The 68,073-nt window shown below is 55.2% G+C and overlaps 4 protein-coding genes across 4 annotated transcripts; 2 read left to right on the top strand and 2 right to left on the bottom strand.

Annotated features, from left to right (window-relative positions):
* The first annotated feature begins 16,260 nt into the window (after positions 1 to 16,260).
* MEX3A (mex-3 RNA binding family member A) lies at positions 16,261 to 26,481 on the top strand. The gene is made up of 2 exons (XM_075563355.1): positions 16,261 to 17,594; positions 20,994 to 26,481. The coding sequence occupies exons 1-2, from the start codon at positions 17,141 to 17,143 to the stop codon at positions 22,091 to 22,093; spliced, it is 1,554 nt and encodes a 517-aa protein (XP_075419470.1). The 5' UTR covers positions 16,261 to 17,140; the 3' UTR covers positions 22,094 to 26,481.
* An 895-nt stretch (positions 26,482 to 27,376) lies between these two features.
* On the bottom strand, positions 27,377 to 34,352 carry RAB25 (RAB25, member RAS oncogene family). The gene is made up of 5 exons (XM_075540390.1): positions 34,310 to 34,352; positions 29,992 to 30,187; positions 28,568 to 28,761; positions 27,977 to 28,057; positions 27,377 to 27,689 (listed from the first exon to the last, which is right to left on the bottom strand). Exons 1-5 carry the CDS (start codon positions 34,350 to 34,352, stop codon positions 27,562 to 27,564), a joined length of 642 nt encoding a protein of 213 aa, XP_075396505.1. The 3' UTR covers positions 27,377 to 27,561.
* A 1,474-nt stretch (positions 34,353 to 35,826) lies between these two features.
* Positions 35,827 to 38,825, bottom strand: LAMTOR2 (late endosomal/lysosomal adaptor, MAPK and MTOR activator 2). The gene is made up of 4 exons (XM_075563161.1): positions 38,680 to 38,825; positions 38,226 to 38,388; positions 36,208 to 36,297; positions 35,827 to 35,978 (listed from the first exon to the last, which is right to left on the bottom strand). Exons 1-4 carry the CDS (start codon positions 38,745 to 38,747, stop codon positions 35,922 to 35,924), a joined length of 378 nt encoding a protein of 125 aa, XP_075419276.1. The 5' UTR covers positions 38,748 to 38,825; the 3' UTR covers positions 35,827 to 35,921.
* Positions 38,826 to 39,883: 1,058 nt separating this feature from the next.
* Positions 39,884 to 56,770, top strand: UBQLN4 (ubiquilin 4). Its single transcript, XM_075563148.1, has 11 exons — positions 39,884 to 40,025; positions 41,490 to 41,641; positions 41,997 to 42,217; positions 42,971 to 43,233; positions 45,567 to 45,725; positions 49,661 to 49,886; positions 50,799 to 50,938; positions 51,617 to 51,700; positions 51,800 to 51,915; positions 52,314 to 52,500; positions 55,013 to 56,770. Exons 1-11 carry the CDS (start codon positions 39,918 to 39,920, stop codon positions 55,163 to 55,165), a joined length of 1,809 nt encoding a protein of 602 aa, XP_075419263.1. The 5' UTR covers positions 39,884 to 39,917; the 3' UTR covers positions 55,166 to 56,770.
* Positions 56,771 to 68,073: the final 11,303 nt, after the last annotated feature.

The following is a 68,073-nucleotide window of genomic DNA, read 5'->3' as shown; positions in this document are numbered from 1 at the left end:
CTGACATGAGACCAGAGGGCTGAAGAGACCTTGAAGGGGAGACTGCTCCAAGCCCCTTCCATACCTTGAGCCCTCCACCCCAGGGGGCGGGGCTCCCTGGAGACCCAGGCAAACCCACCATGGGGGGGGGCGGGGGGGCGGGGCATGACAGTTTAGATGGAGGGGAAGGGGACACAGGGTCTTAGGAGGGCCTGTCGCAAATAGACAATGAAAGGGTGGTTCCAAACTCCCTTCGGAAAGTTTGAAAAATGCACATGGAAATGTGACTCACTGCCCCCTCCACATGGCCCCCCTCCTTTCCTGCTTTCTGTAATTTGTCTCCCAAGAGTTAATTCAAATCACATTCTCACGGACACCAAAGCTTAGCTTCAGGAGGGAGGGCAGAGAGCTGCCAGAGCACAGGCTGCTGCAGGCAGGGCAGGCTCTGGGAACGGAGACTTGTGCGTGCGATTGGGGGCCTGGCAGGCTGGGCGCAGGGCTCTGTCCCCAGGGCTCCCCCCCCCCCTGTAGGGTAGTGGAAGGAGACTGCTGAGGTACTTAAGGGTTCATTCCCACCATCACTGACCAAAGTGGTCACAAAATAACAATAATTTATCATTCTTTTAAAATCATTTTATTGGGGGCTCTTACAGCTCTTATAATATTCCACATATCAATTGTATCAAGCACACGTGTACATTGTTGCATCATCATTTCCAAAACATTTTCTACTTGAGCCCTTTGTATCAGCTCCTTTTTTCCTCTCCCTCCCTCCCTCCCTCCCTCACCCAATAATATATAATTGTACAAGGATTCAGGAGGGGCCGGGTGGGGGAAAAGAGGAGCTGAGGATACCAAGGGCTCAAGTAGAAAGAAAATGTTTTGAGAATGTGGATGGCAACATATGTACAAATGTGCTCGACACAATGGATGGATGGACGGATTGTGATAAGAGTTGTAGGAGTCCCCAGTAAAATGATGGCAACATGTACAAGCATGTTTAATACAACTGAACGAAGGATTGTTAGAAGATTTTTAAGAACCCACCCAGTAAAAGAATTAATAATAATTTTAAAAAATCCAACCTGGGATGCTCACCATCTCCCAACCAGCAGGTGACAGAGCCCAGCCTAGAACCCCTCCTTACCTGTGGACCCCAGGCCCAGGCAGCTCACCCCATGACCTCCTGGACTCCAAACCCACTCCTTGGGGCCAAGGTCAGGCCGGAGGCACTGGAAGATGGGAGGAGGGCAGAACTTCCCTGAACTCCTACCAGTCCCCTGCTCTTCTGCTAGCACACCATGCAAGCCACAGGTGCCCCTAGGCCAGAAGTTCCCAGCCCGTGCAGAGGGCCAGGAGCGCAGGCCTAAGAACCAGTAATGGCCTTTCAACACCTGAGAATGCTTAGAAGCAAATTCCCAGTTTCCATACGTGCCATCCAGCCTGGGACGTCCCCATTGGAGCCTCTTAGAACCCTGTTTTCCTCAGCCTCACCCCCACCCCATCTCCCTTGTCCAGTAAGTCCCCAGGCCCTGTGGGTTGGATCCTCCCTCCAGAATTTCTCTCCATTTTATTCAGCTCCTCCAGCTCCCGGGTTCTGATGGCTATCGGCCTCCGTGATTGGCCACAAGAGCTTCCCAACCAGTCTCCTGCCTCCGCCGGGGTCTGGACGCTGGCCCTTCCTCCTCCCTAACCACAGTGTTCTTTCCCACATGAGACCCTCATTATGTGTCCACAGGGCTTCACTGTGTTCGGGAGAGAGTACAAATTGACCTGGCTTTAGAGTCCGCTGTAACCTGGGCTCTGCCCGTGTCTTGCCGCAGCCTGCGCCCCCTCCTTACCCCCCGCCTTACATTCAGCCATTTCCTCTTCCTCTCCTGGATTTGCCATGCGCTCTGCCCCCTCACCAGCTCCTGCTCACCCTCAGCTCAAAGTATTACTAAGTCTAGGTGAGGTGCCCCTCTGGGTCCCCATCACTACACTGATGGTATCTCAGGGGGCTTCTGATTTGACTGCAAATGCCTCAAGGGTGGAAGGTGGGCCCAGCCACCCTCCCCCTCTATTCCCAGCATGTGGTTTGGGGCCCGGAATACATCACCCCCCACCTCCGGAACCAAACCCCTCAAACACCCCACCCCAGACTTCGCATCACATGCCAGTATCAACACCTGATCCTTTTTCTTTTTTTTAATTAAAAAAAAATGGTGGTCTAGCCTGGCTCAGACAGTTACTACATGCTCGGCTACTAACCGAAAGGTTAGCCGTTCCAATTCACTCAAAGGCCCTTGGGTGGCCAGGCCCGGTGGGTGATCGACTTCTGAACGGGCATCGAGAGCCCGTGGAACGCAGTTCTGCCCTGAAACACCAGGACCGGGGGTCAGGCTTTGTTGACTGCTGCTGCTGTTTTTTCAGTATGCATAACAAAGCATTCATCTCTCCAACACTTTCAACGTATAGAAATTAATTACCCTGTGGCCCTGAATTAATGATGCCTACCATGTGGTAAAAACTGATTTGCCACCACCTTCTTCCTGTGAGCAGCTGGGATCCCACGTGCACGGTATCCAACCTTCTCCCACACGCAGGCCCGGGAGCCAGGCTCCGCGGCCTCGGTGATGGTGGCCACTGCTGATAGGGAGCTCGTTCGCCACGTGTCAGCACCTGTTTGAGGCTCTTTCCACCCATTGGCTCGTTTGGATGGCCAGCAGGAGCTTAAAGAGAGGTCTGTTTGCCTGGCAAGGGCCTGATCCCAAGCTGGTTCCAGAGAGGAGGTTATAAGCCCATCGTCCTTGCGTGTTAAGTAGAGAGCACATGGGCTGCGTGGTCAATAAAACGTTTATTGCAGGCAGGAAGAAGATAATGGTCTACCTGGATAACAGGTCATATCACTAGTCAAACATTATCCCGGGGCAGCGCTGGGAGGTAGGCATGGCCGAGCCGCTGTACAGAGTCCCCTGGCTCCTGCAGTCAGACCTGCACAACAACGCCCACGGGCCCTTGCATGGGATCCAAGTCGGCCCTCCCTTGGCAATGCCTGAACCTCCCCCTGCTCACAAGTTCTTCCTCACAGTCGCTCCCCTGGGCAGCTTTTGAATCATTGAAAAGGCTTGAGGACACTTTTCTTGTACTGAAAACCGAACGCGGCACCATTGGGTCCATGCCGACTCACAGCGGCCCCATAGGGCAGTCTAGCACTGCCTCTGTTGAGTTTCCTTGGAAGGAGTCGAAAGCCCCGTCTTGGTTTTGAACAGCTGACCTTGCAGTGAGCTGCTCAACACGTAACCATGACACCTCCAGGGTTCCTTCCTGCAACTCTAGAAAGGTTCGATAAGAACTGAATGCCCGGGTCAGGAAGGAGCCCTGCTGGGACTGTGGGTACAGGCATCAGACCTGCTAGCCTCAAGGGTGGTAGGTAGTCTCAATCCACTAGCTGCCCATGGGAGACAAGCAGATGAAGCGGCTTGCTCCCCTAGAGTGATGGGCTCAGAAACCCCAGGGAGGCGCTCTGAGCCAGCAGGGCCTGGATGGTTTCGGGTTTGGTCTTGTTGAGTGTGGGCATTGGGTCAGAGGTAACTACACATTCCACTGGAAGACACATTGAAGAAGGGGTCGCATTCATAAGCTGGGGGCTGCCTGTCATTTTAAGGTGGATGTGGCCCATGTGAGTAGGGAGGGGCCTGCTTCCAGCCACCCCCCAGCCCCCCACCCCCCAGCAGTAGGCTCTCATCAGCACCGCTGCAGCTTCGCAGAGGATCCTGGGAGGCAGCAGCGGATGGTGGAGGGGATTTTTTGTGGAAAATTTTCAAGTGCAGGCCTCCAGGGGCCCTTTCAGATTCTCACTGGTGATCTCAAGGCTGGCCGAACATCAAAGCCGTGCCCACTGAAAACTGCCTTCTAGTTGACTGAGATTCTTTGGAACTCTGATGGCAGAGTGGTTAGGTGTTCAGCTGCGATCTGAAAGGTCCACAGTTCGTAAACCACCAGCTGCCTCCACGGGAGAGAGACAGGAGTTTTCTACTCCCGTCAATAGCCACAGCTCAGAAACGCACAGGGGCAGGGCAGTTCCACGCCGCCCTACAGAGTCATTGTGAGTTGGCATCGACTCGATGGTAGTGAGTTTGGGCTTGAGAGCGACCCGCATGACAGAGTACATCTGAGATTGCCACATCGTTCTCCTGAGGAGCGGCTGGTGGCTTAGAACCTCTGACCTTTTGGCTAGCAGCCCAATGCTTAACCACCGTGTGCCACAAGGGCTTCCCAAATTGCCTAGAGGTGGGTCAGAAATGATCAAGAGCCACAGCCTGGGTATTTTGAATCGAGAATTCGTCTGAGATAGGCCTTGGGCTTCCTTGTTGTCTCCCACCTCACAGTGAACATCACCTTCCCTTCCCTTGTCATTTGACAACGAAAGCAAGGTGTGGCAGAGGGTTCTAAATGAAGGCCCTGGGACCCACACTGGAAACCCGACTTCAAAGTCCACACACAAATGACCCCGGAGCTCCACACCCCAGCTGTGCAAGAGCTGATGGTACAACCAGGCCTGGAGGCCTAGACTCTTCTGGGAACCCCCAAATCCAAAGACTGGTGGCCATGGGTGAAGCCAGAGAAATCACGTCCCAGGGCAGGTGGGGCTGGGTGATAAGGGGTTTGTCAGTAGGACGACTTCCCCATGGGGTCACCTTGAACCTGCCTGCCTCCCTCTGGAAGAGGATCCCTGACCAGCCAGCTCATCTGCCCATGGATGCAGCCTCCTAATTTATACTCACAAGGTGACAATTAAGTGGAATTAGGGAGCAAGGGCTAATTAGCATTCAGCTTCCCCCACAGTCTCTGGGCACCCCGAGGGTCTGCAGGAACCTGCTGCCCATCCTTTTCCTGCCCCCAGGGAAGTGAATTACCACCTGTATCAAGTAGGGCTTGCTCTCCCTAGGATCAAGGGTCATGGCTTATCCCAGCCTCTGCACCACAAGACAGCTCTGCCTCCCAGTCCCCAGATGGGGCTTGCATCCTGGGATAACCCAGCACAGCCAGCCCAGAAGTACTTGCCCATCAACTCCCTCACACCCCTCCCTACAACCTGGAAGTAGGTCACACACTGGATCACCCAGGGCTCAGAGAGGGCAAGTGGCTCACCTGAAGTCACACAGCCCACTGAGCCCCAGATCCTGTGATGTGTTGCTACACCTCTCCAGCCCAGCCTCTCCCAGACATACATACACGCAACTAATCTTTCCTATGAGCTCCCCCCACCCCTGGATTCCTGATGCAATGTGGTGGGTGGGTGGGGCATTCTTGGGACACATTTCTTTCCACTGGCTGCACTCTGCCAACCACATACATTATCCCACTCGGTCTGATCTACATTCTCTGGATCCATCTACCTGGCTGGGCCTAGGAACTCAGTGCCAACTTCAGGAAGACTTTTCTTGGAATCCTAGAGGTTGGAACCTGGAGATTCCCAAGTTCTCTCTGTTCCACTAACTCTGTGCCCTGGGAGAAAGTGTCCCCCTGGCTCAGGGTCTCCCTGTCTTCACCGGCAAACCAAGAGGACTGGTAGATTGTTCAAGCTCCTCCAGCCTCCGCCCCGTGCAGGGGAGGGAGTGCATTTCCCACCTGAGTGTGACCTGAGCCTGGGGGTGGGGTGAGAATGCCCCTTTGCTACTAGAACAAGAGGGAACAAACCGCAACAGAGGAGCCAGAATGCAAGCAGAGAGCTGGGGAGGCCTGGAGCTCCCAGGGAGGCTTGGAAGGGGTCAAGACACCATGGTCTTCGCCCCTTGATACACCCGTGCACGCGAGCTGGCACGCACACACGGGCACACTCCTGCCCTAGAGCTAGTACTCAGACAGAGATTGGCAGGAATTGGACAGGCCGGAACTGGGTCTGTTGTTGAGCTTGCAGGACAATGCCAGGTGGTTGATGAACTGTTTCTGAGCCAGGTCAGGCCACATGGCTCGCCTGCTCCGTCCCTCTCACAGGGCAGGGCCGGTGGGAGGCTGGGGGGGCCCTTCCTTGCTCCTCCTGGGTCTTTGTCTCACTCAGCACCATGCCCTGGTCCTCCTCTGCTTTCTGGGTTGTGCCCCCGACCCCACTAGGCAGACTAGCCTGGACTCCAATCCTAGCTCTGCTCCTTATGTCTCAGCCATGTCCCTGTGGCCAGGCGCCTCAGTCATTCCTGTGGGCTATTGTCCTGCCCCTCAGTTGGTTCCTCTATTGCAGAGGGAGCATGTGCTGAGCACCAAGGGGCTGCAGGGCATCTGGACCCCCAGCACCCAGTAGCTGAGCAGCCTCCCCTTTCCTGTGGTGAATCACTGTTTGAGGCCCTGGGGACCCAGGAGTCCCTGGTTTGCCATAAACACTGCCAGTTGTCATGGAAACGGGGCCTCCCTTTCCTCTCTCACTTCTGATTTTACCACATTGTCCATCCTCCTTCCCCCCCCCCCCTCCCTTGCTGGACCTAGTTCCTAGATCCCAGCCCTTTTTTTTTTTTTTTTTAAATCTCAACTTTTGATTCACGGATTGACTCAGCTCATCTCCCTGGGGTGTGTGTGTGTGTGGGGTGTGTGTGTGTATGCGTGTGTGGGGTGTGTGTGTGTTTGGAGTGTGTATGTGTGTGTGTGTGTGTGTCCCCTCTCCCAAGGGACTTTCATCCCCACTCCCCGAAGCATCCTTGGGCCCCCTGCACCCCACCCCGTCTGTCCCAGGGGCCCCTCTCCCCAGAAGCCCCACCCCCAAAGCCAGCCTTCAGGGGAGGTGAGCAAGGGTGGGCCCGCTGCTTGGGGGCCTTAGACCCCGTCCGTCCGTCCACAGGCCCGGGGTCCTGGAAGGTGGGCACCCGGCTGGCGGGGGAGGCGGCCTCGGGCGGGGCGTCGGGCGCGGGTGTCACCTGCGGGGCACGGGTCCTTCCGGCGCGCGGGGGCCTGGAAAGGGAAGCTCCGCGTCCCGGGGTGGGGGGGCAGGCCGGCCCGCCCCCGTCTGCGGTCCGGGGAAGGGATGACTCAGCCGGGCTCTGAACAATAACCGCCTGCATTTATTAGGCACTTTCTGTGTCCGAGACGCTGTGTCAGTACTCCGCATGCATCTCCCACTAATTGCACAACAATCCCATGAGGTAATTGCTGCCATTATCCTCATTTTATAGATCGGGGTGGGAGGGGGGAGGGGGAACCGGCTCGGGGACTAGAAGTGGGCCCCGCCTGCGGGGTGCGCGGCCGTGGGGGCTGTTGCGCTCTCGCTGGCTCCTCCCACGGTGGCGCGCCAGGCCTTTCTTCCTAGTCTGTCTTCATCTGGATGCTCCGCGGGGACCTGTGCAGCGTCAGAGCGAGGAGCAAGCCGCCGACTGCTGGGTGTTGGAAGAACTGCCCCTGTGGGTCTCTGAGACGAACTCTTTATGGAAATAGAAAGCCTCGTCCTTTCTCCTGAGAAGCGGCTGGTGAATTCCAACTGCTGACTTTTCAGTTAGCATCCAATGGGTCCCCACTACACCCCCAGGGCCCTCATGGGATAGAGCCCTGGTCTGCAGCCCCCTTAACCTCAGGCAGAAAAGGGGAGGAAAATGTGCTCCAAGCTTGGAGACTGCTGTCCTTGTAGACAGAGGAAGGGGGGGGGTAGGGCAGCGGGCAGAGCAGCTGCCAGGGCCGGGGAGGAAGCAAAGGGGAAGGGGCCAGCAGGGTCAGAGGTTAAACATGTTAAAAGATGGGAGACTTGACATCGCCCCGCCTTCAGGGGGCTAGGGCAGCGTGGGAAGATGGGCATAGAAAGATGGGGGAGAGCAGACACATGTCCCTCTACACAGGTCTGAACTTAAAAAAGTTTTATTGGCACTGCATCCACATGTCATACAATTCCACAGTTCCATCCTATCAGGAAGAGCTGTACAATCATGACCACGGTCACTTTTAGAACATGTTCTTCTTTGTACTCGTGATCAGTGTATCTTTATCTTTTAAAATTGTGGCAAGAATATAAACAAACCATCCTCCAATTGAACAACTTCCACGTGTACAATCCAGTGCCATCCATCACATTCTCTTTGTGGTACACAACCCCGTCTGGACGTCTGGCCCTGGGCAAGCCTCCCTCAGACCTTGAGTCAGCAAAGGCTGCCTGGGGTCATGAGTGTGGTTACCCACCTGGGGGGATGGAGGGGCTCTCAACTATTGGCAATAAGGAGGCACTAAGAAGCCTGTGAGGGCTCCTGTTGGCAGAGCGGTGATATGTGGGGCTGCGATCCTCAAGGTCAGCAGTTTGAAACCACCAGCCACTCTGAGGGAGAAAGATAGGGCTTTCTACTCCTATAAAAGGTTACTATCCCCAATAAAATGATTTTAAAAATAAGTTATCTTGGAAATCACAGGGGCAGTTCTACCCTACCCTATAGGGTCACTTTGAGTCAGAAGAAACCTGTTGAAAATAGGGAGGTTACTTTGAAGAGCCATGTAATTTCCCGTGGTCTCATGTGCCTGTGAATGTTGGCCACTGGATGAGGAAGACTGAGGAAGAATCGATGTGTGTGGATGGTGGGGCTGAGAGGAAGACTGAAAGCCCCATGGGCTGCCAAAAGGACGCACACATCTGTCTTGGGAGAAGTACGGCAGAGTGCGCCTTGGAGGCAACGATGGCGAGACTTTGTCTTACACACCTGGACGGGTTCTCAGGAGAGACCAGTCCCTGGAGAAGGGCATCATGCTTGGTAAAGTGGAGGGCAGTGAAAAGGGGAGGCCTCAAGGAGACGACTGACCCAGCGGCTGCAACAGTGGGCGCAAACAGAAGCACACTTATGAGGATGGTGGAGGACGGGGCGGTGTTTCGTTCTGGTTACTTAGGGTTAACATGGATCGGAACCGACTCCTCGGCACGGAACACGAAGAAGCCTGGATGGCGGTACAAGAGACTATTGGGGTGCTGAAGTCCAGCGCCTGATCTGCAGCCCCAAGGCTAGCTGTGGGGTGGTGGGGGGGGTATAAGGACATTAGACCGAGCTCTAGAAAGGGTCTTGGAGGCCATGTGGCTCTCGCTACCCCAGCCTGTGAGCTCACAGAGGTGAGCTGGGGTGGCCTTGCTCTAGCGGCTGGAGAGCCCGTTGTTCCCCTTTTCCCAGCTTTGCACTTTTCCAGTGTCGTTGGAAAGCTGAAGTCAGCCACAGGGAGAGCACATCGCCATGAAAACTGGCAGACACACCCCAGCCTGGGCGCTCCTCCCTCTGGCGTTACCACACCACTGTCCATGTCGTCTTGCTGCTATTTGACGGAAGAGGAAACAGAGACCCCAAAGACTCCGAGTCACACAAGTTGTTCAGTCATTCACTCCACAGCTTTGACTGCGCATCTCCTCTGTGCCCGACACGGCTCCGGCCCCAGGGGAGCCTTCAGTCCGGTGTAGCATGCGGACAGGCTCCGGCAGCGCTACAGCCTGTTACACGCAAGACGCACTTTCCTGGCAGTGACTGAGTGGAAAGGAGCCCTTCTGAGCCAACTGTCCCCAAACCCATATCATTATTGAGCTCCTGCTGTGTACAGGCCTCAGACTAGGCGCTAGAGAGGGGAGGAGCCCTGTGTACCAGGCATTACAGAGAGCCAGTCCCAGAGGTCCTATGAGGGAGGGCCGAGGCTGAGTATGGAGGATAGGAGGTACAGAATAGCAGAGGGGAAGTTGAATATCCAGAAAGGGGGGTTGGGGGATAAGGGGATGACCGAGAAGGCTCAGCTTCCAAACAACAAACCCTTATTGAGCACCTACTATGTGCTAGGAATATGGAAATGGGCAAGGCCCAGTCTCTTGAGAAAACCTAAATATAAACAGGCAGAGACAATAGAGCGCAGTCAGTGGGAAGAATCCCCCAGCAGTGAACAGGGGAGGTATCCAGGGAAAGTCACGTCTAAGTTGAGTCTGGCTCCCACTTCCCAGAAGGATGATGGAGAGCGGGCGGGGGGGGGGGGGGAGAGTGGCGTGGGCAAAGGCCAGGTGAAGAAGAGACAGGCACTGTGTGCTCATGACTTAAAAGAAGGCTCTGGCGGCTGGAGTGGGGACTTGGGAGTGGGCTGGGGTGGTGAGGCACAGGGCAGAGGTAAGAGGCCAGGCGGGCCAGGTGAGCAGTTGTCTATCACACTAAGGAGTTTGGTCTCTATCTAAAGGCAACAGGGAGCCAACACAGGCTTTTGAGCAGGAGAGTTGGAGGTCAGATGTGTTCTTTTAAATGCTCTCTGTGTCGGAGGTGTGGAGAGTGGGTTAGGGGGGGCAGGGAGGGCAGCACAGGAAGGGGACAAGGACACAGAGGCCACTGCAGGCGGAGATTGGCGTTTTGAGTGGGGGGGGGGAAGCACTGTTGGCTGGGAAGTTGATGGATTGGGAAGTGTTATAAAGTGCCTAGTTGAAAGGGCAGTTGATGGAGTGGAAGGCAGGGGGTGTGGGGAGGAGCAAAGGGAGGAATCGTGGATTTCTGGTTTGCGTATCTAGGGGGCTGGTGATGTCATTTTCCAGAAGTTGAGGGGGAGAGGCTCTGGGCCGTTGGGGGCAGAGCCAGACTGCCCTTTTCCCTGTGAGGCTGCTGGGAGAAGGCACGGAGAATGTGAGGCAGAGCAAGGGGGCCGTGGGTGGAGCGAGACAGAAGCCAAGAGAACAGAATCATGTTGACAGGCACTCCACCGCATGCTTCTCACCTCAATACCCACTGTCATCCAGAGTCTGCACCCCGACCCCCAGTGCCCCCGAAGGGGGTTCCGGAGCTGTAAATCTCTCAGGGAGCAGACTGCTGCATCTTTCTCCCAAGGACCAACCGGCCGGTTTGAACTTCTGCCCTGGTGGTGAGCAGTTCAACACCTAGCCCCCTGGGCCCAGGGTTCCTTTGTGCAAGTCCAACTAAACTCCCACAACAGGACCATTCTTTCTAAAGGAGCCACCGCACACCTTTCTACCGCCAGGCTCTGCTTAGTTGCTCCGCCTGGCGAGTATCTCTAGCAGAAACTGCCTGACCTGTTTGCTGACGGCAAACTCTCCGCTGTGCAAAGGCAGGGACTTTATGTCTGTCTTGTTCTCCAGTGTGTCCTCAGTGACTGGAACACAGCAGGGTCACATTAAATCCGTATTAGGTAGGAGGAGCCTTCGGAAGTTTGCAGAACAATTGAATTGGAGGAGAACACATTTTTCCATGAGCTTTTTGAAGCCCCTCCTTGGTACTAGGATTGCTCCTCCTTCGAAGCAGCAGGGAGTTCAGGCCCAAACCCTCACTGCCACTGAGCTGTTTCAGCTCACAGGGACCCTAGTGTTTCTGAGGTTGTGCATCTTTCCAGAAACCCACGTTCTCTCTCCGAGCGGCTGGTGGGTTTGAACCGCCCACCGTGCAGTGAGCAGGCCAACGCTTCCACACCCAGGTGAGTTGAACTCAAATGTTTCGCCTCCCCCGTTTCCTGGGCAGGCAGCAGGGCAGGTTGCCAGTCTAATGACGGCAAGGGCAGCTGCCCAGGTCTCAGCCATGCGAGTTCTTACCCTGAGCCTGGTAGCTTTGATGTGCCCCACGTGTCAGATGCCCCACAAGGCGCCAAGGGCAAGGTGAAAGCTCGTGAGGATTCAGGGACGAGGTGGGGTAGAGTCCTGGCTGAGAAGCACCCTGGGGCCCTTGGTCTGAACCCAGTTGGGAGCCAACCCCAGGGGTTGGCCTGAGGCGCCACCTGGTGGCTGAGACTCGACCACCAGCCAACCCCTGCTCTCCAGGATTTAGGCAAAGGGCCACCTGCTCAACCTGCAGGCCTCTCTGGGTCCCCCTACCCTACCCCCAACCCCCACCCCACTGCGGCACAAACCTCCAGACATTTCTTCCTTTGCATAAGGCTCACTCATCCCGCCACCCTGCCCCAGGGGCCCTCCCAAAAGGTTCCCACTTCAAGAGCAACTCTCTCCTTGGTCTCCAGAGGGGGATGTCTAATTCTGGGGTCCTAGACTCAGGAGTTACACACAGATCTGGCTTTGGACGCGAGTCTTCGTTTACTGGAGGTGTAACTGACAAGCCACTTAACCTCCCTGGGCCACACCCCCCTCAGGTCATGCAGCTTCTCAGGGACCTAGGAGACCCCATCTGTAAAGACCAACTCCCCCCCAACCCCCACCCCAGCCATACTGGCCTTCCCTGAAAAGGGCTGCTTGATGGCACAGGGGCACCAGGGAACCACAGAGTCCACCTTCTCTTTCTCTACAAAGTCAGGCCGGTGGGTCCTTGCTGAAGAGGGCCTGCATTACCAACTCCACTCCTGGCAGGCTCTGACATTCTGAGCCGTTCATCTGTCTTTCATCCATGCATTCACCAAAGAGCTCACTGAAAACAGCATCGGCTGCACCTTCTACCTCAGTATCCCCAATAGCACACAGCACAGCACGGTGCTTGCTACACAGACCGCACCGGAGGAAACCCCCACCCCACCGCCAACACCCTACCAGGGCAATGTTGTCTGTCTCCCTTTTTCTGCCTCAAGAAAGCGCCCAAGTCTGACCGGCACCAGGCGCCCCTCTGCCTACCTTGTTCCAGCTCGAAACCAGAGCTGGCGCCACTGGGTGAGGAATCTGGGGACCAACTGTCACAGCTCCGGTGTCAAGCGCCTCCCGGACGCCTGGGTTCCACTCTGAGTCCCAGAGGGGCCCTGTCAGCCAGCTGTCCTGGGGAGCCTACGCTCTGCCCCAGCCCCTCTGAGCTGCCCTCCCTGGGGAAATCAGTCCGTGCAGGGGACCTGGGAGGGGAGTGCCTCATGGTCCCAAGAGAAGCAGAGGTGTTTGTCTTCCCAGGTGCAAGCCTCAGGCTGGCCATCAGTGTCCTACAGCTTTCCCCGCCAATCTCTGTAGCCCTCACAATGGCGAAGACCAGTTTTGCACATACCTTTCATCCTGTTTGGCCATTTCTCTGGGTCACGGGGACTAGCGTCTATGTCTCACTGAGGGCAGGGATCAAGTCTGCTATCCCCCACCCCAACCCCAGTCTGCTATTTCTTTAGTGCATCCATCCTCATCAAGTGAATTTAATTATTGAATGAGTCGTGCAAGTTCCAGGCACCAAGAAGAGAGGAGTTGCCTCCTCAGCAGGAAAAAGCATGGTCAGATAGCAAGGGGAACTTCCCACAAAGGAAGGGTACTACAAAAAATTAGAAGTCCATAAAACCCAGGAGAGTTGGCTCAGCTGGGAACTTGGAAGAACACAGAGATGGATGTGGTAACCTCTCCTGGCCAACCTGCTTGGCGGCGCAGCCTTGGTGGGCTTCCCCTCCCCAGGGGCTGTGAGAATGGAAGGCTCTGGAATGGGGGAAGGAGCAAATGTTAGGTGCGTGCCCCCTCCCTATTATGTGTCTAGACAGTGATGACAAATGCCCAGAGGAGAGACGGGGGCAGCACCCCACAAAGAGATTAACACATATACAGGAAGCCTGGGTCACCCCTCTCCTCCGCTGGGCCACCTTTCCTGCCTACACACACACACACACACACACAGCACTCAGAGCAAACTCCACCACTCAGTGGGGTCCTTTGTTCCCCAGGCTGAGGGCTAGGAACCTGGTGTGTGTGTGTGTGTGAGAGAGAGAGAGAGAGAGAGAGAGAGAGAGAGAGAGAGAGAGAGAGAAAGGTGTCGAGACATGAAGCTAGCTCGCATCCCAGTGCCCAGCGCTCAACAAGAATTATGTTTGGCAACACCTGCTGCTGTTTGGGAGGGTCTCATTTTGGCCACTCTAGACCTAGAGTGATTCTGCAGTGACTGGGGGTGGGTCAGGTTGTCTTGGAAGCTCAATAGTAATCGTTGGGTCGAAAGCATGGATGAATGCAGGAACGAGGGCGCATTCATGAAGACCACAACCTGGCCAAAGGCAAACTGCCAGCGGAGAAGGACCGGTCAGGAAACCAGAAGCCAAAGGAGCCAGGCTCCGTGTTAGGGATCAGCCCGCTGCTTTCTGTGTCACAATGAGGACGCGAGGCCCAGCATGAGATGACGGCCAGGGTGGCAGAGCCAACAAGCCACAGAGTCCTGCTCCTTCCTCTACATGACAGAGCTTGGAAATGACAGTCTCATTCAACACACCCTTCCTGGGCCTCTGCTCTTGGTGCTGGGTCCTGGGGACTGGGGTGGGAGACAGTGACAAAGCCTAGAGACACAGCCCTGCCCTCCAAGATCCTGAAGGGGAGTGCTATGACATATTAGTTCTGGTCACAAGGTGGGGTGCAGGCAGGGTGTGAGGTGTGGGTAGGTGGTTGGGGGGGGACACGGGTGGGTAGGCATAGTTATCCATTTCCAAGCAAATCCCGAATACTTCTAGAATAGAAGAGTGGGGGAGGCGGGGCGGGGAGGGGTGCTCCTTGAGAATCTGGCTTGGCCAGGTTCAATGTCACCCGAGGGCAGGAGGTGGAGAGATAGGTCTCCTTCCCCCCGCCCCCCAACAAAGGAAGCCACCAGCCTCAGAGAATGGCTAAAGTTAAGGACTGGTCAAAACCTCATCCCCTGCTGCTGAGCACCCAACACTGGTGTACACACACAGACACACACACACCTCCAGGGGGCCAGGCTTCACATCTGCCTCTCTCCTACCCAGAACAGATTCCTGTGGCCCTGCAGCTGCAGCGGGGACTTTAAGGACAGACACAGGCGCCTTGCTGCAAGCACCCTGGGGGCTGGTCTTCCTTGTTGTTGGATGCTCTGCTCGCCTCCCAGGCCCATTCCGCAGCTGTCCCCCTCCCCACTAGCATACATTGGTTTCTGCCCTTTGTTTGCCTCAGCGGGGCCAAATCCCCAAGGCTTCTATGGTCATTAACCTCCTGCTTTAATTAGCTTAGCAGGGAGGAAAATAGCAATAGCGGCAGGGCACTTTGAGGGTGGGTGTCTTGTGAGGGGGTGGGAATCTCGTTTCAGTGCAGACAGGCTCAGCTAGCCAGTGGCCCCAGTCCTGAGCAACTGTTGGCTGTCTTTTAATGTGAAAAACAGCCACCTGACAACTCACCTCCAACAAGAGCCCTGGTTCCCCTGGGGCAGTTCTGTCAGTCCAGGTCCTGAGGGCAGACTAAGAGGGGGCCAGGATCCGCAACAGCCCTGTCTGAGGACCCCTAAGCTGGGAGTCTTCCTCTCCCACTTCTGCCCAGGTGCCTGACTCTACAATGCTGTTGGGTCCATTAAATTTCTCAATCCAGGAGGCCCCTCTCCCTAACTCCAGAGCCTCTGGAGGGGGGGTGTTTCTTTCGGCCAGGTTCTCTTTCCCAGGATCTCTGCACAGCCCAGGAGCCAGCACCCTGCAGTGTGCCCACTGGTGTGCAAATCCACTCTTTCTAAGAAAGAGTTTAGGGAGCTGTGTGGCTCAGCTCTTCCAGGGCCTGGTCTGTGGGCACACCACCTCAGAAAACAAATAAACCAAGAGTTCACAGTTGCTTTCGGTTTCCTAATGCCCACCCAGAAAAAGGCTTCTCTGTAGTTTGTCCCATTCATGATAATAGTCTGGGGAAGTCCTTCTTGAAATCTGACTCTAGGCCCTCAAGCTGCAGTGCTGGCCTTTCTCCTCTTGGGACAGACCCTTAGAAAAGAAAGGATGGGAAGAGATGAGGACGATAGGAAGTCAGGGCAAAGAAATGAAAATGACTGCCTTAGGCTCCAACTGCCCCAAACCCACCCAATCGTCTAACGGAACCCTTAACGCACTTCCACTTTCACCAAATGTCCAGGGCCAAAGGGACGGGCGGAGTGGATCTTCAATGGGGGAAAGGTGGGTGAAGTGACGTGGAATGATGGTGGGGCCGAACGGATCGAGCCCCCCCCCCCCATGCTCTATTCCTGGACCAAGCCCCAAGGCAGCCCGGGTCGTCAGACTACCTTTCTCTCCTCCCTCCTTCGGTCGCACCCCAAACTCAGGTTCGTACTCCACCATCACGTCTCTAAGGCCTCCCCTCCCTCCGCTCAACTTCTCCCCGCTCTCTGGGTTCCCTTCTCTCCCCATCCCTGCGCAGCCTCCCTGGCCCGCCCCACTCACCTCCCAGCCGGCGTCTCCGAGACCCAGGGCCGTGGGAGATGGTTGACCGCTCCGGGAAAAGGAGCCCCTGGGCTTTGCCAGGGGGTCTCATCCTCCGGCCCGGCACCCCATGTTGACCCCCACGGCGCAGAGAGCGGAGTTCTTCCCCCATCGCGGCTGCGGGCTTTGTCTGCTCCGCCGACAGCCTCTCCCCGCGCGTGGCCCGGAGCCCCGGATCGACTCCGCGAGGGCGGGAGGGGGAGGCGGCGGGCGGGCGGGCGAGCGAGCGCGGCAGGGAGGGGTAAGCGGAGAGACGCAGAGACAGAGAGTGGGAAAGCCGCAGTGACCGAGCTGGGACCGGCCCCCCTCTTTTCGCCCCCTCATTACCATAAGAAAGAGGGACCCTGGACCGGTCGGGCCGGGGAGGGAGCCGTCTTGGTCGGGGGACGCACTACATTAGCCTTTCTCCGTTCAGTTTCTGCCCCCTGCCCCCTCTCCCCGGGCTCACCGCTGGACAAAACTAGACCCTCGATTCCCGCCCCCCCGCCCCCTCCCCCCGCAATTTTGCCTCCGCGCCACGAGTGGCGATGGAAGGGCACATCCCTATCCTCCTCGGGTCAAGGAATTTGTCTCCGGGCCCCCGCGGACGGGAAACTACAACTCCCAGCATGCCCCGGGCGCCCCCGGCGCGCCCCCCTCCCGTCAGTTCCATGCTGCTCCATCCAGTTCATTTAAAACAAAAGAGTTTGAGCGCTGGAAGGGGCTGGGCTCTACTGGGGGCCACGAGCGCCGCTCCTGGACTGGGGCTCGGTGCGGGAGCCTAAAGGGGGCGTCTGGACCGCGGGGCCTAGAGACTCCGGGTCCGAGGCGGGAGGGGTGGGGGCAGAGATCCCGCAGCCCCCCGCCCCCCGTCACCCCCGGAGAGGAGAGGAGAGGAGATCTGCTTTCTTGGTTTTGCCTCTCTTTCCCCCCACCCCCACCCCGGGGGCTGGGGCGTGGGGAGTCGGGTTACAGGGTGTTTGGGGAGGGGGGCTTAGGAGGAGGGTCTATCTTTCTATCTCGCTTTCTTCCCCCCTCCCCAGTTCTTTGTTCCCCCCTCCCCACACACCCCCCTCCTCCCCTCTCCCCTCCCCTCCTCTCCTCTTTTCCCTTCCACCACCTCTCTCTCCCTCTCTCTCTCTCCCCCAGCTTTTGTTTCGCCATGCCTAGTCTAGTGGTATCTGGAATAATGGAAAGAAATGGGGGCTTTGGGGAACTAGGCTGTTTCGGGGGAAGCGCTAAGGACCGAGGGCTGCTGGAAGACGAGCGCGCCCTTCAGCTGGCTCTCGATCAACTCTGCCTCCTGGGTTTGGGGGAGCCCCCCGCCCCCACGGCGGGCGAGGACGGGGGAGGTGGGGGGGGCGGCGCCCCCGCGCAGCCGGCCGCCCCCCCGCAGCCGGCCCCGCCACCGCCGCCCGCGGCGCCCCCGGCCGCCCCGACGGCGGCCCCCGCGGCGCAGCCGCCCCAGCCCCCCACCGCCTCCAAAGGAGCGAACGACGCCAAGCTCTGCGCTCTCTACAAAGAGGCCGAGCTGCGCCTGAAGGGCAGCAGCAACACCACCGAGTGTGTGCCCGTGCCCACCTCCGAGCACGTGGCCGAGATCGTGGGCAGGCAAGGTAAGCGGGCTCCGGGACCGCGGGGAGGGACTTGGGGGTGGGGGGCACCACGTCCCCAGAACAGAAAGTTCATTTCCTTCCTCCCTGCTGGCCTCTGTCTCTGTCCCTTTCCCTACAAAGGGGGACCCGCCCCCTCCCCTGATTTCCAAGTGCCACAAAGTTCCCTGCTACCCACAGATGGGACGACTCTCCTGATACTCCCCCCCCCCGCCCCCCCTGCCCGGCTCTGCCCTCAGACAAAGAAATATCCTCTCACTGGGAGAGGGAAAGGGGAGGGGGCTCGGTCTCCCAATCCAGGGAGGCTGTCCAGAGGGGGTGTCCACTCCTATTTTTTGGGGGGGGGGATGTTCGCGGATTGTGTAGAGTCACTCGGAAGTCCCATCTCCTGGTGTCTGTTAGGTTGGGCGGGGGCACTCGTGAGACCCCCACACTCCTGGAGTTACAGACTTTGGGGGAGACCTGGCCCGGGAAGCCCTACTGAGTAGCTGTCTCTTTGTTGGGTTGAGTGTCGGAATGGAAGGGGGTGTGGCTCAGGGGAGGGTCCCAGGCTGGGGGAGAGGTGGGGAGGGGGGCAGCTAGGAGGAGTGGGGTCTTCTGGTTACCCACACACCCAAGTTGGATGGTCTGGGGGGCTTGGGAAGGGCTGCCTCCAAGGAAGTGTGATGTGTCCCGGCCTGGACCTTTCAGCTTCCCTCTCTCTGGCTTTTGTTCTGGGCTGGCCACAGCCAGGGGCCAGGGGCCTGTTGAGGCGTCCTCTGGTAGTGAGAGAGTGGGACAGGGTAAGAAGGGGGTGTGTTAGGGAGCCAGAAACCATCACCTGAAGATTTGGTGATGGGTGGTGTCTGTGGGGGTGTGTGTTTAGAATTAATCCAGTGTAGTCTGTCTGATACCACACCCTCCTCAGCTCCAGCATCCCTGAGCGACTGTGGAGGGGGTGGTGTTGGTGAGGGTCCAGAATGAGCAGACGGGATGTTGGGGAACCATTCCTCTTCCAGTTTCCCAAAGGGGAGTGGGGTGGGGGGGTGGATCTGGAAATTGCAAAGGGGGCTGGGCTGGGGAGGTGTGGGGTGGGGGAGGAGCGGGGGAGGAGCTGTCCCACAGTGGGGAACAATAGCTGAGCTGCATTCCGACTGGGAGGGAGGGAGGCAGGCAGGCGGGCGGCAGGCTGCTGGCAGGGGAGGTGGCCTGGAGGGGCCCCTAGTCGGCATCCCACCTCCACTCCCAGGCCTGCTGGGGTTAGGGGACTTCACTGGGGACCTAGAAGGGAGGTGGGGAAGATGCGCTCCCCTGTCCACTCCCCCACCCCCCAGGGGCACTCCTTCTCTGGAGATCATCTGGTTTAGAAAGTTGAAGTCTCTGGTCAGCAATGGAGGGTCCAGAGCCCTGGAATTAGGTGAGGCTAGTGATATCTTTCCTTGGGTGTGGGATGGTCTAGGGAGGCTCTGGATTTTAATGGAATTATTCTATCTTCTTCTGCCTCTGGCCTGTCCCTCATATAAATAGGGAGATTTCACCTATTCAGATAGGCCTCCATCATTTTTTGAGTGCATGGAAGTCCTCCCTCTCGGCTAGCCTCCTGCCTTCTGCAGTGTTAGTGCTCTTCTATTTGACCTCCAGGAAGGTGAAGCCCCCTGGATCTTCCCTTCAAGAGATGCCTTGGATTTGATGTGGCAGAATCCAGGAAGAGGTCCGCCTCCACTTCTGCACCCTAGCTTTTCTCCTTGCCCTGACCGGCCCTCCTCAACCCCCAAAGGTTGATGGAGCCAAAACTTCGAGCCAGGTCCCATGTGAGTGGAGGTAGTAGGCAAGGGGACCCCGTAGTCCTCAACCTGCTCTGTCTCATAGAGCGGTCCTTTAGCAAGCATGTGCTGGACAACAGGTAGGCCTGGTCAACTGACAAGAAGTCTTGAAGACAGGGAGAGGGAACAGTCTCCTTCTTGAGAGGTCTCTGGAAGGCGAGGAAAGCTGTACCAACCCACCCTCCCCTCCCCCCACCCCCACTCATAACTTGGTAGTATCAGAGGCCGTCTGGAGTGGAGGAAGAGGCTCAAAAGATGAGCTCACCTCAGGCCTGTATTTAGGGGATTGGCAGACTCAGGAAACTAGGACACTGCCCTTGATTGTGATTGTGTGTGTGTGTTGCTGGAGGGGTGGGGAGGGGGGCTAAGGACAGAATAGTGAGTTGCATGCCTGGAGAGGAGTGTGAATAAGGGCGAAAGTTGGAGGTGTGTGTAGAAGTATCCTGTGATGTGCTGGAGCGGATGAAGATGGAAGGGTGGGCAAGGAGGGCGGCTGGAAAGTGCATCAGGCAGGCTCACCCCACTAGCGTTGGTGTAGATAAAGGCACACAGCACTCACGGTTCTTAGGACCATGTGTGCAAACTCATATACACGTGGTGTGGATGCTTCGTGGAAAAAGTGAGGCTTCTTGTGAAGGTGGGGGGGGGTTGGAGGAAGATACCTGGGAAAGGAGAGGGGCTTGTCCAGTCACCCATCCAGCTCTGTAGTCCTCCCAGTCTCTCTCACCTTTCTCCCTCCCTTTGTCTCTCTTTGTCTGGGCCTTTCTTCACTCTCCTTGGAAGCAGGAGGCTGGGCCCACCATACCCTGTCCCTTACTCTACTCCGGTCCCAACCCATGTCTGCTCTCTTGTCACCAGGGGCCAAGAACTCTTTGGGCGGGGTGTCACTTCCTCACAAGGCGATTCATTTTATCTTCATACTCCTGTTCTCCTGCCTGAGCACTACTTCTCAGACTCAGCCTGGTCTCCCACCTTCCACTAATTGCTGCAAACTCTGTGAATTCAGGCACTCAGCGGGAGACAGTGGGGAGAAGGCTTGGGGAGAGGGCGTCACAGAAAAGATAGGGGTCAGGGGCTCCAGGGTCGACTGGGAAGATACTTCATGAATGGAGGTTAAGTAAGGAGTAGACTGTGGGGTGCTGACGGAGTAGCTATGGGAGGTTTTGTAGAAAGATGGGTGACGGCGACAGGTGCAGTGTTTAAGTAATTTGGAAGTTATGTGCCTCTCAGCCAGTGGGTGGGGGAGGAATTCGTGAGTAGATTCTCAGCTAGCAACTTGCCTGGAAGGGTCAGTGAGTATTTGGGGATTTTTCAAGCCGCTAGTGAGCATGGAGGGCCCTGAGCTCAGCATGAGCCAGCCATCTGTGGCCCATAAAGACATTGAGTAGACTGGAGGTCCCGGGAGGGGCTGGTTCCAGTCAAGGTGGATGGGGGCGGAGAGGGGTTGTGTTTCCAAGGGTAGACTAAGGGGTCCTTGGGGAGCTGTGGTCTCTGGGTAAGATCGGGGAGCTTATTGGTGCCATCACAAACCTTGTCCTGTGGGTCTGTTTTTGTTTTGTTGTCTTGTCTTGCCTGCCTCCCCTCCCCCACCCTACCCCAGGCTGTAAGATTAAGGCTCTGAGGGCCAAAACCAACACCTACATCAAGACACCAGTGCGGGGCGAGGAGCCGGTGTTTATGGTGACTGGGCGGCGAGAGGACGTGGCCACCGCGCGGCGGGAAATCATCTCCGCAGCCGAGCACTTCTCCATGATCCGCGCCTCGCGCAACAAGTCGGGCGCTGCCTTCGGCGTGGCGCCGGCGCTGCCCGGCCAGGTGACCATCCGGGTGCGGGTGCCCTACCGCGTGGTGGGGCTCGTGGTGGGCCCCAAGGGGGCCACCATCAAGCGCATTCAGCAGCAGACCAACACGTACATTATCACGCCCAGCCGTGACCGCGACCCCGTGTTTGAGATCACCGGGGCCCCCGGCAACGTGGAGCGCGCGCGCGAGGAGATTGAAACGCACATCGCGGTGCGCACGGGCAAGATCCTGGAGTACAACAACGAGAACGACTTCCTGGCGGGCAGCCCCGACGCCGCGCTGGACAGCCGCTACTCCGAGGCCTGGCGGGTGCACCCCCCGGGCTGCAAGCCCCTCTCCACCTTCCGGCAGAACAGTCTGGGCTGCATCGGCGAGTGCGGAGTGGACTCTGGCTTTGAGGCCCCGCGCCTGGGCGAGCAGGGCGGGGACTTTGGCTACGGCGGGTACCTGTTTGCGGGCTATGGAGTGGGCAAGCAGGATGTGTACTACGGGGTGGCCGAGACCAGCCCCCCCCTCTGGGCGGGCCAGGAGAATGCCACGCCCACCTCCGTGCTCTTCCCCTCGGCCTCCTCCACGTCCTCCTCGTCCAAGGCCCGCGCAGGGCCCCCGGGCGCGCATCGTTCTCCTGCTACCTCCGCGGAGCTGGCGGGACTCCCGAGGCGCCCGCCCGGGGAGCCTCTCCAGGGCTTCTCCAAACTTGGGGGGGGCGGCCTGCGGAGCCCCGGCGGCGGGCGCGATTGCATGGTGTGTTTCGAAAGCGAGGTGACCGCCGCGCTGGTGCCCTGCGGACACAACCTCTTCTGCATGGAGTGCGCAGTTCGCATCTGTGAGAGGACGGATCCCGAGTGTCCCGTCTGCCACATCACAGCCACGCAAGCCATCCGGATATTCTCCTAAGTACCGTGCCCCGTACCTCCAGGCCCACTCTCCAGGGGCCGCCCAAGAGCTGCTTTCCAGTAAGGCGTTTCGGAAATCAGTGATTCCAGGGGCTAGGTGCTTAGAGATGCTCGCTGGGGGTGGGGGACCGTGGGCAAAGGCAGCTGTGGTGGCTAGAGGGTGGGCCACTTGCAGAGCCGCCGGTCCCCCAGCTCCGGGTAGGTTGGGAGGGGGCCGGACCAGAAATGTTACTAGAGTTACAACTCTGATACCTCAACATATTCTAAAATCGGGGAGCAGCTTAAAGAAACTTGTTTTGCCAGAGATGGTGGCTAAGGCTGAAGCTCCTAATCCTGACCCCCCAACCCACATCCCCAGCCCCCACCCCCATCTGTGTGTCACCCTACTCCTTCCTCTGGGCAATAGGGCAAAGGGAGAGGGAGAATTCCCATGTGTACCCAGAGGTGCTTTTTTCCAATCCCCAAGGCTTCTAGTCCTGACCTCCGACCTCTTAACATGACCCTTTCACCCCCATCCCCACCGCACATCCTGTTTGAGGATCTGGTCAAGAGGTTTCACAACACATGGAGGTTGGCGCCCTCCTAGAAGTCTGCAGAAGTCCTCAAGGGTGGGGTGGGGGGCATGCAGACTGCATCTGTCCCCATACAGCTGGGCTGGAAGGGCTTTCCACTGCCCCTTACCCTGTTCCCTGCTCCCGTTCCCCTTCCTGGGAGTTCTGCTGTTTCTTTTCTTCCCCGGGGCAGCTGTGGAGTTTGCTTTTCTTTGCTCCTTTTACTACATCCCTTCCTGATCCTCCTGCCCCTTCCAGCCCAGCTTTGAGAGTGGAGAAGTCTGGGGGAAGAACATCTTGATACCACTGAACTTGAGGCACCAGAAAGCCCTCTCCACCCTTCTGAGCAAACACCTTTAAATTTTTGATGGATTATAGCTCATTTCTCAGTGAAAATTTGTGGAAGGGTCTAATACTAGGGTATCTAAAGGTGACTCACTGTCATCATCTTTGGGCATTATATGTAGTGAGTACTTCTTGGCTGGATTTTCTGCCTGTGGGTCTGGGGGTGGGGTGGGGGGCAGGGGTGGGGGTCTGCTATTTAGAGGAGCAGGAAAGGACCTGAGGCAGGAGAGGCTGGTAGAAAGGGCAGCTAGCTTCCTCAGTCCTGCCTTGACTCCCCTGCAATGCCCCCCCCCTCTCTGTACCCCTCCCAGGGCCTGACCTGAATCCTCATTAGCTTGCTAATCATGAAGTCTCTGTGTCCCTATCATCCCCACCCTAAGGAGAGAGACCAGGTCTTCAGAGAGGGGTCCATCTGAGGTAGAAGTTGAGTTGGGGTGTGGCAGGACCTGGTTCATTAATACTGTATTGTCACAGGCCTTGCACCCCTCCAGTCTTGCTTCCCCACGACTCATTTGGGCTTGCCACTGGCCTCTCGCCCTCCTGGTTCTGCTGGCCGGGCCAGGAGAGGACAGGGATGAGAGGCCCAGAGGGCGCCAGGGGATCCTTGTATGTAATTGGGTGGGACTGTTCTGGGTGATCTCTGAGCACTAACGGCTCTGGAGACCCATTCTTCTTTGAAAGGAGAAGGGGTACAGGGATGGGGGTGCCAAGGGGGTTTCCTCCTCTCTTTCCTCCTGTTGTGAGTTATCTCACTTCTCCTCAACTTTCCCCTCTAGACCACCAGCCAGGCAGGGGAGAGGAAGGCGGTCAGGGGCCAAGAAAGCTGGCCTGTGACAACTTCCCTCCTCCCCGCTGCCTCGTGAGCCATCCTGAAATGTCTGTACAATAGAAACCAAACCAAATGGGTACCCCGGACACTGGGGGCAGTCTGGGGAGGAGGGTGGGAAGAAAGGATGTCTGTCGACCCCTCCCCCTCTCCACTCCTTACCCTCAAAGGCGGAAGACTGTTAACACTAGGGGGCTCAGAAAATCCAATCCCACCCTTACTAGTTGAGCCAGACCTAGACACAAATGCAAAACACGCATAGCGAGAAACAAAACAGGAGTGGGGGGGAGCAAGAAAGGAGACCAACGCAGAGGGGAGAAAACAAAAATAGCAAAAAAAAAAAAAAGCAGTTCTTTATAATTTAATATTCTATTTTAATAAAGGCGTTTATTACCGTATAAATGTAGCAAAGAACCTGGGCTAATATGAAAAAAAAAGACTTTTTATTAGGTAATTTATTATATGAAAAGGATATTTTATTTTATGATAAAGTGATCCTTAAAAAAAATAAAAAAACTTTAGAAGGTTTAGAATATATGTAGGGAGAGAAGAAGAAGAAGAAAAAAAATACATTTGTATTCAGAGTTAAATCTTAAACAAAGTGTTTTTAATATATGTTCGGGTTTACGTTCCTTTTCCCCCCTACATTTCTTTGGGGAGGAATGTCATTTGCTTTTCTGTGGGGAGCATCCTGGTGTGGATGGTGGAGAAAGGGGCTGAGGGAACCCTGGTCCCTTCTGGGGCCCTGTGACTAGATTGGATTTCACTCCATGGGCTCCCCGCCCCTCTCCCCCTCCCCCTCAGGGGGGGAGCTGGCAGAGCCAAACAAAGAAAGGGATTAACAAGGAAGAAGCAGAGGATTGAGGATCCTGGGGAGTCACCCCCTTCCCCTTCACCATTCCCACGAGGTGAGTGAGAAGGGGAAGCTGAGAACTGAGGCCCAGCAGGCCCATGGGAACCTCAGAGAGGTGTGAGATTTAAGAGAAATAGATTTTTTTTAACCAAAAAACAAACACAAAAACCGAGCGAGAAAGAGAGAAGAAAAGAAACTGAGGGGTTTAAAAGAAAAGAATACTACAAAATAATAATAATAATAATAATTCAAATTTATTTCATATAATCCTAGAGAAAGAGAGAGAAAGAATTACTAGTTACTTAGTAGACAATATTCAGATAGCTTAAAGTTTAGTAGCATCGAGGGCCCCTGGGTCCAGTAGAATGTATAAAAGTCGTAAAGAGCGCAAGATAGAGGGGGGCAGTGACTGGCTCTGTCTTGAGTTGCCCCGTCTTTAGAAGTCAGGTGGAAGCAGGCTGCAGGTTTAAGGTTGGCAGTTTCCAGTCAACTATGGTTGCTTCTGAGAATCCTTGGGTTTTAAAATTGTAGGACAGATAGAGAGGTTCGGTTCTGAGGGTCTTTAAATGGGTAGAACACTGGCCTGCAGATAGGGGCTGAGCCCTGAGCAGCAGAAGAGGGGCCTGTGGGTCAGGCCATTCTGTCCCACCCTTTGCTTCCGCTGCACAATGCTTGCTCAGTCCAAAGTGATACATAGGTCATTACCTGGGGCTTGTAGGGAGGACGGAGACCAGCTCAAATCCTCCCAAACCAGCTTCTAGAGCCCAGATGAGGAAGTTCTTCTGAGAGTCTAACCTCAATCCACTTGGTGACAGATTGATTGGAGAGCCTGGTAGGTTATTTCCCAAACATGCACACAGGCTGCTTTATCTGGGACCTTCAGGTGGACTAAGGCGATTGTTTCCCATCCTTGTTCCCACCCAGCCCTCCACTTGGCTTTTGGAGAGGTCCAAGCAGCAGCGCAAGTAGTGTTCTCAATAAATGTTCTCCTTCAAAACTGTGCTGTGCTTCACAGGTCTGCAAAGTGCGTTATTGTCTGCATGCAGTTAGATTCCAAGGAGGACTTCTGGGAGCTGGGGGAGGGCCACCATCCTGATGGTCTCAGCTACCCCAGAATCCAGATCAGAGGGCAGCAGTGACCTCCAACCCTGACCCTCACTGCTCCTGCCCAATGCTCATTCAGGTAGGGCTCATGTGTTGTGCCCTGGCCTGGGGGTGCCCCCCCACCCCAAACCATTGGAGAGCCTGAGTCCTATATGGGAGGCATTTATTTTCAAGCACTTGCCTTCTGGTAACCTTTGCTTGCAATCAGGTGGGGACCTTCCTGTACACGCTGGGGGGAGGCGGGGCCAGTCCCATGACACTAATGACTATCATGCCCTCTCCCTGACTCTAGACCCCAAACATGTCCCTCTCCCTAATTTACTTCTTGTCCCACCTAGGGTGGTCCTCCCACCCCACCCCCCATTCTGTTTGTCCTAGGAGGCCCTCCCCACTAGTTTGGGATGGTAGCATCAGAGGTAGGAAAAGGGATTGCCCATCCCCTCTGCTGGGGGGTTGGGGTGGGGGGGTGGGGGAGACGGCCCTGGGGCAGGGAGGACGGTCTCCCCACTGTAGAAAGTAGAGTAGGATTGTGGTCAAGACTTCATTTGAGGCATCTAGGGAAGACATCCCTGCTGAGGAGACAAATACTTCACGGCGACGAGGAAACCTCAACCCCGGAACGATCAAGTCAGAGTGATGTTGCACACGGGCACACAACCAAGAAGGGGAGGGTCAATGGATGAGATGTGCTATTAAGAACTTAATTTTATTAAAAGCATTATTACTTAACGGCGCTTACTTTTTGTGTCTGGCAGAGGGATCGGGACCATCTTGGGGGTCAGAGGAACCACTGTGGTGACTGTTGGTTGGGGTTCTCTCTGTGGGGACTCTGGGCATCCCTGTATGTGTCCTGGGAAGGGGAGGTCTCCAGAAATCCTGAGTCTTCAAACACTGGGTCTCCTCTCTTCTCCCCATTGGCCGGCCCGCCTTCTCCTTGGGGAACAGCCTGTCAGCCATCCACCCTGGTCAGCAGACCAAGGAGACAGCCTGCTCGAGCAGCCGGCTCGGTTGGAGGAGGGGCTGGTCTGAAGCTAAGAGACACACACCCTACTCACCACCCAGACCCTTCAGTTCATTCCTGCCCCCTTGTCATCGCTGGGGACAGGGAGGAAGCCCTAGAGAAATTAGACTTTGCTCTGTGCAGGTCTCCCTCCGTCCTCCCCCACCCCAGCACACCCCTTCCCCAGGACAGGCCTTGTCTCCCCCTAACATCTCCCCGCCCTCCTCCCCATGCCCCAGTGTGGCAGGGACCTCGGTTCTTGGCACCAGGTCCCTGGGCACCAGATGGTCCCTTCAATGCCGTTCCCTTTGTCTTGCCTTCCAGAGAACCCACCCCTCTCCACTGCCCTCCCTCCCACCTGCCCTGGGGGTTGGCAGCAGGAAGGGCGGGCACCTCCCACCCCCCTTGGCACTATCCCCAGACCGCAGGGCTCCCCCAGGCAGCTGGCCTTGGAGTATAGTGGGTATGATGGGGAGCATGGAACTGGGGCGAGGGACTCCCCAGGGCCGAGACGGAAGGGGAGGATCCAATTGGAAGAGAAGAGAGGATCAGACGGCGGCAGCAGCAGGATGGATGGCCAGGCAGCAATATAAAACGCAGCTTTATTGTCAGGCCTAGTTTGCAGGCAGACTATGACAGATTTGTGGTGGGACCGAAGACCTCAGAGCTCCAGGGGGCTGTGTGGACACTGACACGTCCCGGATGGACCACAGGGCAGCGGGGAGCCTGGGGCTTGGTGGGCGGCGGGCATGACATCAGAAGGAGGAGGATTGGTTTGTGCTCACCAAGGTCAGAGGCTGATGCAACAGGCCTTCTTTGCCCCGGCGCCTGGGTCCTGTCCGCCCTGGACTGTGCCCAGGGCGATGGTATTGGTCCGGGTGCTATTCTGCCTCTGTTTGGATACCTTGGCGAAGATCTCTGAGTAGGGTAGAGGGCGATGATCAGAACTGAGAGCCCTCCCTGCATTCCCCTTGCATCCTCCCCACCCCCACCCTTTGTGGCTATTGGGGGTGGCCATGTGTCAAGGTTTTCCTGGAAGTAGAGTCTGACATCTGGGTCCTTTCTCCTTACCTGGGTGAGAGCATGAGTGGGGAACTGGGAGGCTCGGAGGAGGCTAAGGGCGCAGAGAGGTGCTGAGGGATCGGCTGGGGCAGGGGCTAGGGCTCTGGTGGAATGGGGTGCCAAATGGACCCCAGCGCTCTAACCTTTGAGGACAGTCTCAAAGGCCAGTTCAACGTTGGTGGAGTCCAGGGCCGAGGTCTCCAGGAACAGCAGCCCGTTGTTCTCTGGCAGGTGGGGAGGGAAGCACACCATGAAGGGAGAGGGACAAAGGCAGTGCTGGCATACGCTTGCTGTCTGCTAAGTGTCAGGCATCGGGCCCTGAAGTGGCTCAGCTAGTCCTTACAACAACTTCTGCGCCAGGTACGATCACTGCACCTCTGTTACGGAAGCCCAGGAACGGGGAGAATGGGTGAGGAAGGGGCTTGGCAAGGCCAGGCCCTGGGATTCCAAAGCCTCGTCCTTCACCACCAGACTTGGCCGCCTCCAACCCCCAGAAAACTCATGAGGCAAGGTGTGCCTGGACCTGGCCCGGAGGAGCCCGCCCCTTCGATGCTCCAGATTGCTGAGCATCGCAGAACAAGGCTGTCTTCAAGTCCACTGTGAATAATGGTCCTTGCAGAGTCTCAGGATAAAGGTGAGGGGGATAGGGCACGGGAGGGCGGAGCGCTGTGGGGGTCTGATGAGGTACAGGAAGACTAGGCTGGAAAGCTGGTGGGGGCAGGGGAGGCTCTCACCGGCGAACATTCGGGCCTCCTCGGTGGGCACTTCGCGGGCCTGGCTGAGGTCACTCTTGTTGCCTACGAGCATGACGACAATGGTGGCCTCCGCGTGGTCATAGAGCTCCTTCAGCCAGCGCTCCACTACGGCGTAAGTCTGGTGCTTGGTTAGGTCAAACACCAAGAGGGCCCCCACAGCACCACGATAGTACCTGAGCAAGGGGTGAAAGGGGGGCGGGGAGAGCAGAGGGGCAAGGTCAGGACCATGGGGCCATCAGGTCCCAAAGCAGAGACCCGAGGACCCAAACTCCAGCCAGGCAGCGCCCAAGGCTTTTGAGAGCTCACCTGGGACCCGGGCCTCAGAGCAGCCTCCCCTGGCTGGGGATCCTCTGCAGCCTCCCTCCTTCCCTCATAGCCCCTCCACCGTGCTCACTGCTTGGCTCTGACGTTAGCTTCTGCTACTCACCACTAAAGAGCCCTGGTGGCATAGTGGTTCTACATTAGGCTGCAAACCACAAGGTCAGCAGTTCAAAACCACCAGCCTTGCCGCTCCTGTAAAGGTTTATAGCCTCGGAAACCCCACAGGGGCAACGCTCCCTCAGTGCCCATCCCTCCAAGCAGCCCCTGGCCGGACCCTCCCAGACACCCATCCTCGCTCTTGGAACTGGCTGCGGCTACTTCACACTGGTGTTGTCTGAAGTATTCCGATTTCCCCACCCCCACTCCCTGGTTATTCCTATTTTTTTTTAAATTAGGCAATCAAGGCTCCTTCCTAAGTGGCCAGATGACCAGCCCGTGTGTGTGTGTGTGTGTGTGTGTGTGTGTGTGTGTGTGTGTTCCTCGTGAGTGACTGAAGTCGCTCGATTCCTTCCCCGCTCACAAGTGCTGTACACACTCAGACCACCATGGCCACACAATCTGGCCGGAAGCTGTCAGAGGGACACTCTGGAGAAGACCCTGCCAGCTCTCCCAGTTTCCTGTTAGACCAGCGGTTTTCAACCTGGGGGTCGAGACCCCTGTGGGGGTCGAACCACCCTTTCACAAGGGTCACCCGATTCAGAACAGTAGCATCATGACAGTGATGAAGTAGCAACGAAAATAATGTGATGGTTGAGGGGGGGTCACCCCCACAGGAGGAACTGCATGAAAGGGTCGTGCAAGAGGAAGGTTGGGAACCACTGTGTTAGACAAAGGGAGCCAGCGCCCATCCCGGCTCCTCCGTGGCCTGCCCAGCTGCAGCCTGCGGTTTCACTGGGGGGGGGGGGGCTTTGCGGGTACTTAGGATGCCACCCTCAATCGCCCCCGAGCGTGGGCACAGCGTAAGTGCTGGCGGCGCTTCTTTCAGCCTGGTGGTTCGCAGCACTCTGATTCTGTCCACAGGGCGTGCGTGTGCACTGGGGTCTCGGGCCCACTCCCACCCCACCACCCCGGCCCGGGCTCACGCTGAAGTGATGGCTCGGTAGCGCTCCAGGCCGGCCGTGTCCCAGATCTGGGCCTTGATGGCAGCGGTGCCCAGCATGACCGTGCGCGTGGAGAACTCCACCCCGATGGTGGTGCGGCTGTCGTGGCTGAACTCGTTGCGCGTGAACCGGGATAGCAGGTTGGTCTTGCCCACGCCGGACTCGCCGATCAGCACGACTGGAGGTGGGGGAGGGAAGGGCTCAGCAAGGGCCCGTGCAGTCCCCAGCCCACCTGAGCTTGGAGCATCTGCCCACCAGGAGGGCAGGGGAGCCCTGCTCCCAAAACTGAAGAGGCAGGGGTTGGGGTGCTTGGTGCGTTTGTCCTGGGCCAAAGGGCTCTGGAAGGAATGAGGGGCAGCATGCTCAGTAAGGCGGCCGAGAAGGAGGGCCGCCCTCCACCAAGTCTCAGCAATGGATGCCCGCTGCCAAGATGGCGAAGGCAGGGCAGGGCCAGGCCACGCCTCCTCCTCTTCCACGCAAAGTGGCCGCGAGCAGAGCCCGCTGGACGGCAGAACCACCACCACACGGACGGCAGGGGCGAGGCTAAGGAGAGTCAGCCTGTGCATCAGGTCACGGGGCTAGGGGTGGGGTGGGGAGGGTCTGTGGGCAGTGTGGGTGTTGATGCTCAGGGCTGGTGAGGAGGTTACTGGGATGTGGGACTATGTGGGCACACCTGGTGGGCCGTCTGGGGGATGGACACACTCCTGGAAGAGAGTTGGGAGTGGGGAGAGTGGGCGGGGTGGGGTGTATCTTTAGGGAACATAGGTGTGACTAGAGATGTGGGTGAAGAGCAAGTTTGGTAGGTGACGTATCTGTGGGAAAGCGTGTGCCCCTTGTGTAAGAAGCTGGGGTTCGGAGGGAGGGGAAAAAAAAGAGGACCTGATGCAAAGGGCTTAAGTGGAGAGCAAATGCTTTGAGAATGAATGGGGCAGGGAATGTATGGATGTGCTTTATACAATTGATGTATGTATATATATGGATTGTGATAAGAGTTGTATGAGTCCCTAATAAAATGTAAAAAAATAAAGAAAAAAAAGAAGCTGGGGTCCAGTCGTCCCTGACATCCCGTCTGTCAAGGGCTTGGGGCTGGGAGTTGGACAGGGGAGCACAGCGAAGATAGTCCAGGCTCTGCCTTGTAACAGGTGTGTGTCCTTCAGCAGGTAGTTTAACCTCTCCGAGCCTAGGGATTTAAATATGGAAAATGGGAAGGACAATCGTATCTACTTTGTGGTGGCCCTATGTAAATGGGATGTTGCCCAGAGTACAGGAAATGCATGAACTTGCTGCAGTTGCCATCCTTGCTGGTAGACAGTGCTTTGGCTGTTGGGATTTCAGGGACAAGGGCCAGAAGGACTGGAAGATGCTTTGGGCTTCTGGGTGGTATCCAGGGGCTGAGCTTACCGTCTGTGGGGGAGCCAGAATCAGTGTGAGGGATCGATGGAGGGACCAGGGTATAGGAAGCCACCCTGCAGACCTCAGGTGGTTCTGTGGAGGCGGGTGGCACTCACGGGCTGGGAGCAACACACACTGAGTCCTGGCACAGCCTCTGACCAGTTGGACAGACTTAGAGAAGTGTTCACCTTTTCTGGGTCAGTTTCCCTGTTTATCAACTTATAAAGGTCCATTTTTTTTTTCAAACAAAAAGGTCCCTTCTAACTAAAAAAAATTTCCTTATTTATGTAAGGCAGGGAAGAGCTGGGAGCAAAAAAAAAAAAAAGGTGGGAGTAGTATGGGCATACCTGGGTAAGAAGATGACAGGTAGGGGGGTGGTGTGTCTGTGTGTGTGTGTGTGTGTGTTTTCTCTACTGAGAACCCCACTCCCATCTCACCTCCCTCAGAGAGTGGGCCCACAGCCCTGTCCTCAGGCTCCAAAGGTGCTCAGGGCAGACTTTGGATTCTATGACAGTTTGAGTCCCGATTTTGTGACTTTTTCCAGCTACAGACTCTGTGTTGAAGCCTCAGTGCCCTCCTCTGTAAAATGAGGATGCTGATGGGCTGACATTTACTCAGGGGGCCAGGCACTGGCCTTAAAAGCCCTACACATTTTATCTCCACGCCTCCACGAGGTGGGTACCATTCTTCTTCTTCCCACCCTATAAAGAAAGTGAGGCCTTTAACTGGCGAGCCCACACAAACACACCCCGGGCTATGCTGTCCAAGATGGGCCTTCAAGGTAGGACTTGTTGTCCAGCTGCAGGGGGAGTGGCCAGTGACAGCCTCCAGCTGCCGGCTCCTTCAGCATCTGTTTCTGGCACTGAGAAGGTACCTCTATGAGGCCATGCCCTTGCTGGGCTGGGCACCCTGTGGCTGGCGTTTGAGCAAGGTGAAGCTAGGGCAGGCTGGGTCCCTCTGATGTGCAGCAATATTCTCCCCAGCGCCCCCAGCCTCGCTGGGCTTTGTCAGTCCTGCTCTGCGGTTGGACCTCTCCCTCTGCCCAGTCCTGTTTCCTCCCTGAGCCTGCACCCCAGACTTCTTCTTTGTCTGTTTCTTAGGCCCCTAACTTGGAATGACTGCAAGTGGTAGAGCTGAGATGGAAGCCACTGTGCTGATACTGCCTGGAGATGAAAGGGCCACTATTGTGATTAAAAGGAGCTCTCGTGGCACCGGGGGTTACGCATTGGACTGCTGGCCAAAGGTAGGCAGCCTGAATCCACCAGCCTTGCCAAGGCGGGAAGACCAGGCAGGCTGTCTGCTCCCAGAACCATTTACAGATTGAAAACCCAAAGGAGCCGTTCCACTCTGTCCTGTGGTGTCACTCAGTCTCAACCGTGGGGAGATGGGGGAGGTGGGGGTGGCGTTGGCTTTTTGGTTTACAGAGATGGTGCTGTGGGCTAGCGGTTCAAGCCACCAGCTGCTCCACAGAAGAAAGACGATCTATAGGGATAGCTTGAGGACCCCATACAGGGCGGCCACAAGTCAGAATGGATTCGATCATGCATGGATAGTGATTGAGGGAGTCGTGGCTGCACAGTGCCTGGGAAACCCTAAGGGGCAGAGGCAACTCTAGTCCGGTAGCCCTGACTCAGTGACCATGGACTTTATCATGTAAATTAAGTCCCTGGTGACTTAATGCAAATGGTTAAGCATTCAGCTGTCAACCCAAAGCATGGTCTGGCTGTCTTCCTGGGGGTCCAATTTCCAAAGGACACCGATGGGTGACCCTTATGGCATGCGGTTCTCCTCGGAGGCAGGTGGGGTTGCTGTATATTTCCGAGAAGGATTTCAGGAGAAAGTGGCTGGAACACAGTGAACTAACCAGCCACCCCACGGCGGGCAGGTGGCCTATGTGCGTCCCTGTGGAACTGCCTAGGAGTCTCATAGCAAACCTGCTCCCACTGCCCTGGAGGTGATTCGGACACCGAGAGTTTTCTGAGTCTGTATATCTTCACCGGAGCAGACACGCAGCCTGCTCTTTCTCCGGTGGAGCAGCTGGTAGGTCGGGATCATGGCCTTGTGGGTCGCAGCCCAGCCCTTGCTCCCTGCACCTTTCAATGTGAGGCTCAGCAAACAGTCGTCCTTGCCCCAGACGGTGAGTCACTTTCACCATCTCTTTCACCTCTTCCAAGGGAAGTTCTCTCCCCAGGTGAGCTGAGAGGCTGGGCTGGAGTGCAGACCAGGCTGGGCAGGGCAGCGGGGTGTGGAGACTGAATCAGAGGCCTGCCCTGAAGAAGGTGTGTGTGTAAAAGGGAAGGGGTGGGGGGGGGGTGCAGTATATGGGCCAAGCACAGCATGAGAGAGATGAGAAAGATACCCACACTTCCAGTCAGGACCAAGGCGAGCCCCGGGGTCTGCTACCTAGGGGCTAGGGGCTTGGCAAGGGCTCAGCCCCAAGTCCCCGGATTCATTCCATGCCCCCATGTCTTCACCCTGCCCTATCACGAGAGCAGCCTCTCCTGTACACTTGCCCAGAAGGATGACTTTCTTCCTCTTCTGCGTGCTTCCCTCTCTCCTTAGGAGGAAAGTCCTTTCTGAAGTCTGACCCCCATCTCTTGTGCTTCAGTGGCAGGCTAGTCCCAGACATGGGCATACTTAGGACTGAGGCAGGGGAGCCTAACTCATTGGACACTTTAGCTTCAGTATTTATAACAATAGAGTCCTGCCACTTTTACCTTTGTAACCAGACCCCCCCCCCACCAGCTAACTTTCTTATCTGGAGGAATGTTGAGCCCTGGGGTTGGGGGAGAGTGAAGTTAGAGGCGGGAATCAAATAAGAGGCTCATTCTAACAGGAGGCCCTCTTTAGCTCTATGGCTTTTTCTTGGTCTCCCACCCTGCCTGTCTCCCCAGAAACCCCAACTCACCCTTGAAGACAAAGTTATAATCCTCTCCGGTTCTGTTTCCCATCTTGGCTCCGCATGGAGGGTGGGAGTGTCTTTGGGGACAGAGGTGCGCTGTTGACTCAACCCTCGGTTCTCCAGAGACCTGAGTCCACCTCTCCTCTCATTGGAGTTCTGCAGCCACTATGGCAGGCAGGTGGACAGGAGGCTAGGCAGGGCCTGGGAAGGCTCAGCTCCAGCAGGTGGAGGTGCCCTAAGGAAGCCGAGAAGACGGAAGCTGAGAACAGGAAGAGCAGGGCGACTGGAGGCCTGAGGCCCAGGTGGGTGGAGAGAAGGTGACGTCAGACAGGTTAGACAGGTTGGGTGCCTACCCTCAGCTGGGGCACCTGGAAGCAGTGGAGGAGCAGGGCGGATTGGGGCCCAGGGAGAAAGCCGACTCAGCGGAGGGCTCACCGCTGGTCCCAGTGGCAAGTGGGGGCCCAGCCACCAGATCGTTTGAAAGCCCCACAGGACACAGAACTCCTCCACTAAGTCCTGTGCTTTTCCCTCAGAACAAGGTGCAAAAAGCTTCTGGGGAAGGTGGCCTGGGAGCACGGAGGAAGGGCTGCTGGGGCCAGATGGGTGTCAGGCCCCCTGCTGCGGTGCAGAGCTGTGGGTGGCCCTGCCCCACCCCTCCCTGCAGCCCAGGGCCTGGGATGGGCAGCATTTCTCACCCTGGGTGGAGCTGAAACTTGCAGCTTGACCAACTTCTCTAGGATCAGCCCTTACCATGGCACCAGAAGTCCTCTGTGCAGTTGATGCCGAGTCGGGGGAGCCCAACAGAAGTAGCTAGATGGGGTGAAGGGTCTGAGTTTGAAAATGAAGGCCTCCCCGAGGCCCAGGGCTGGCTTTCCTTTGCTCCCTCCCAGGACGGGAGGCTTCAGGAGCCGCATATTCTAACTGGGACAGGCAGAGTGCTATTATGTGCTACAATGTATAGATTTGCCTGCTCTTTCAACACTTTCTCTTAGTCTATTAGCATCATCCATTAACCTATCCTGTCTTGTGCTGCAGTTCCCTCTATTATAAAAATTTAAATGTACATTTCAAAGAACAAAAAATGCTGCCTCAGGACCCAGAGAGGGTCCAAGTGTGACTTCCTGGGAGAAAAAGAAAGGATGCTGGCCTGTTGCAGGTGGCCCAGAGGCAGAAAAGGGTGACCCAGATCCACCTTCCCCATTCCACCCCCCCACCCCCCCACCTTGAAATGAAGGACTGGTCCCACATTCAACATGACAACCCACCAAGTTTTTGACCCTCTGCGCCCCTCCCATGGTGTTGGCAGCCGGGCGAGTGAGATTCTACGGAGTGGCAAGGATTCAGGGTGAGGCCCAGGGAGCAGAGGCTCCAATGCCCAAACCACTTGGTTTTGGGGGACCATGGCACGGGTGCAAGGAGCTGTCTGCCCATGAAGAACATGACCAGTCCTCCAAGAGATGCCTGTTCCACCTCACTTCCTCCAACCCCCACCATCCAAGAAGAGGCAAGACACACGATAGGAGTTTTACATTTATTCTTGAAAACCAAGCCTCAACCTCCCACCACAGCCCAGAACAGTCTTCCCAAGGGGCCCTGCCCCCAGTGCCCGCCTATACCATTATGAAGCTGCAACTTGGGTGAGGGGCTCCTCCAGGTACTGCACCAAGGCCTGAGCCTGCAAAAAGGGGAGCAGAGATCAGTGTCACACTGGCTTCCCGATGAGGGACACAGGATCTAGACATCCCCCCCCCCACCTCCCCAATGCCATATGCTGAGAACACTCATTCTGCTCCTGGGAACAGGAGGTGCGAGGGCCCCCAGAGAGGGAGTGGGGTCAGAGCGGACATGGGAATGAAGCGCCCAGGGCCGGGCCCAGGGCTGCAGAGGGGTAAGTGCATACCCACCTTGGCCTTGAGCATTCCGAAGCCCACTGTCTCCTTGGCATACATACAAAGCAGAAGGTTGGCCACTCGGGTGATGGCCACACGGCCCTCCTGGTAGGGGGGAGGGGGAGATGATGGGATTGGGTGCTTTGCTGCTCGGCCTCCTTCCTCCAGGGCTCCTCTGGCCTCAGAGGGGCTCCAGTTTCTTTCTACCCCCTGGGGTAGAGGAGGGTCAGCTTCGGGGGCTTGGAGTCTGGGTTCTAGCCTCAGCACCTTCATCTCTGAACCAGTTGCTCTGGGAAACTCGGTCGCCCAAACGTGGTTGTGGGTTCTCTGTCCGTAATCCCTACCTCTCTCTAGCGGTGGGAGTGCCAGTACACACACGGAGTCTGATCTGCAAAAGGCTGTTCACCTGGGTGTTTGGTTTTCCTTTTCAAACAGAGACCCCTTCTTTAAATCTTAAACAAGACAAAGAGAAGAGAAAGGCAAATCACCCAGATGAGGCCGACTGTCAGCATGGGGTCACAGTAGTACCCAAAGAATTCGTGGCCACACTGCTCTTGTAGAGCACGGAAACAAAGGGAATTTATCACACAATCCGGACTGGCGAGAGACAGCTCAATTCAGGTGATGCCATTCTTATGGGTGCTACCCAGACACTAGTAAAGATGTGGGGGCAAACACCCAACCTGTAGCTCTCTTCTTTTCTGAGCTGCAAGTTTGACTCCAGGGCTAGGAGATCGATTTAAAAGGTGGATCAATTGGCATTTTAAAACGTAAGCAAACGGGAGACAAGAGACATGAAGAGCATCTACACTACTTCATGAAACTGTTGCTTCAGGAGATCTATGTGTGGGTCGGGCTGTGGCATAAACTATATTTTTTATGACAAAAGTTTGAGAGTCATTGCCCTGAAGTACTATCTGTGGGTTGGACATCCCTGAGTCATCGTTGAACTGAAATGGCATCGTGGATTATTGGGGGTGGGCATGGAAGGAGCAGGCAGCCACGCTACAGTGGACATCCTTTTTGGAGGGTTCACCCTTGAGGTTTATTCGATCTGCTTTAGCAAACCTTTAGCCGATAGCCAGTCTGTGTTGTGAGTCAGGTGCCTCTCCAGCCTCATCTCATACTACTCACCGCAGGCTCATGTCACTCCAAGCCCATTCACCTTGTTGTCCCTTGACCAGGCACTGTTCTCCCACAGGGCCCTTGCACTTGCTGTTGTGTCAAAATTGTTCTTCCCCCAGGGAGTCACATGGCTTGTTCCCTTACCTCCTTCAGTCCCTTGGCCACCAATCACCATTAGCGTGAGTGAGGTGGTCTCTGCGGCATGCTCCTCACACTCATCTCCTTGTGCCAGGTTTATTATGCACCATAGTGTGGTCACCACCTCACAGAGTCTAGATGTTTACTAGACTGGGGTTTTTATCTACTGGCCCTGTTTCGTGCCAATAACACCACAAAGGCTTAGTAAACATGAGGGGGCTCCAAAAAGCGTGGGCAAAGTCGATTACCTTTTCATTTTCCTGTGGACTCTTTGCAATCCCTCTTGTTTGTTGACTAAGCAGATACAAGGAGTTCACAATCTACAGGCCTGCTCCCCTTTCCCTGGAAATTGAAGGTGCTGGACTAGGTCCTGGAGCCCCTGACAACTTGATGGCTCTGTGAGTTAGTGAATCTGGGTTTGCATTGACTCTATAGTTTTTAACTAGTCTTTCACTGGAGTGTCAAAAAAACACAGTGACTTACACAATGGTGCTGTGTCTGTGTGTGTCACTGTTTCCACCTGCAGGGATAAGGAAGCTCAGAGAAATTAGATGACTTTAGTCTCACCAATAACAAGTGGCTAGTGAAAACCTGAACCCCAGTAAGACCTTGGGTCAAGACTCCTTCCTCATCACCTGTTAGAGCAGAGTCCTGCCTGTTATAAATCTGTCTGTAGATCAACTCCTAAGACTTCTGGAGTTCCCATTCCTGCCCCTCCAACCATGCAGGGCGGGATCCAGGTAGTGGAAGCCAGGTCCCTTTTCCCATACCATGCAGTCCATGAGGATGAATTTGAGATTGTCTTCGTTAAACGCTTGGTTCCCGTTGCGGTCGTAGGCGGCCCAGATGTTACTGGCTATGGCCGCGGTGACCCGGGCGTCTGTGTCTCCATAACCCGAATAGGCCAGCAGGGATCCCTCGTTATTCAGCAGCCTGGCGAAGGGCGTAGGGTTAGGGAGTGCTAAGAGCAGTTTCCCACCCAACTCCCATCACTGGCCACTCGCAGAAGCAAGGGTCTGGGTTGAGTGTGGTCGCGAAGGGCATCAGCACACCCCAGCCTCGCTTTTCAAGAAAAGCCCCACCCGGGCGGTTTCCCCAGCTGCTTCCCCTTCTGCCCCCTCTTTTTACTTCCCCGGAATCCTTCCCCCCTCCGGCCTCGGAAAGCTGCGCGCCGCCCCGCTCAGGCTCTGGCGCGCGCCACTCGGGTCGTCGGTCCGCACTCACAGGGTGCTCTGGACGCCTCCAGTGTTGGCTTGGCTTAGCACCTGGGTCAAAGCTTTGGGGCGCAGCATGCCTGCCGCTCCAGGCGCTCACACTGCTGTACGCTTCAGCAGCTTCTTCCTGGCCGCCGCCTGCCGCTTCCCGTCGCCCAGCTGCCCGCCCCGCCCCGCCCCGCCCCGCGAAGCCCTGGGAGTTGTAGTTTCCTGGTCTGGCGATTGTGGTTCTGATTTAACGTCGTCCTACCGTGGAGGACCCTGGGAGTTGTAGTTCCTCGTGACATCGCGAGGCACCCTGGGAACTATAGTTTGCCGCCCCAGTCCTATCACGCGGTTATTGGGGGGCGAGGTGGGGGGGGGGAGTGGCGGAGAGCGGGAGTAACCGGCCCTTGCAAGTCCTGGAAGGTCATTTAACCCCTTCGAGGAGAGAAGTGACTTGTTCCCTTGGCAATCCATGGTTCGATAATCGTGGTTATGCTAATGCTCTATAATTGTGAAGCAGATCTTTAGCTATTTTCTAAAGCAGTTTCCTATGTTAGGAACAATTCCGGGAGATGAGGTTATAGGAATTATTATGTTTAAGAGAGCAGGGCTCAGAAAGACCGTGCAGACAAAACCCAGGTCTTTGAGACGGGACTGAATTGCATTCAGGCCCCGACCCTCGGGAGCGTGGGGTCCGTCCCAGGCTCAGGAGTGAGAACATCGCCTCTCCACGGAGACGGCGAAGGCCTGCAGGGATCCGGGCCTTTCAAGTGGGACCGAGTTGTCACATGGAATGGTGGTCAAGCGGCGACACAGAACGTCCTTTGTCCCGAGCGGGAATTACCCGCGGAGAGGGCGGGGGCAGCCCGGGGCCAGACTGGACCGCCGCGCGGAGCGGTGGGCCGTGGTCGGTGGCGGTCTCCCGGGGAACCCTCCCGCTGCTCCGCACCCCAGGAACGAGGGACACGCCCCGCCCGCGCCCAGAGCCCGCTTGGGGGTGACAGCCCCGCGAGGCCCCGGGCGGCTCCCGAACCCGGGGCCCGGCCCTGGGCGGACCCCGTTGCAGTGGCCCCCCCGGTCCGCCCGGGGCGCTGTGGCTGCGGCGGGTCCGGAGGGGGCGGCGAAGCCGGGGGCGGGGGGAGAGGGGAAGGGAGAGGGGAGTGTTGCAGGCGCCCGAGCCGCGCCGGCCGGGCGGGCGGGGAAGAGGAGGAGGAGGAGGAGCCGGGGCGGGCTGGCGGGCGGCCGGGTGGCGGCGGCGGCGGCATGGCGGAGCCGAGCGGGGCCGAGACGAGGCCCCCCATTCGGGTCACCGTGAAGACCCCCAAGGACAAGGAGGAGATTGTGATCTGCGATCGAGCCTCAGTCAAGGAGGTAGGACCGGTGGTGGGGACCCGGCGCGGACCTGAGGTCCGTGAGAAGACTGGGGGTGGGGTGGGGAGGGCTCTGAGCTGCGGCCGGGGGCCGGGGCCCCGAGAGGGCCCCGGAGAGAAGGGCGGGGGTCCCGCAGGGGCCCCGAGGAGCTGGAGGGGAGGAGACGCGGGCAGGGGGCGCCCTGCGAAGGGTAGATTCCGGGGAGCGGGGCGCGCGCGTGGGGTGGGGGGGCGGGGGTTGCCGTGAGGCTAGGGCTGGGGGCGTGGTAGGGAGTGGAGCGGGGGCACCTTGCGGTGGGAAAGGGGCAAGACCCGGATTTGAGAAGAGCGTGTGCGCTGGGGACCTGTCGGGGTTCGAGGCGCCAAGGCTTAGCGGGGTGGGGGTGCGGGGTGCGGGGGCAAAGCACCAGCCGAGGATTGAACCTGAAGAAGGGGCTGGGGGTGCAGGCGGAGGGCGCGGGGAGCGCTCTGTGCCTCCCAGGGGCTCCAGCGCCGGGCGGGTGAAAACCTGCGTCGCAGCGGGAGAGGGAGAGGGTGTTCCTTTACCCGGATCCTTTCTCCTCTCAAATCGCGGTGGCTCCTTTTGCTTCTCGGCTCCTGGGGATTTACGCAGTGTGCAGTAGATGCTCAATAAAAATGTGAATGAGAGCATATTGCTGTGTTCTTCTCCCCCAGTGGCTGCTCCAGCATTTCACACAGGCGGGGCTTAAGATAAACCTTCTGGTTGGAAGAGGGAGTCTGAACTGTCTTTGCCTCAGCAAGTGCGCTGTCTGTACCCAAGTGTCCGTTTGTGGTGGCGGCGTTTTTTTTTAGGGGAGGGGCTGATCGAGTTTGGGGATTCTTGCTCCCCTTAAAGCAGCTCTGGTGTCACCACGGCCTCTCACCCTTATCAACGTACTTAGTTCCACACTATAAATCCGTTATCCCGGACCTCTTCATGGGAAATCCACCCCGATTGGAAGGCAGTGTGTCTGAGCCGGTCAGTGCCGCCCTACTCAGGATCAATGACCACTTACCCTGCTCTGATCCTCAGTTTTTTAAAAGATGGAGACAGACCTGGTGGGATTTATACTGTTATCTGGTGAATAACTTGGGATCCACAGGGAGTGGAGGTGGGATGATGGCAGACAGCACTAAGGACTTTCTTGGGTGGGAGACCCAAGCCTCTTACTGCTCTATCTCCCCGTCTCCGTGTTTAAGAAAGGAGCCGCTTGTTTATTTTATTTATCTGTTATTGGGGCGTATGATTCCCATGGGATTCAGTGTCGCAAATATGTTAAACAGAGTTGTGCAATTGAAGAGGAGCTGCCTTTTGCAGCATGAGAAGTGCAGTCGAGACTGCAAGAAGAACTTCCAGGGATAGAGGTGGGAGCAAGGGAAGGCAAAAGCTCTGGAAGAAGAGGCAGGGCCCCTGGTGGGTGGAGCTATGCAGCCTCGCAAGGGAACCTCTGTCTCTTGATCCCAGTTCAAAGAGGAAATCTCCCGGAGGTTTAAGGCCCAGCAGGACCAGCTCGTCTTGATCTTTGCTGGCAAGATCCTTAAGGATGGGGACACGCTGAACCAGCATGGAATCAAGGATGGGCTCACTGTCCATCTGGTCATCAAGACCCCTCAGAAGTAAGTTCAGGGGGTGACTGGGCCTCTGCCACTCACTTCCCCATCTGCAGCTCCTCTGAAGGTCTGGGCCAAGGCCTGGCAGAGTGACTCCTGGGTGGGTTTTCACGCAGCACTGTAATTTTACCCTCTTCTTGGGGAGAGGGAGTGTCTTTAGTTATACCCCCCAGAATGCCCGGGAGACAGAGAGCACTAGCTTGTCCTCTGGGAGTTTACTGACCTTCCTGTCCCCCTCCCCCTTCCTACCCCAGGGGTCAGAGTTAGGGTAGTCGCAGAGGAAGTCAGCCCCATCTTCCTCTGTGGTGCCTTCCTGGTTCTTGGGTTATGTGCTCCAACCAGGCTTCTTCCTTGTCTTCAGAGCTCAAGATCCGGCTGCTGCCACCGCCTCTTCTCCCTCCACTCCAGACCCCGCCTCTGCACCCTCCACCACGCCGGCTTCACCTGCCACCCCCGCCCAGCCCTCCACTTCCGGCAGCGCCGCCCCTTCAGATGCTGGCAGTGGAAGCAGGAGGAGCAGTGGCGGGGGGCCTTCCCCAGGGGCTGGGGAGGGATCCCCCAGTGCTACCTCATCCATACTCTGTAAGCCCCCAGAGAGAATACAGCCCTCTTTTGGTTTGGGAAGTTGGGGGGAGTCCGGAGGAGGGAGAAACCTGGTCCCCGTTCCTGTTCTGATGGGGCAGGGGACCCTGGGCATAGGCTTCTAAATAAGGGCATTGGAGCCCAACCAGGAAGGAGACTAGACTGTGAAGAGGGAGAGGAGAAATGGGCCTAGGGGTGTGAGGAGCCCTGGGTGAGGAGATTGATATTGGCAGAACCTGCGTGTCTGGGGTGAAGGGAGGCCCAGCAGGAGCCAGGACAGGGGAGGGTCCTTTACTCAGGCCATCCATCGGGGCTGTCCCGCTCTGTGCTCAGTACTGTGCTCAGTCCTGGGGTGATCTCAGACTTTGGGGCTCAAGAGGTCTCTGTTTGATAGAGTGATTCTCAACCTCCCTAATACCACGACCCTTTCATACAGTTCCTCATGTGGTGGTGACCCCCCAACCATAAAATTATGTGCATTGCTACTTCATCACTGTCATGTTGCTACTGTTATGAATTGGGTGACTCCTGTGAAAGGGTCGTTCAACCCCCAAAGGGGTCTCGACCTACAGGTGGAGAACCACTAGGTTGGCATCTCTTTGTAACGGATCATGGGCTGAGGGACTAAGTGGGAGAGGGAGCCGGGAGAAGCCGAGGACAAATGGGACCCTTGCCAAGAGTCATATGCATGGTTTTTGGCCAGGTGGGGGAAAGGCTGCTGGAGCAGCAGGTGACCCTGCCCCCTCCCCACAGCTGGCTTTGGGGGCCTCCTGGGGCTGGGCAGCCTGGGCCTGGGCTCCGCCAACTTCATGGAGCTGCAGCAGCAGATGCAGAGGCAGCTGATGTCCAACCCTGAGATGCTGTCTCAGATCATGGAGAACCCCTTGGTCCAGGACATGATGTCTAACCCCGACCTGATGCGCCACATGATCATGGCCAACCCGCAGATGCAGCAGCTGATGGAACGGAACCCAGAGATCAGCCACATGCTCAACAACCCCGAGCTTATGAGACAGGTGAGCACGAGAGGAGATTGAGGCCGGGAGGGAGGAGTGTCCGGGCCCCAGGCTTTTCTTACCTTGGCCTTCATTGATGTATTCATTCACCCATTCAGGAGCCCTGTTTAAACACTAGTGGGGTGTGTGTGTGTGCACGCGCGTGTGCACAGTGATGAAAAGACCCAGGCTTAGCCTTCTCAGTGGGGTTTGGGGCAGTTAACGGGCAACAAGAACACAGCTCCGAGAAACCCAGAAAAGGGCAGGAAGCTCCCCAGAAGAGGTATCATCCAAACTGAGACCCAAAGGAGGAGGACCCGGAACTAGGGGCGGACAATGAGGAGAATGTTCAGGGCAGAAACCTGGGAATAAACGGGTATGGGCATGTGGGGAGTGATGTGGCTGGGCAGGGACCATGAGGAAGGCAGTTTGGGGGTTGGTCTTTGGGAGTGGCTTCTCCGGGCCCATTCATTCTAGATGGGAACAAAAAGCTAGGATCTGCTAGCACATCTGTGCTAAACTCATTAGGAGATCTGTCCGGAAAGGGCATGGTTTGGGGCTGGGCTGGATTTGGAAGGAGAGTCTGTTTTCCCCTCAATGAGGCTGGTTGTGAGGTGCCCTCTGAGCCAAGGTGTTTTCACCAGCTGTTTGTCAAAAGTGATCGCCAGGCCTTTCTTGGGAAGGCAAGGATGGCATACTGGTTCTCTTTGTTCACTGTCTAGTGAACAGAGTCCTGGTGATGTAGTGATTACTCATTGGCTCTCATTCCACATGATCGGCAGTTCAAAACCACCAGCCGCTCCTCAGGAGACAAACAGGGCTTTCTCCTCCCGTAAATAGTTACAGTCTTGGAAACCCATAGGGGGCCGCTGTGAGTCAGCCCTGACTCGATGGCATTGAGCTTGGCTTTTGGCTTGGTCTCCCACAGGGCCTCGTTCTGGTCTGTCGTGTTGTTGTTGTTGTCTGGCACCCCTGCACCACCCCCTCCCCCCCATGGCTGTTTGCTCAGCTGTAATCTGTATGGAAACAGACTGTCCCCCCTTTCTTCTTCAGAGCTTCTGTGTGAGTATGCGTTGGGTTTGCAGCCAAGCTTGGCCATTGCCCCAGCAGGGCCCACTCGGTACACTTTTAAGCCAAAGCCCCAAACCCTCTGTTACTGACTTCATTCTGACATTTCCAGGACAGGAAATCTTGATGGAAGCAGATGGGGTAGGGGTGTTGAACCGCCGACTCATGCTTTGTAGCCCAATGCCTAGCCCACAGTGCTACCTGGCCTCCTTTATATACACAGTGGTAGACACTCGCCCCCAACACCAGGCGCCCTGCCGTCAAGTCAGCTCCAACCCAGTGCCCGCGGATAGAGTGTATGAGGCTTGGTCCGTGTTTGCAAGCGTAGACAGACTTGTCGTCCTCCTGTGGAGTGGCTGGTGGGTTGGGACCACTAACTTCATGGTTAGCAAGCCAACACTTAAACGCGACACATAAGTATCTACTGCATGAATGAATGTGGGGCGAGAGCTCAGAGGTCCGGAGCCTGGGTGTGTTGCTGGTCCATAAAGGCATCTCAGGAGTGAGAGGCCGGTGGGAGGGCTGTTGGACAGGGAAGGGATTCCGAGCAGGATGCAAGCAAGAAGGAGCTATGTTCATCCCCCCTCTCCCACCTCCAGCCTTCCCCACATGCTCCTCCCCGCTGGGGCTGTCTTAGATCACCCCTAGTTGAGAGTGAACCAGGGCTGCATCCTTGGCTAGTCTCAGTGTAGTCAGCAGGCCAGAGACCTGACATGGAGGTGGGGTTAGAAGGTGTTCCTGTCCACTGTTGGTGGCAGAATGGGGGTCTTGGTTGCACATATTGCCCTCGCCTTTAAGCCTGGCGCCACCACTAGCCAGCTGTGTGTCCCCACACTGCTAGCAAGTCAGTGAACGTCGCATCTATCAAAGGAGGACAGAAGGGTGATGGCGGGGATGCAATGATTTAAATTCTGTATTTGACCCAGTGCTGGTCAGCTTCAGGCTGCTCCCTGGAGATGCTTACATTCTGGCCTGCCCGCTCGCTCAGGTGCTTTCTTACCTGCTGCTGCGTGCTCGCTGGCACTGCCATGCACCCCCTGGTACTGAGGGAGGGTGGCTGCTGCCCCTACTTATCTGGGACCATTCACTCACACCCCCCCTCTTGAACAGGCTAACCAAAGTGCCCGTGGGGAGGCAGGGTGGCGGCCAGGAGTTCAGTGGAGGAAGCAAGTTCTCGCCGGCACCTGGACTCCAGTCCTGGTGCAGATCCCTCAGTGGGCCCCCCTGGTCCCAGCTCGCGCACCCCTGCTGACCGGGCCCAGTCCGTCTCTCTCCCCCTCCGTCAGACCATGGAGCTTGCGCGGAATCCAGCCATGATGCAGGAGATGATGCGGAACCAAGACCGGGCCCTGAGCAACCTGGAGAGCATCCCCGGAGGGTACAACGCGCTCCGCCGCATGTACACCGACATTCAGGAACCCATGTTCAGTGCTGCCCGCGAGCAGGTACAGGCTGGGCCGGTGGGGGGGGCGGGAGGGACTGCCTGCCCCGCTTGAGACTTCCTGGGTCCCTCCGTCCTCCTCCTCACCCACAGGTGAGCTTTGGGCCTGAAGGCCAGCTCTCAGTGTGCAGGCCAGGGCGACGGACCTAAGGTGGCTGTGGTTAGGAGGATAGCAGAGCTCCCGCAGAGGTGTGGGCGTGGGAATGTACTATCCCAGGGTTTGACATAGTTCAGACAAACTTCTCACACCAGTGGCTCAGATGTTGTGGGGCAGCCAGGCACAGAGTGTCTCCAGTGTGGTCCTCGGGTCAGCGGCGGCGGACACTGGGAGCTCATCCGTGAGCTTCTTACTGACTCAGTCCCTGGGGCTGGATCCCAGGAATAGCCGCTTTCAAGCGTGCTTTATGGATTTGTTTCCAAGTCCACAACCAAGAATGGGTCAAGATATAGCATTCGCTCTCTTCATTTGTTTAGTCAGCAGTTTTTAAAATTAGATGGAGATTTACATTTCAATACAAAATTCACCAATTTTGTATTCGACAGTTTCAGCTACTTATCAATGCGCACCCCCATCACTTACTCCCCCCGCCTCTGTGATTTCTCTTCTTCCTCTTGTAGGTCACTGTGGGCCTTTCCCCCAAGTCAGTGCCTATAAGCCCTCGAGAGTGCTGCTTCATCACCGCCCTCTTGGTGACCTCCGCAGTCGATCCCCTTTGATAGAGAAGGAAGCCCTGTCCCGTGTGCTCTCCTTTGGCACAGCGGTCAGAGTTCTCCAGGCTCAGCCTTGCCCTCGGTGCCACCTGCTTTCAGCGCAGTGGTGGTGGTTGAGCGAGACACAGTATTCCATGGTGTGTGCGGACCAAAGCGGCTTTCTCCCTTCTCCTACGGATGGGCATTCCGGTTGTTTCGCTCCGCGTGCTGTTGTAAACAGTGCCGCCGTGGGCACGGACGTGCCTACTTCTGTTCGTGCTGCTGGGGGATCCTCTCCAACCAGCACCCAGTGTCGACCGTCCGTCATACGTTGTCTTATAGGAGGGAGCTCCCAAAAGCAATTCATGGAACTATCGGCCTGAAAGAGAATGGGCTGTTCCCACAAACATCTTCAAGCTCCCTCATGGAGTTTGAACGCTTCCTCTGGTGTGTGTCCTAAAGACGGAATTGATGTTAGAGGCATTTGATGTGCTTTGATGTCTTTCTGAGCCACAAGCTGCACGAGGTAACCAAGAGGTCATTCACAAAGCACGAGAAGGGACACCTTCTCTCTCCATTGCTCAGCAGTCCCTTTGTCACCCCAGAGGTAACTAATGGGCTTTGTGGAGTTTCTACATGTATTTAATATTTGCGAGCAAGACGTGACAAATGGGACTGCAGCCTTAACATATCCCTCTCCGGAAGTAATTAAAAACTCAATGCCATCGAGACTCCCAGTGACCCTCTAGGCAGATTAGAACTGCCACTTTGGGATTCCAAGACTTTAGATCTTTACCGGAGCAGGCAGCCTCTTCTGTCTCCCACAGAGCAGCTAGTGGATTCAAACTGCCAACCTCGTGGGTTGCAGTTCAGTGTGAAAGCCACTGTGCTACCAGAGCTCCTGCAGCTGGTGTTTATCATTCCGGGTCTTTTATTATCTAAGTGTGTGCCCCAAACAGCCAGCTACAGTCTTGCTCTGCCGACTCCAGACCTCGTGAACGAGGTCTCGCTGCTCCCACCACGTTCAACTCGCTTTCGACATTGAAACGAAAGCGCTCAAAAGCATTCTGCGTTGTTTCTGTGAAGGATGAGTTCATAGAGAAAAACGCACCTACTGCAAGTCTCCAGTGTGGGAGATTGTCACCAAGCGAACGCAGGTGTTGTAACCAGCGTCCAGGTGTGGTGCCCGGATCTCACGTTCCTCTGCACTGAGTGACCAGTTTGTTGTAAGTCTGAGCGGCCCACGCTTTCCCGCAGTTCACGCCCTACCGCAGGTTTCCACAGGGGACTTTTTCTCTCACTGGCTCTCTTCTGTGCCACTCATCAGCTCACCGATCCCACAGTCTCAAGTCTTGGGGTCTGGCCCCCTACCTTGCTTTTCCCCATCATCCTGCTCATTCTTGGCTTCGCGCTCTCAAATGGCTTGTAGGGATCATTGTGTATTTGTCATTTTATTTCAGCTTTTCGTCTAGTTTTTTAAAATCCCAGTAATGCATGAGACTGATTAGCGTTGAGACAAGTGTTTGGGAAGCTAGTTCCGTCTGATGCCCACTCGGTGTGGGCACCGTGGATTAGCAGAAAGGACATGGCGTTTGGCATGAACAAACGTGGGTTCTTATCTGGCTGCCACCTGTTCTATTTTCTGGTAGGACGTTAGCGACTTGGCTTAATGTTTCTGAATCTGAGCTCATTTTCAGAATGGGGGTGCGATGTGCTGTAGCATAGATTTTCAACCTGGAGGGAGTGTCCCAAGGCTCTGATCTATGTACTCGAGCAGCAGAGGCCCCCAGAGGGCTTTGTTATGGTACGCTAGAGAAATAGCCATTTCCCACAGCTCTATGCAGATTTCTTCAGGTTCGGGCTGATGGTGTGACAGGTGCTTTCTCTAGTCAGCTCCTGCCGTTGGGTCTGTTGTTGTGTCACATGCCTTTGGAAAACGCTCTGTACCCTCCCGAGAAGATGCGAGAGAGAACCACGACTTGGACCCCCACAGGGCTCTCTTCTGCCCCCCTGTTGAGAGCTGGTGCCTGAGAGGGTTATTGTGAGCGTTAGTACAGCTACGTCAGGCACGCAGTACGTGCTCCCTAAGTGGTGGCTGCTTTCACTGTGGGGGCTCTAGGAAGGGGGTTCGGTGGTCCTTAAGGTGTTCTGGAGAGAACAAAGCAGGGCCCAGAACTGTGAGTCTGGGCAAGTTGCCAGCAAAGGAAACCTGAGACAAGGGCAAAGCCTGATCCGGTGGTGGTGCTGGTGCCCAATCCTGGCCTGGGTGCCCTCTTATCTACACAGGTATCTGGTGAGGAGAAGGACCGGTGACTTAGGGCAGGAGAGTTCCCGGACCAGCCCTGGCCCTCATGACCCACTTTGAATAAACAGGAAAAGGGACTGGATAGGACACCCCCCATGGGGGCCTTGAGGCCACTCCCATGAGGAGCTGGGCTGCCAGGCCCCCCTGAAGGAAGGGGAGCAAGGGATATGGGGACCGAGACTCACTGTTCTGACCGCCGTAGGGTTCAGCAAGAGGCAGGGCACCGTCCAGTGGGAGCCAGAGCCTGGATCATTCCAGTGTCCCAGAGAGGGGCTTGGTGCTAAGAAGGAATGCGGCCCATTAGGCGGTGTGGCCAGTGTGGGAGTGGGGCTGGGGAAGGGGACACTGGTGGGGAGCTCGGGGAAGGAGGAGAAGCCCTGGGGAGGGTGCTGGCAGCCAGACTTGCGAGGGGACCCTTGTGAAATGCCTGGACCACAGGCTGACCCTCGGGGGCCTGGGAGATGAGGGAGAGCTGGCCTGAGGGGAGGGCAGGGAGGCTGGGATTGGGCTCTGGTGGTGGGGCAAAGGGAGCTGGAGGCACATCGGTGTGGAAGGAGTAGAGCAGGTCTGAGTGGCAGTTGCCCTCGAGCCACCAGGCCTTACTGAGCACCTGTTAGTGCCTGGGGCAAGGGGTGCAGAGGGGAGTCTGAGACTGTCCTGACACGATGGGAGAGGAGAGTCAGTGCTGTGGGGACTCAGGAGGGCAGGCCAGAGACCCATGTTTGGCACCGCAGGAGAGATGGAAACGCTTTCTGGGGGCTTGGGTTCCCCGGTCATTGACATCAGCAGGGCCAGGGTGGAGCTGCCCACTGTGGGGCAGAGAACTGAGCAGAGACCCCCAAGGCCCTGGATCCCTCACCCCGTTCCAGGTGCAAGAGAGAAAGGGCCCAGCCCTGGTCCCGGATTTGTTTCAGTCCTTAACCCAGAACCTTCCCTCCTCCCAGTTTGGCAGCAATCCCTTCTCCTCCCTGGCCGGGAACTCCGACAGCTCATCCTCCCAGCCTCTGCGGACTGAGAATCGAGAGCCCCTCCCTAACCCCTGGAGCCCCTCGCCCCCCACCTCCCAGGCCCCTGGGTCCGGTGGGGAAGGCACCGGAGGATCGGGGACCAGCCAGGTGCACCCGACAGTCTCGAACCCCTTTGGGATCAATGCGGCTAGCCTGGGGTCAGGTATGTCCGGGGTGGAAGGAGCTTGGTGGGGTCACCAGGGAGGCCTCTCTGCCCAGGACCAAATGGGGTTCACTGGCCCAGGTTATTGAAGGTGGAGGTGGGGCTGGGGTCAAAGCCACCGAGAGGGCTCTGCAGCCTGGGGGAGTGGTTGGGCCCCTCAGGGTGCGGGTGGGTTCCCGCCGTCTCCTGGGGTCTTTGCCAAGTAGGGGCTCATGAGCAAGCCGGTCCCCTCCCAGCTCTTTGAGCCCTGTAGCCCTATTCAGGGCAAGAGGGTCCGACTGGAGAGGGGTGTTGAGGAGAGGTCTCGGCGCAGACGGAGGGGCTTTCCCATGTCTGGACCGTGGCCGGCCCGGAGCCCCAGGGCACTTGGGTAGATGTCCTGAGTGACATCCCGTTGAGCAGTCCCTTCCCCTCCGCGCGCTTCGTTTTCTCTCTTTGTAACAAAAGGACTTGAGTCTGCTCTGAGGGCTTTAGGGGAGTCCTGAGTCCCAGGGCACCTGGGCCAGCGCCAAGCAGAGCGTGGACACACGTGGGTCCTGAGTGGGATTCACTTGGAGGAAAGGGCCTCACAGCGAAGATAAGGTCTAGGTTCCCTGCAGCTGAGCCTTTCCACTCGGCCATCAGCTGAGCTTGTGGCAGGGACTGTCCAGAGCCCCCGACTGGCCTGCCCCAGCAAAGAAGATGGGAGAGGGGCCAGGCCAGCTCAGGGTGAGATGACCGCAGGGTCAGGAGGGACCCCGAGGGATTTGGGCCCAGGTCCCACCAGTCGTGGGTGGCCATTGACCACCCCTTCTCTGAGCTGTGTAACCACTTCATGGGTATAAAGTGCGGGGGGGTGGGGGAACGAGTACAACAGCTGTTTCTCATCTGGACCCCTTCTTGCCCGGTGGCTCCCCCCTCACCTCGTCCCAGGAATGTTCAACAGCCCCGAGATGCAGGCCCTCCTCCAGCAGATCTCCGAGAACCCCCAGCTCATGCAGAACGCCATCTCGGCCCCCTACATGCGCAGCATGATGCAGACGTTGGCCCAGAACCCCGACTTCGCTGTGCAGGTATTGAACCTGCGGCCCTGGGCTGTGGGCTCTGGCGGGAGCGGTTTCTGGTGGTGAGGCTGAGCCAAGGCTGGGTCTGGTTCCTCAGCTCTTCCATGCCCTTGCTGTGAGTTAAGCATGTGATTTAGTCTCAGTTTCCTTCGGGGTAAAAAACAAACAAGCCAAAAAAGACTGCCATTGACGGGTCCCTGGCGACTCCTAGTGACCCTCTAGGACAGGGTGGACTCTTCCCCAGGGGTAGAGCGCATCTTCTTGCTCCCTCGGACTGGCAGGCGGTTTTGAACTGTTGACCCTGCGGTTAGCAGCCTGATGTGTAACCACCAGCCCACCGGGGTCCTCTCCATAGGCGTGCCCTGTGGCTCACAGTATAACAGTTCCTCCCTCACAGAGTTGTGTGGGGATTAGAGGCGTGCAAATGCTTAGGACAGGTTGTGGCCCGTCCTGAGCAGTCACAGCTGCTGTCACCCTGTCGTCACCTTCAGACCCGCTGAGCACCCTGGCTCCAGATGCCCACCCTGGCCCTGAGTAGAGTTCGGGCCCTACCTCGGCCTTTGGGACACTTTAAAATCCTGCGAAAGCTGGCCAGGTTTCCCCCGGGAGTAGCCAGGGCATTGACGGTTGTGGGGGAGTTGTGAAGATGGAGGGGCCCAGGCTTCCCCTACTATTTCCTCTTGGCAGATGATGGTGAACGTGCCCCTGTTTGCCGGGAACCCACAGCTGCAGGAGCAGCTCCGCCTGCAGCTCCCTGTCTTCCTGCAGCAGGTGAGTCAGTGGCCTCGAGTGGGCAGAGGCTCGGGGCCCCCAGTGGGCTCTTGTCTTTCCTGCTACCTCCCATTGTCTTCCTCTACTGCTTCCTCTCAGATGCAGAACCCGGACTCGCTCTCCATCCTGACCAACCCCCGCGCCATGCAGGCGCTGCTGCAGATCCAGCAGGGACTGCAGACCCTGCAGACCGAGGCCCCCGGGCTGGTACCCAGGTAAGGCTGGGGCACATGGGAAGATGCCCTGCTGTGTCCGACAGCCGAGGTGTCTGATTCCTGTTTCCCTCAACCAGTAGCTTCTCTAGTGTTGTGTCTCACACACACACACACACACCCCACACTCACAGAGCCCGGGGTGAGGGCCTACAGTGAGGGTGGGGTGGAGAGAGGTCTATGGGCTGGCGCCTGTCACTGGTGACTAATACCAACCCCAATGAAGCCACTGCCCTGGGGACCCTCCTCCATACAGACCTTGGGGTCATCCTCTCTGAACCCCCCGCCCCCTGAGGGACACTTCTGCCTCCAGCTGCTGCTCCCACTGGACCGCACGTTTCCATCCCGTTCTCGAGCGAGAGCCACCTCTCGGGTCTCACTCAGTTGTCTCCTGCCTGCAGCCTGGGCTCCTTTGGGATGTCCCGGACCCCAGCACCCTCAGCAGGCAGCAACCCTGGGCCTGCGACGGAGGCCCCCAGCTCCTCGCCCGCCCCGCCGGCCACCGCTTCCCCCACAGGCGCCTCCAGCACCCAGCAGCAGCTCATGCAGCAGATGGTCCAGCTTTTGGCCGGAAGCGGGAACTCACAGGTACATGGGGCAGCAGGGCTGGGGCTGGGCAGAGACAAGGGCAGCAGTGACTAACCTCGGGCCGGAACTGACCTCCGAGTTCAGTGTCCACACCACTGTGAAATGGAGCTGAGGGTGATAACGGCCCTTATCACCAGCCAGTTTGAATGCTTCGTTTAAAAACATTCAAAACTCACTTCCATCGAGTCAGTTGCAGCTCACAGCGACCCCCTTGAACAGAGCAGAGCTGACCTTGTCTGTTGAGCCGGGAAGAAAGCGTCTTCTGGTTGGTTGGTTGGTTTGAGATGACCTTGTCTGTCACTACAGACTCCCAAGTCCATTTCAATTTCACTTTCCCTCCTCTGTTTATTATGTAAAGCCACTGAAACCACTATGTAGGTTTGAGGGATAAGCCACCTGGAGGGATTTTTGTTTCAACGAAACATACATACTTACATATGCGGGATGAAGGTGCCAGCCCCCACCACTAATCGAAGGTTTGATAGGCGCAATTGTACGGTTGATATATATATAAAGATTATAATAAAGTCATTGAGAGCCTGAGAAATTGAAATAATGGACTCAGACACATTTCATGGTAGCATGCTCACCTCATCCCACCTGGTGGTCCATGTGGAGAGAGGGAGGGGAAGGAAGACAAGGGAAAAGGGAACGGGGGAGCGAGGATGGGAGAGGAAAGGGGGAACCCATGAGAGGCCATGAGTGGAACCTGGGAGAGCTTTTTATTGCTAACCCAGACCTGTATACCTTTGGGGGGAGTGCAATCCCACTAATTACAGGTAAAGACATACGTCACAGGAAGGGGTGGCACGATAGGTTATACAGCAATGGGAGGGGGACAATCTAGGGACAGACACGCAATAGGAAGGGGAGGGATTGGGGCACTTGTGACAAGATGGGCGGATCCTAGATACAGGATGGCAGCCTAACTTTGGATGTCACTGAGCCAGTTTGACCTGTTCCCTGGCTCACTATAGAAACCATTATCAGTAGGGTATGAACTTTACCTGCAGGCACCAAATCAGTGACTACAAGCCTTTAGGGAGAAGTAGCCCATTGCCCTTAGCAGCAGGGAGCAGGACTACCTGTGGTGGGACCAGACAGTAGACTGCCTTCAGGGAAGTGACCTGACAGTTATTCACCATTTAGCAGTGTCCTATTTGGGAGAAATCCTTCTGTTTTATTATACAACCCATATCAAGAAATTAAATTCAATACGATCCTCTTTAAACTCCTCCTTTTTTCAACCCCCACCCTATCTTTCTCCCAAGGAATAGCTGGTGGGTTCGAACTACTGACCTTGTGGTTAGCAGCCCAGTGCTTAACCAACCGCACCACCAGGGCTCCGTTTTATCTGGGCGAGTGCCTCCCAGGCATCCTTCGGGGACACCCTTCTAGGTGCTGTTTGCAGGCGTGTCAGAATGAAAAGCCTCCTCTCACAGAGAGTTGTGTGTATCGATCAGTTAAACAAAATTACACGGGTTCTTTCTTCCTGGGGCGCTTCTCTGGCTTTTCATAAGGTCGCATGTGCGGCGGCTGCCGGAGGGGGCTGAGGAGGAATGTTTAGCAGGCATCAGAAAGAAAATTGTTCTCGGAGTCTTTCGTGACAAGTTTATCTCAGACCAGGAAAAAGTTGCTACAAATATGTAGGTAACAGAAACATTCTCCATTTCGATAATGGCGCATGTGCCATTAATAAGGCGAGCAGAGTTTAACACTGGTAAAGGGGGCACCATCGATAAAACTCATATCCTGGTGAAACAGCCACATGGCAGCCGAAAACCGTATACCCTAGCTTGGCGTGCATTCTTTCAAAAAATCGGGACTTTTTAAAAACGCCGCAGGACAAATTGTTAAAAATCGGGACTGCCCACCAAAAGCGGGACGCCTGGTCACCTTAACCATTAAGCGTGTGCATGGCGTTCACACGGGCAGCGGATCTGACCCCAGAGCTCTGGGCTGCGGGACTGCCTGCGCCGTTATGGGATCACTCAAGGAAAGCAGCTGGCAATTCTGGCTGAGCCAGGCCTGCTGCTTTTGGCAGTTTTTAGAGAGGTACTCCTTCTTTGTGACGCTTTGGGCTAACTGCAAGGTCTGCAGTTCAAACCCCTCCACTCCCTCACCAGTCACCCCAAGGGAAAAAGGTGAGCTTGTCTGCCCATAGAGATTTACCATCCCAGAAATTCAAAGGAGCAGTCCTCTGCCCTAGGGGGTCACTGTGACTTGGAATTGACTGTGGTGATGAGTCTTTTGTCACACACACACACACACACACACACACACACACACACACACACCACTCATTGCACAGTTGTTCAGTGACTTGAACCCAAGGCTCCAGGCCCTGCCCCCCACCCTCCTGCTGCTTGCGCTGCCCTCCCCTCCTCTGTTGGTTGATGGTGAGGACACTGGAGAAGGCTGGGCCTCTTCCTCTCGGAGCCCTCAGATTCAGGGAGACAGTCCAGGCTGGGCCAAAGCCCAGGTCACAAGACCTCCTCTCCCGCTCCTCCAGGTGCAGACCCCGGAAGTGAGATTTCAGCAGCAACTGGAGCAGCTCAACTCCATGGGCTTCATCAATCGGGAGGCCAACCTGCAGGCCCTGATTGCCACCGGAGGCGACATCAACGCCGCCATCGAGAGACTCCTGGGCTCGCAGCTCTCCTAATCCCTGGGCCCATGCCTCCTGCTCCCCCTTCCTGATGCCAGTGTTCCATTCCTCTGACCGCCCCTCCCTCTGGAGTTTGCCATCCCTTCGGGTTTCTCTCCAGACAGCACAGTGAGCTTCGAGGCATGGGCCCCCAACCCCACAGCTCGGTCCCAGAACCTCTGGTTTTCCTTCCGTATCTCCTGCTGAACCTTCTCAGCTGGTCCTCCTGGGGCGAGGCGCTGGAGCATTGCCCTTTTGTTGGGTTGGCTGCGCCTCCTTGCCTCATAGCCACCTTTGGGAGCCTCCAAACTCAGCGGCAAGGCAGAGCCAAAGGAGGCAGCCACTGTCGGGGAGACTGGAGCGGGCTCTTCCATCTGTACCACAAGGAGTTTGCTTACCTTATGCTTCCTTCTGGTAACTCTTCTGTCCCTCTCTCCCCTGACGCCCTCCCCCCACAGCCCTACCTCTGCTAAGAAAAGGGGCCCTACTAAAACCACCCCCCTTCGAAGGAGGGCAGGGGAAGCAGGCTCTCCGTGACTTCCTTCCCACCTCCTATTCTGATGCAGTCCTCTGCCCTGGGCTCTGTTGGGATGCGCAAAGGGGGAAGGAAGAAACTTCTGTGTCTGAAGGGGAAGGTGAGGCTCCGCCCTCTGGACAAGGAACTAGCGAGCCCTGGACCAGCCCAGTGGTGATGAGTGGCGAAATCTCCATGAAGCGGGGTATGGTGGGGCAGGTGGGGGGATGAGTTGCGTCATGGACCAGGGAATCGCCAGTTCGAGGGGTAGGAACCCTCGTGGCTCTTTCGGATGGGCCAGTCCAGGCCCCGGCCTGACAGGAGCTTAGAGATGCTAACAGGACTGCCATGAAGGAAAGGGCTCCGTGCAGCTTAGGGCTCATGGGATCAGATACACATGCTTACACGTTTTTTTCCCGTGACCCCAAACCTGCCTGTGCCTCCCAGACACCAGGGTCTTGAGACACTCTCAAAAGCCAGGAAGGGGGTGAGCTCTGTCCAGCCCCGGGGAAGTTGCTCCAGGGTGTGTATGTGTCCGCAGTGAGCGGGCTGGAAGGCGGGTTCTTTGTTGGTTCCACTTGTAGCACGCACTGCCTGGACAGAGGGGGGGACGGCCAGACTAGGGCAGGGACGGACACCAGCAGGAGAGCGAGGTCCCTTGGTTTTCTGGGTGCTGGACAACCTCAAGGGAGGAGGGTGGGGTAGCCCTGGAGCTTTCAGAACTGTGGTCAGCACACGGAGTCGCTCTTCCTTCTGAGAAGGCTCTAGAACAGAGGAGAGGACGTCCCCCCCGGAGACCATGACCTCTGGCCTGCTAGCCCCTGCTCTTTCCGCTCTTCATCGCTTCCCTCCAGGCCAGGACATTCTAAGAGAGGAGGGAGAGGCGGGGACGGGAGTCGAACACTGACTCCACAGAGCACAGAGGAGGTCTTGCTACCTGCCCCTCTGCTGCTTGAAGAGCCCGTGGCTGAGAACATGGAAGCAAGAGGAACAGAATTGTGCTCCCCTGGGAACGTCCCAAGCAGTCCAGAGAGGATGTCTGCGGCTTTCCCTCCCCGCCCCCAGCTTCCACACTGGCCTTGTAAATAAATGGCGTGGTCTTCGCTGCACGGGTGTCTGGGGCTTTTGCTTTGTGTGGGAGGAAGCTGGCCGAGGACCACCTGGTTTGAGGGAAGCTGTGCTGCTCGTGGCTGATTGCGTGCAAGATCCCACTGTCCGTGGCCCATGGGTTAGGACCGAGAAGCGCCGCCTTCTTCCATTCCCAGACTGAAACATCCGTGTTTCTTTTCGCCATAGGTCAGGCCTGTAAGGAAAACGTCATACGCTCTTGATCCAGTAGCTAGGCCACTGTGTCCATCCTCTGACCTTTGGCCAAGAGTGCCCTCAGCGCACCTCAAGGGAAAGGTCAACAAGCACGCCAGTGAAGGGTCATAGTCATGAGCGCTGGCTGAGTGGAAACTTGGTCGTTCTGCTCACGTGTGAGTTCAAGGGAGTGTTTGCACCTTTTATACAGCGAAGTTAGGGGTAGAGTTTGGTGATGTATGAATAAGGATCGGGAGATTCCACTTCTGACAATGGTCCACTAAATGCTTCATACCAACATTCCTACTCTAAACTCAAAAAACTGGATGAAATAAAAATATATTTAAAAGGCATCGGGGGTGGATGAAATACAAGTTTTATATATGGTACCCAAAATGAGTTTTTTCCCCCAAAGCTATATACTTTAAGTTTCTTTTTTTAAAAATCATTTTATTGGGGGCTTGTACAATTTTTATCACAATCCATACATACATCCATTGTGTCAAACACATATGTACATTTGTTGCCATCATCATTTTCAAAACATTTGCCTTCTACTTGAGTCCTTAATATCTGCTGCTTTTAAATTTCTTTACTAAACAATCTTATCACCTTCACAGTATTCTCCATTACAATTAATATATTTTTCAAATATTTAATTTCCATTCTTTTTTTTTAAAAAATCATCTTTTTTGGGGTCTCATATAACTCTTATCACAATTCATCCACCCATTATATCAAACATTTATTGCCATCATTTTCAAAATATTTTCTTTATACTTGAGCCCTTGATATCAGTTCTTCATTTTTTCCCTCCCTCCCTCACAAACCCTTGATAATTTATAAATTATTATTTTTTCATGTCTTATACTGACCAATGTCTCCCTTCACCCACTTTTATGTTGCCTGCCCCCTGGGAGGGGGCTATAGGTAGATCACTGTGATCAGTTCCCCCTTTCTGCCCCTACCTTCCCCTTCCCCTCCTGGTATGGCTACTCTCAATGTTGTACCTGAGGAGCTTATCTGTCCTGGATTCCCTGTACAGCCTCTGGTCTAGCCAGATTGGAAAGGTAGAATTGGGATCATGATAGTGGGGGGTGGAGGGTGGGGAAAAGCATTAAAGAACTAGAGGAAAGTTGTATGTTTCATTGGTGCTACACTGCACCCTGGCTGGCTTGTCTCACTGTGATTCTTCTGTAAGGGGATGCCTAGTTGCCTACAGATGGGCTTTGGGGCTACTCACACTCCCCCTCATTCACAATAATTTTTTGTTCCTTGATGTCTAATACCTGATCCCATCAACACCGTATGATCACATAGGCTGGTGTGCTTCTTCCATGTGGGCTTTGTTTCTTCTCAGCTAGATGACCGCTTGTTTACCTTCAAGCTTCTAAGACCCCAGATGCTATATCTTTTCATAGCTGCTCACCATCAGCTTTCTTTGCCACATTTGCTTATGCACCTATTTGTCTTCAGTGCATGGAGGTGTGCACCCAATGATATGATTTTTTTTGTTCTTTGATGCCTGATAACTGATCCCTTCAGCACCTCTTGATCACACAGGCTGGTGTGTTCTTCCATGTGGGCTTTGTTGCTTCTGAGCTAGATGGCCGCTTGTTTACCCTCAAGCTTTTGAGACCCCAGATGCTATCACCACATTTGCTTATTCACCTGCTTTGTCTTCAGCGGTTGTGTCGGGAAGGTGAGTATCATAGAATGCCAATTTAATAGAAGAAAGTATTCTTGCATTGAGAAAGTACTTAGGTGGATGCCCAATGTGCATCTGCTACCTTAATACGAAACCTATAAATATAGGCACATAGATCTATTTCCCCATCCTCATATATAAATATATTTGCACATGTACATGTCTTTATCTAGACCTCTATAAATGCCCTTTGCCTCCCAGCTCTTTCCTCTATTTCCCTTGACTTCCTCCTGTCCCATCATCATGCTCAGTCCCCACCTGGGTTTCAGCAATTCCTCTTGGTTACATTACCCTGAACATGCTCTACCAGGCCTCCCACACCCACCTCACCACCAATTTGGATCATTTGTTGTTCCCTTGTCCCTGGGTTTATTAACACCACTTCCTTTCCCGCTACCTCCCCCTCTCCCATGTCCCCCCGGAACTGTCAGTCCCATTGTTTTCTCCTCCAGATTGTTCATCCAGCCTTTCTTATTTAGACAGACCTGCGGAGATAATAACATGCATAAAAACAAGACAGAGGAAAACCAAGCAACAATATACAAAACAACAACAAACCACTGACAAAGAACAAAACAAAGCACAACAAGAAAGAAAAGCTTGTAGTTAGTTCAAGGATCGTCTGTTGGAGCACCACGCCCTGGCCCCAAAGTCCACTTTCAGCATTCCCTGGGGACCTTGCCACTCCATTCCCTTGCTGTTCCGCTGCACTCACCCAGTGCTTTGCCTCGGTGTGGTGGGATCAGGTCAGATGCAATTCCCACACTGTGTCTCCGGTGCTGTCCCCTGTATCGCCCTTGGTCACTGAGGGATGTCATGTCTCATAGTGGGGCCGTCCATGTGGTCCCCTCTGTGGACTGGCTGCTCTAATTGGGGTCATCGTCCTTAAGGCCTGGTGGGCCAGGTCCCTCATTTTTTCTAAACCTCTTCTACATTGTCAAATCACTGTCCTTTCATGTCCTTCTTCATTCGTGGAAACAAAAAGAAGTCGCACAGAGCGATGTCAGGTGAGTAAGGTGCGTGGGGCAAGAGAGGCATGGTGTTTTTTCCCCAAAAACTGGCACACTGAGATGACTGTAAACAGGTGCATTATCATGGTGGCAAACCCAGTCCCCCATCTGCCACAGATCAGGCCTTTTTTGTTAAGCACTGTTATGCAGTCTTTTCAGAACTTCTAAATAGGAAACTTGATTACAGTCTGAACTGGTGGAACGAACTCCACATGTACTACAAGTCCACATTTTCACCCATTCAGGAAGTTGATGGGTATCCAGAATGAGGTTTGTCATCAATTGACATTTCACCTTTTTTGAAATGAGAAAACCACTTGTACACTTGAGTTTTCCCCATAGCGCTGTCCTTGTAAGCTATGTTCAACATCACAACAGTTTCTGCAGCATTTTTCCAGAGCAGGAAACAGAATTTTACAACTGCACACTGTTCTCTTAAATCGGCCATCACAGAAAAATGAGGTCCCGGCAAAACTGCTTTTTTGAAAAAATTTACTGTGACCAGAAAGAATCTTCCCGGGCGAAGCCAGTGGGTGTGCTTGCTCAGCACGAGTTGCTACATGTTTGCTTGTCTAGCAGGAAAGATGTGTGCTACGGAAGCCCCGCCCAGCATAGCTTTTTTGCAGTCTTTGGGGGCCACCACCTCATTTGTATGCTTCAAAGATTAACCAGTTTGGCAAGATTAACTGGGAGAGGGTCCCAAGCAGTCCAGAGAGGAATTCTGAGAATCAGGAAACAAAGTCTGTCTGGCCTGGAGGCTTTTCCCAATCAGGAAAGGGTTGCTGAGAAGGAAGCTGAGCTGGGCCCAGAGCTGTGGGACTGGGGACCAGGGCGACTGATCCAGACGGAGACCATGGTCAAGAGTCAGCACAGAGGAGGGTCTTGTGACCTGCTCCCTCTGCTACTTCAGGGTTGCGACCCCTAAAGATGAATTGGGAATAAAATAATTCTCATTGTGTGCTGCCTAACCTCTCATTATTGAGAACTTGGAAGAAAATGAGCTTGGATTGCAAGCACCTCAGGATGCTTGTTAGAAGAAAAAAAAAATCCAAAAGAGAAATCTTGTAGACAGTAATAGCATCCCAGACTTCAAACATTTTGCAATGATTTTTTAAAGTAATGGAGTTTTTGAAGAGAGAACGCCATGGGACTGCAATGAAGCACAAGCAGCAGAAGCAAACAGCGCAGCTCTCCCACACTGGAGGGAAGGGAAGGGAAGCGGCTGTGTCTGGTGTTTTCAGAGGATCAAAGCCCAGCCTGGAACTTACAGTCAGGATGGAGACTATAAATGGAAACAGACCAAACAAAAACACTAGCTGGAAAACGTAAGGGAAATGAAGATGTTAGTAGGTTTTACAGATTGCACACAGTTGAAGAGAAAAGAAAATTAGTGAATTATCAAAGGTCCACGAGTAAAATTTCTTCTCTTTCTTTTTGCTTAATTTAAGATCATCCAACAATGGCTGCAGCAGTGCATTGGCAGGGAGCTGCAGAAGTTCAGGCCAGATTCAGAAGAGGGCGTGGAACAAGGGCTATCATTGCTGATGTCAGAGGGATCCTGGCTCGAAGCCGAGACTACCAGAAAGATGTGCGCTTGCGTTTCATTAACCGTGCAAAGGCATGCGATGGTGGGAAGGGTGGGAGTTCGAGAGCACATAGTGGTGCTCATCAGAACCGTACGTGGATCAAGAGGCAGTCGTGTGACCAGAACATTCCTTACCATCTGGAAAGGGATGCATCGTGGTTGCATCCGTTCACTAATCTCATCTATACTGTAGCCGGCCATCAGAGAAGCTGGATTATGTGAAGAAGAGTGTGGCGTCAGGGTTGGAGGAAGGCTTACTAACAGCCTGCAGTGTGCAGACGACGCAGCCTTGCTTGCTGGAAGAGCGCGCTGCTGCTGAAGGTCAAGGATCCCGGCCTTCGGTGAAGCTTCCTTACAACCCACCGTCAGGAAGCTCACACTCCTCATAGCTGCACTAATAGGTAACATCATGATCAACAGAAAAGGTTGACATCTGTCCAGGATGTCCTCTTGCTAGGCTCCCCGCTCAATGCGCATGGAAGCAACACTCAAGAGATCAAAGGATGCATTGTTTGGGGTAAATCTGCTGCACTTGGAGACCTCTTTCGAGTGTTGAAAAACAGGGAGAGGTTACTTTGAGGGCTACGGTACGCCTGATCCAAGCCATGATATTACCCTCCGTTGCACAAATGCATGTGAAAGTTGGACATGGAATAAGGAAGATCGACGAGGAATCCGTGCATTTGAATTGTGGTGCTGGAGAAGGACACTGACTGACAGAACGATGGACTGCTAAGAGCACAAACACACCGTCTTAGAAGATGTGAGACCAGAGTGCTCCTTAGAGGCAAGGATGGCAAGACTTCATCTCACCGGCTTTGGACATGTTATCAGGAGAGACCTGTCCCCGGAGAAGGACATCGTGCTTGGTAAAGTGGAAGGGCAGTTTGAAAGGGGAAGGCGCTCAATGAAATGAAGGGACACCGAGGCTGCGCAGGGTCTCCGGCATGGGGCAATCGTGAGGGTGGTGCAGGACCAGCGGTGGGCGGGCGCAGGGGTGGGTGCTATGGGTTGGAGCCAACTCGATGGCACCTGGCAACAACAACCTGCCTGTGGAAGTTGGACATTGTCTGAGGAAGGCCAAAGGATGGACAGCGCAAGCGATGAAAGCACGCGGACTGCCAGAGGACCAGCACGCGGTCTGGGGAGAAGCACAGCCGGATTGCTCCTGGGAAGCAAGGGTGGTGAGAACGCATCTCAGGCTCTTTGGACATATTGCCCTTTTGGATAGCTTACAAATGAAATGAGAACCCAGAAACAAACAGGCTCTCCTGGTCTTTGTAGCCTCCTCCTAACTCCTCCTGGATTTCCTTGGAGCCCCTCCAGCCCATCTGCTCTACCCCCAGGATCGCGGAACCAAACAGCAAACCGATTGCCACCAAGACTCATGAGCCGTAGGGTTTTCTTGGCTATCATCTGTACTGATGCAGATTGCTAAACCTTTCTTCTGTGGCATGAATAGATGAACTTGAACTGCCACCTGAAGTTTTAAAGAAACAGCAACACCAACCACCTGAACCCACTGCCATGGAGTCAATTCTGCCTCATAAGGACCCTATCCGGAGTTTCTGAGGCTGTACATCTTTATAGGAGCAGTCAGTTTCTTCTCTCTCCTTCAGAGGGGCCGGTGGGTTTGAACTGCCGGCTTTACGGTTAGCAGGGCCCCAAGGCTCAAGGGCAAACCATTTGTACTTCCTAGGGGTCTCCATGAGCGGGACCGACTCCCCGGCAATGGGTTTGCTTTGATAGGTTGAAATTACGTCTGTGACCTACTTATAGTATTTTCTGCTCCCCTCCCCCTGCCAAAAGATGGAAAGGCTAGGTGTTCTACTTATATCAGGACTGCAATTTTTAATCCATAAATTAGTAGTTATCTGCAGCGTTACACTACAATAAATACTTAATGCTGAAATTACTTGGACTATATTTTAAGATCCTATACACCTGCAAGTCTGACGGCCTCATGCAATGTCCCAGACAGATCTTTATGAATTCCAGACCCTGGTGGCATCCCGGGTTATGCGTTGGGCTGCCAACCCCCAATGAGGTGGAATGACGACACAGTGGCCGCAAAGATGCCCTCAGACACATCTGTGAGTTGGCACGGGACCCGCCAGTGTCTCACGCTGTGCGTAGGGCCATGATGACTCAGAAGCAAGCTGAGGGCATCCGGACCCCCACAGCAGGCGCCCGATTAGGATCACCGTGACCTCTACCAGTACAGGTCCAGCAGCCTGGCCTCCTCCACAACGGCGTTCACATCTGTCCCAACCCGCAGGGCTGAACTGCTTCACACCTATTGCTCGTGCCTGTGGGCTCAGCTCGGTCTCTCCGTGTCTCTCAAGACAGCCCGGCCACATTGCTTTCTGTCAGGTGGGCCCCAGCTGGGAACTATGCCAAGCACTCCGGATCTCATAGATCCCACATGTCAAAAGAATCCATTTATCTCTGCTAGCAGATTAGAAACTCTTCAAGTCAAGGTTTGTTTTTTAAAAATCCCTTTTATCTTCTTTTTAACATTTCATTGTGATTTGGCTGAAAGTCTGCCAAGCAGATTGGTTTGCCATTCAAGGATTCCTACACATTGTGATTTGTAGCACTGATTGCAGTCCCCACGAGGTAACAACACTCCTCCCACGCCTCCTTGTGTTTACCGCTCCCATTCATACATCTTCCTGACCCCTTCTTGCCTTCTGAACGTGACTTCTGGGAAAGCCTAGCCTTCGGATCTAGTCTGGTTGCTTGTTCTAAGAGGTGGGACCCTACCCTGTGTGTGCGGTTCATTACTTTACAGGCAGGCCTGTCTCTGTGGGGGAAGCGGAAGCCTGGGGTGAGTTTGGTTCCAGGCTTGAAGAATGCCTAAGGCAGCGGTTCTCAACCTGTGGGTCGTGACCCCTTTGGGGGTCGAACGACCCTTTCACAGGGGTCGCCCAATTCATAACAGGAGCAAAATGACCGTGATGAAGTAGCAATGGAAATGATTTTATGGTTGGGGGGTCACCACAACATGAGGAACTGTATGAAAGGGTCACGGGCAAGAGGAAGGTTGATAACCACTGGCCGAAGGGCTATCGTCTTGGGAGGCAAGTCAAGTGTTTCGTCTGATACTTGTTTATCGAGAGCCCCCGTACCGGCCTCGAGGTAGTAGGAATCCAATGAATATGTATTGAATGTCAACAGCTTCTGATGATGAAACTTCTGCAGGCGAGCACGTAGACAAGAGTGGCTGATGGGTCTGGCTGAAGCAGAGGGGGGTCCAGGGAAGGGCCTGACTCTCACACAAGGAGTTGAGATGCGTTCCCTCGCCAGCGGAACGCCACTGGGTCATTTTCTTAGGCGTGAGCGGCATGATTGGAAGCATGTCTTTTTTTTTTTTTGCATGTCTTAATAAGAGAGAAGGAGTAGAGGTAGGGAAGCCAGATGATTTATTAATCAACGTACGAAGAAAGAACAACAAGGGGAGGTGAAAGGAGACGGTTACTGAAGAGGAGACTGAACTGAAGGTTAGTGATTGGCAAAATGAATGGTCCCAGCAGTAGCAAGTGAGTAAGGGAATCGCGTGGGGAAGACCATGGGCTTGGCTCTGTAGTTGCTAGAGAGTTCTAAGGCCGCACCATAGCCCTGTGTTTAACGGTTTCTGTATTTGCCAAAAATTTAGAGAGAGCCTTCTACTTGGCAAGTATTGCTCCAGGTAGCTGCTGGGGAATGCAGCAGTGAACAAAAACACCCTCACATCACCGACCTCACAGACTTTATACTGTCGTTCGGTAAAATAAATGAAACAGTCTCATCTGTGTATGCCGTTCTAAAGAGATGAAGAGTTGGGGATTCTCTGTGTGACAGGGTGTGGTTCTCTCTTCTCTGCACCATTATTGCTCTTCACCCCTTGGGTCCTGCTGGAGGGAGCATGACGACCTGCTCTTGCCTCGAGGCTGGCCTCTGGGTGCTTTCAGCTACTGACTCCTCACCTGAAGGTTAATCATAAAGATTAAAGCTAGGAACTAGAATAGACGCGACAACATTGGGGTTCCCCAACAAGGCTGGCTGGAACCAGTCTCATTTGTTTGCTCTCTGGCTAGTGGTTAGGTTTGACTAATGAGTGGGGAAGGTGTGATCGTTCAGGTTTTGTGTCACGTTGGCTGGGCCAGGATTCTCGGTGGCTTGGCAACTAAGACCCAGCAATCCTCAAGATGAGTTTTCCTTGAGAGTGTGGCCTGCTTTCAGCATAAACAGAGGCTGTGGGCAAGCTTCCTTGCTTTTTGGGGGTCTGGATGCTGCATCTGACTTGCTGACCATCTGGTTCTTTGAACTGAATATTGAGAAAACATCCCAGCCCAGTCCAGATCAAGTCAAGTCTGATATTAGCCCATGTGTCTGATACCATTCTATAAAGTCCTCTTCAGACTCAAACAACACATGAAATGATGCCGAATGCAGGAAGATCACAGGTCAGTGGGTGGAAAGTCTTGTGGATTCAGTGGTGGTAGAAGCATCTCAGTGCTGGCGTGGGTCTCCACGTAGCTCCTCCAGCTCCAAGGCTCTGGCTGCCATCAGCATGTCTCCATGTGGCTTGTCAACAGGAATGGCTCTCAGGGAAGGTGTGCGTATCCCACCTCAAGTGAGCTATTTATCTCCTTAGTGCCTCCAAGTGAGCTCATCAATCTGCAACCTGATTGCCAGGCTAGATTCCACCCCTCCACAAGTTGACAGGAGATTGTGTAATTGCCATACCCAGGATACCCTGCTCTACCTGGCAATTCTAGCTTAAACCAGGGTGGCATCCCCAGATATTCTTGGCAGGAAAGCAGGAAGAAATCCCCTATTGCCAACTAAGGCTTTGTCTTTGATAGCAGACATCCCAGGTCATTTTCTAGATACAGTGAAGAGGGGTTTAGGAATTTGAAGTTGCTGACATATCTTACCAGCACGACTTTCTGTGAGCACTTTGGGACTTCAAGACATTTAAATGCCTTGAAGCTGGCCTGGGTTCCAACACATCAGCTGTGTCCAGAAAAAAGAAAGCACGGATCCAGAAAAGGTTGTCTCCCTCACCATGGAGAGCTACAGCTCTTTGGAAGCTCAAGAACTCCTAGAGGGACCAGTCAGAGCTATATCAAGTCTCTCGCTGCTCGATGGAAGGGCAGCAGCTTGGGGAAGGGTAGGAGCAGGAGATGGGAACAGGAGTGTCTGTGGAGGAGGAGGAGACTTGTGTACTGAAGAGGAGACTTGTGTACTGAAGAGGAGACTTGTGTACTGACTGGGGAAAAACAAGAGGCCATTTCAGACACTCAGCACGCTGGTCGATCGTTGAATCGCTGATTTCAACTTAAGAGTTGAATGGCACAATGGATTCTGGGGAAAAGAGGTCTGTGGTCCTCGCTAGTCTTCCTGACACCCACACCCAATATTCTCATTCATTTCACACTGAAATGCGTCATCCCGTTGTTGTTAGGGGGCACCGACAAGTGGGTGGCTCCCCACAGTGACCCTGTGCACAGCGGAAAGAAACATGGCCATCAAAGGCACCCTCGCCATGGCTACATTGAGCCCATTGTCAGAGCCGCCATGATGACCCATCTCCGAGGACCTTCCACTTTAGCAAGCGTGATGTCTTTCCCTAGGGACTGGTCTCTCCTGACGGCACGTCCAGAGAACCTGGCATCCTCCCTCTTGCAAGGAGCACGCTGGCTGCACTTGTCCCAAGACAGAGTTGTTGCTTTCCTGGCGGTCCACGCCACGTTCAGTACTCTTCGTCAGCTCCGGGACCCAAAGGCATCGATTCTTCTGCAGACTTCCTATTCGATGCCCAACTTTCACATGCGTGCGGCCACTGAACATGCCGTGGTCTGGGTCAGGCGCACCTTCGCTTTCAAAGTGACAGCCTTGCTCGTTAACACTGTAAAGAGGTCTTGTGCAGCGGATTTTTGCCCGATGTAATAAATCCTTTGATTTCTTGACTTCTGCATCCTGGCATGTTGATTGTGCATCCAAGCAAGATGAACTCCTCAACAACTTTAACTTTTACCACGGTATTGTCCAATTGTGAGTTGTGGCCCAGGTGTGAGGCTTTTGCTTTGCTTTACACCGAGTTTCAATCCACACTGATGCTGCAGTTCTTGATCTCCCTCAGCAAGCGCATCAAGTCTTTGCTTCCCGCAAGTAAGGGTGTGTTGTCAGCACATTGCAGGTTGTTAATAATACTTTCTCCAATGCTGATGGAGCCGCCTACAGAGAGTCCAGTTCCTGGGATTATGTGCTACCAGACGGACTGAATAAAAACAGGATCGGTGTGTTAGGGTTCTCTAGAGAAACAAAGCCAGGACACTTATGATTTTATATATAAAATGTAGAGATATAGAGATACAGCATGAGGAATATAACAGCCAATTAGTCTACACAGCAGTACAGAGGGCTCAGTTCAACTCACTTCCGTGAAACAGATAATATACTAGAAGTCCTTCAACTCACAAGGGCTGCTGGGTCCAAGGTCAAGGAAGAAGAGTCTTCTGTAGGGCAATGAGGCAGTCTTGCCACAGGCAGCAAATAGCAGGGCAGGTCACCAACAGCCAGAGGACAGGATCCGACAGTCCCCAGATCAGGCGATGTATACACCTGCAGCGTGGTAAAGCAGGTCTCAAAGGAACCTCATGCAGTCTACATGATCCATGGGTTGGCTGTCCCACAGGTAGTGTAGCTCACAAGTTGAGGCAGAGAACTAGCTAAGGCCACCACATGCTGGTCTGATCACTAGAGAGCAAGAGAGAGAGAGAGGCGAGGCTTGCTGAGCCATTTATCTCTTTGCCTTCC

This window comes from Tenrec ecaudatus, chromosome 1 (genome assembly GCF_050624435.1).
Source record: "Tenrec ecaudatus isolate mTenEca1 chromosome 1, mTenEca1.hap1, whole genome shotgun sequence".
NCBI classification, from domain to species: domain Eukaryota; kingdom Metazoa; phylum Chordata; class Mammalia; order Afrosoricida; family Tenrecidae; genus Tenrec; species Tenrec ecaudatus.
Note: the sequence above shows the minus strand (reverse complement) of the source record. Positions and strands in the feature narration are given on the sequence as shown.

What these genes read in the sequence shown, in the direction of transcription:
- UBQLN4 (XM_075563148.1), top strand. Translation starts at nt 39,918, where the DNA reads ATGGCGGAGCCGAGCGGGGCCGAGACGAGGCCCCCCATTCGGGTCACC. An exon ending in TGCTACCTCATCCATACTCT is followed by an intron (nt 42,218 to 42,970) that starts GTAAGCCCCCAG and finishes CCCTCCCCACAG; the next exon opens with CTGGCTTTGGGGGCCTCCTG. An exon ending in TGCGGCTAGCCTGGGGTCAG is followed by an intron (nt 49,887 to 50,798) that starts GTATGTCCGGGG and finishes ACCTCGTCCCAG; the next exon opens with GAATGTTCAACAGCCCCGAG.
- MEX3A (XM_075563355.1), top strand. Translation starts at nt 17,141, where the DNA reads ATGCCTAGTCTAGTGGTATCTGGAATAATGGAAAGAAATGGGGGCTTT. An exon ending in CGAGATCGTGGGCAGGCAAG is followed by an intron (nt 17,595 to 20,993) that starts GTAAGCGGGCTC and finishes ACCCTACCCCAG; the next exon opens with GCTGTAAGATTAAGGCTCTG.
- RAB25 (XM_075540390.1), bottom strand. Translation starts at nt 34,352, where the DNA reads ATGGGAAACAGAACCGGAGAGGATTATAACTTTGTCTTCAAGG. An exon ending in TACCGAGCCATCACTTCAGC is followed by an intron (nt 28,762 to 29,991) that starts GTGAGCCCGGGC and finishes CCCCTTGCTCAG; the next exon opens with GTACTATCGTGGTGCTGTGG. An exon ending in GGAGGCCCGAATGTTCGCCG is followed by an intron (nt 28,058 to 28,567) that starts GTGAGAGCCTCC and finishes CCCACCTGCCAG; the next exon opens with AGAACAACGGGCTGCTGTTC.
- LAMTOR2 (XM_075563161.1), bottom strand. Translation starts at nt 38,747, where the DNA reads ATGCTGCGCCCCAAAGCTTTGACCCAGGTGCTAAGCCAAGCCAACACT. An exon ending in GGAGGCGTCCAGAGCACCCT is followed by an intron (nt 38,389 to 38,679) that starts GTGAGTGCGGAC and finishes GCCCTTCGCCAG; the next exon opens with GCTGCTGAATAACGAGGGAT. An exon ending in TCATCCTCATGGACTGCATG is followed by an intron (nt 36,298 to 38,225) that starts GTATGGGAAAAG and finishes CCCCCCTACCAG; the next exon opens with GAGGGCCGTGTGGCCATCAC.